The 72,089-nt window shown below is 44.6% G+C and overlaps 2 protein-coding genes across 3 annotated transcripts; one reads left to right on the top strand and one right to left on the bottom strand.

The window, feature by feature from the left end:
* Positions 1–29,788: 29,788 nt before the first annotated feature.
* On the top strand, positions 29,789–34,553 carry LOC140207759 (uncharacterized). The gene is made up of 6 exons (XM_072276317.1): positions 29,789–29,892; positions 30,520–30,843; positions 30,927–31,247; positions 31,951–32,040; positions 33,711–33,760; positions 34,007–34,553. Exons 1-6 carry the CDS (start codon positions 29,838–29,840, stop codon positions 34,067–34,069), a joined length of 903 nt encoding a protein of 300 aa, XP_072132418.1. The 5' UTR covers positions 29,789–29,837; the 3' UTR covers positions 34,070–34,553.
* A 12,023-nt stretch (positions 34,554–46,576) lies between these two features.
* Positions 46,577–62,351, bottom strand: LOC140207742 (Ig heavy chain Mem5-like). Of its 2 annotated transcripts, XM_072276305.1 has the most exons (7): positions 62,223–62,351; positions 60,981–61,109; positions 59,947–60,273; positions 54,478–54,768; positions 51,347–51,466; positions 51,187–51,245; positions 46,577–47,025 (listed from the first exon to the last, which is right to left on the bottom strand). In XM_072276305.1, the coding sequence occupies exons 2-7, from the start codon at positions 61,021–61,023 to the stop codon at positions 46,993–46,995; spliced, it is 873 nt and encodes a 290-aa protein (XP_072132406.1). In that variant the 5' UTR covers positions 61,024–61,109; positions 62,223–62,351; the 3' UTR covers positions 46,577–46,992. The 2 variants fall into 2 exon arrangements, with proteins under 2 accessions (XP_072132406.1, XP_072132411.1); XM_072276310.1 differs by lacking the exon at positions 62,223–62,351 and having other exon boundaries at positions 60,981–61,417.
* Between the last annotated feature and the right edge of the window lie 9,738 nt (positions 62,352–72,089).

Raw genomic sequence — 72,089 nt, 5'->3', positions numbered from 1 at the left:
ACAGGGAAGTAGTTACCCCGAAGTTTCAGGCGGCGAGTAGCTGCGTGTCTGTCAGGAGAAATGAAAATAGGTAGATAGAACATAGCACCCCTATGGCTGTTCCCCTCAAATACAAGTATACCGCTTTGGATACTTTTGTGGAGGAAGACAACCCGGGAGAATGCCACTGCGACCGGGTTACAGGCACTGAGCATGGGATCGTAGTGTAGAAGGGAAAGGGAGAGAAGGAAAGAGAGGTCGTGATAGAGGACTCGATGGAGAGGGGAACAGACAGGAGGTTCTTAGCCGTGAACGAGACACCCGGATGGTCTGCTGCCTCCCAGGTACCAGGGTCAGGGGAGCAGACAGACTTCTTGGTACATATTGGTTCCAATGACATAGGAAGGGAAATAAATGAGATCCTGAAAAGAGAATTTAAAGAGCGAGGTAGAAAGCTAAGACGCAGAGCCAACCGAGTAGTAATTTCTGGATTGCTGCCTGAGCCACGAGCCAGCAGGATAGAAGCAGGGTAGACGATTTGCAGATAAATGCCTGGCTGAGAAGCAGGGTGTCAGGTTATTGCATAATTGGGATTTTTTATGGAGGAGTTATGACCCGTTCAAAAGTGATGGATTGTACCTGAACTCGAGGGTGTCCAATATTCTCGCGGTCGGGTTTGTTAGAGCTGTTGGGGAGCGGTTAATCTAACTTGGCAGGTTGGTGGGAACCGGAGTGAAGGGATTCAGGATAGGACGGATGGTAAATGTACAGATAGCGTGCAGTCAGATTGTCAGGAAGGGTACGCAGTTGACAGAATTTAGTTGAAGGCAGCAGGCTGAGAGTCAAATCATTCGGGATGTGAGTTCAAAATGAACTGTAAATACAGTACTGAAGGTGTTGTATCTACATGCCCGTAGTGTAAGAAATAAGTTGGATGATCTTGTGGCAATATTACAGATTGGCAGGTATGATGTTGTGGCTGTCACTAAATCGTGCCTGAAGGATGGTTGCAGTTGGGAGCAAATTATCCAAGGTTACGCATTACATCTGGGGAATAAGAAGGTAGGCATGGGGAGTGGTAGGGCTCTAATGGTAAAAATGGGATCAGATAAATAGAAAGATCTGACATAGGTTCAGAAGAAGTTGAATCCTTGTGGGTTGAGTTGAGAAACTGCAAGGGTAAGCGGACATTAATGGCAGTTATATACAGGCCTCCCAAAAGTGGCTGAGAGGTGGACCACACGTTACAACAGGAAATATAGAAGGTGCGTCAAACGAGCAATGTAGTTACGGGAGACTTTAACATGCAGGTCGATTGAGAAAATCAGGTTGGTAATGGACCTCAAGAGAGTGAGTTTGTTGAATGCCTGGAAGATAGCTTTTTAAAGCAGTTTGTCGCTGAGCCTACAAGGGGATCAGTTATACTGGATTGGGTGTTAGTAATGAACCGGAGTCAATGAGGGAGCTTAGGGTCAAAGAACCCTTTGGGTTTACCATTGTAAACCCGTAGTGATCACATGAAATTTGATAAGGAGGAAGTGATGTCTGATGTAGCAGTATTTCAGTGAAGTAAGGGAAACTTCAGTGGTATAAGAAAGGAGTTGGCCTAAGTAAATTGGAAGGAGCTGCAAACAGGCATGTCAGCAGAGCAGCAATGGCGTGCGTTTCTGGGAAAAATTAATAAGGTGCGGGATATGTGTATTCCAAAAATGAAGAAATACATAAATGATAAAAGAGTACAATCGTAGCTGACAAGGAAAGTCAAAGCTACCGTAAGCAAAAGAAAGGGCATACAACAGTGCAAAAAATATTGGGAAGATAGAGAATTCGGCAGTTTTAATAAACCTACAGAGAAAAACTGAAAACATCATTAGAAGGTAAAAGATGAAATATGAAAGCAAGCTAGAATATAATATGAAAGTGGATAGTAAAGGTTTTCTCAAGTATGTTAACAATAAAAGAGAAATGGGAGTGGATATAGGACTGCTAGAAAATGAGGCAAACGAAATCTTAACGGGGGACAAGGAGATGACTGACGAACGAAATGAGCATTTTGCCTCAGTCTTCACTGTGGAAGACACGAACAGTGTGAGTGATGTTGTGGTGTATGAAGGAAGAGAAGTGGGTGGTTTTACTGTTACAAGGGAGAAGGTGCTCAAAAAGCTGAAAGACTGAAAAGTGCATAAGTCACCCGGACCAGAGGAACTGCAACATACTGTTCTGATAGAGGTAGCGTTAGAGATTACGGTGGAATGAGAAATGATCTTTCAAATATAATTGGACTCTGGCATGTTTCCAGAGGACTAGAAATTTCAAATGCTACTCCTCTCTTTAAGAAAGGAGCAAGGCAGCAGAAAGGACATTGTAGATCAGTTAGCCTGACCTCAGTGCTTGGGAAGACGTTAGAGCCAATTGTTGAGGATGAGGTGATGGACTACTTGGTGACACAGGACAATATAATACATAATCAGCATGGCTTCCTTCACGGAAAATACTGCCTGACGAACCTGTTGGAATTCTTTGAGATTGCAAGTAGCATAAAGGGGATGCAGTGGATGTTGTATGTTTGGACTTTCATGAAGCCTTTCACAAGGTGCCACACATGAGCCTGCTTACCAAGTTAAGATCCAGAGGTATTACAGAAATGTTACAAGCATGGTTAGAGCATTGGCTAATTGGTAGGAAGCAGAGAGTGGGAATAAAATAATCCTTTTCTGGTTGACTGCCAGTGACTCTTTGTGTTCCGCAGGGGTCAGTGTTGGGACCAGGACTTTTCATGCTGTATATAAATGATTTAGATGATAGAATAGGTGGCTTTGTTGCCAAGTTTGCAGAAGATATGAAAATTGGTGGAGGTGCAGATAGCGTTGAGGAAAGGACTTGGACAGGTTAGGAGAATGCGAAAGGAAGTGGCAAATGATATACAATGTTGGAAATGCATGGTCATGCACTTTGGTAGTAGAAAAAAATGTGCGGCCTATTTTCTAAACGGGGAGGAAATCAAGGAACCTGAGATGCAGAGGGACTGCGAGTCCTTGTGCAGAACACCCTGAGGGTGAACTTGCAGTTCGAGTCACTGGTGAGGAAGGCAAATGCCACTTTAGCATTCATTTCAAGAAGTCTAGAGTTCAAGAGCAAGGATGTGATGCTGAGGCTTTATAAAGGTCTGGTGAGGCCTCACTTTGAGCATTGTGAACAATTTCGGCCCTCATCTTAGAAAGGATGTGCTGGCATTGGACAGAGTCCAGAGGAGGTTCACAATGATTATTTCAGGAATGAAAGGGTTATCATACGAGGGAAGTTTAATGGCTCTGGGTCTTTACTCACTGCAATTCAGAAGGATGAAGGGGTATCTCACTGAAATCCTTGGAATGTTAAAAGACCAAGACTGATTACATGTGGAAAGGATGTTTCTCTTGGTGGGAAAGTGTAGGAAAAGACGGCACAGCCTCATTATAAAGGGGCATCCTTTCAAATCAGAGAAGCTGAGAAATTTCTTTAGCCAAACGGTGTTGAACTTGTGGAATTTTTTGCCACTTGAAGCTGTGCAGGACGGGTCGTTGGGTGAATTTAAGGCAGATATTGATAGGTTGTTGATTGGACATGGCATCAAACGTTACGGGGAGAAGGCCGGGTGCTGGGGTTGTGTAGAAGATGGAAAAAAGGATCAGCCATGATTGAATCGGCCAGCAGACTCGATGGCCTGTGTTCCAATATATTTCCGGAAGTCTTCCTTCACCTTCTCATACATGTGTATAATTTCACCGACTCTTTATTTATGTACTTTCTTTAGCAACTACCTCAGGAGATGGCTGGGGCTGCCAAAGAGCCTGAGCAGCATCGCACTCTATGGAAACCACAACAAACTGCAACTGCCCTTCAAATCCTTGGAGGAAGAATTCAAGGTAACAAGAGCCAGAGAAGTGCTACAGTATACGGACTCAAGTGACTCGAAGGTGGCTAGAGGAGGGACCCATGTAAGTACTGGCAGGAAGTGGAGGGCAGAGGAAGCTGTTCAGGAGGCAGAGGCGAGGCTGCGTCACAGGAAGCTGGTGGGAGTGGTCACACGAGGCCGAGCTGGGCTAGGATCCTTTCCAACTCCCCAAATGGACACCAGAGGGGAGGAAAGGTGTCGTCTAGTTCAGGAGGAGGTGAGAGCAGTAGTGGAGGAGATGAGAGCCTGCAAGGCGGTGGGAATGAAGTAACAGGGAGCTTGGACAAGATGGAAGAATGCAGGTGAGAGGAAAGTGACCTGGGCTGATCTTTGGAAAGCCGAAACACACCGCATCCAAATTCTCATCCAGGCAGTGTACGATGTACTTCCAAACCCATCAATCCTGCACACATGGGGCAAGGCAGAGTCATCTGCGTGCCCACTGTGCTCCAAGCGAGGAACCCTGCAGCACATCCTCAGCGGCTGTGCAAGGGCACTGGGTGAGGGACGGTACAGGTAGAGGCATGATCAGGTCCTGAAGACCATCGCTGAAGCCGTCAGCGCAGGAGTTGAGTGGGCGAAGCGGTCCCGACCCTCCAAGCAGACCATTGCCTTTGTCAGAGCTGGGAAGCAGCCAATACCTGCCAAAAGAACATCTGCAGGCATTCTGACCTCTGCAAGGGACTGGCAGCTGTTGGTGGACCTTGAAGGGCAGCTGAAGTTCCCCAACCATATCGCAGCCACCATCCTGCGACCAGACATTGTCCTAGTGTCTGAGTCTACTAAGCAAGTGGTACTGCTGGAGCTGACAGTCCCATGGGAAGATAGCTTGGAGGAGGCCTTTGAAAGGAAGCTCTCCAAGTACACAGGACTGGTCATCAACTGTCAGCAGGCTGAATGGAGAGCGAGGTGTCTCCCAGTGGAGGTTGGTTTTTGTGGATTCGTAGCCCGTTCTTTAGTTAGAGCCTTCAGCATTTTGGACATCGAGGGAGAGAGGGAGAGGAGAGCCATCAGCAGTACCACCGATGTGGCAGAGAGGGCCTCAAGAAGGCTGTGGCTCAAAAGAGGGGAGCCATGGATTCATAAGTAGCTAGCCATCTGGACACAAGCTGGGATCTGATCAGCCCCGGCTGGGTCACCTGGAAGAGGTTGTATGATGTTGAAAGACCCGAAACACTCGATGATTCCACGAACATCACTGAAGATGTGTCCAGAAGCATCAATAGATGTATGTACACAGTAATGTTGCCAATCTCACTATGAAATTGATCAACGTTATCCTTTCATAGATACATAGAAGCATAGAAGCCCTGCAGCACAATACAGGCCTTTCGGCCCACAAAGCTGTGCCCAACATGTCGTTACCTCAGAAATTACCTAGGATTACCCACAGCCCTCTATTTTTCTAAGCTACCCTATCCCAAAATGTGTTTCTATTTTAAACTTTTTCTTACCTACTTTCTGTGGGAGTTCTGGTGGCTGTACCTCTCTCCTACTACGCCACTGCAGCGGGATATAGCAAGGGTAAAATATTAGCAGGCTATTTTTCCACTGATATTGGGTGAAGCTACAACTAGAGATCATGGCATAAGGTTAAAAGGTGGAATGTTTAAAGGGAACATCGGAGGAAACTTCTTCACTCAAAGGATGGTGACAGTGTAGAAAGTGTTACCAGCGGTTGTGATGGATTAGGGTTGATCTCAACATTTTGTGGGAAATTTGGATGGAGGGAGTGGTATGGAGGCCGATAGTCCGGGTGCAGAATGACGGGACTAAACATTTTAATAGTTCGGAACAGACTATTACTTCATAACATTCTATGTTTATTTTAACCGGGTCATCAGCACTCTGGGGAACTAGAAAGAAATTTCACGACATATAGCAGTGATATTATACCTGATTCCGATGCAGATCGTCACTGTAATGAGGGATGTTATAAACAGTAAGTCACGTGTGGGACATCACACCTCGCTTCCCTTCTCCATGATTTAGTTTATCACCATGCACCATTCCTTCTGCCACGATCTGCTGGATGCTGTGTAATAGATGAAAAGAAATTTCATCCATTTAAAAGTTCGACTTATGTGACACGGTGTCAATATTTATCCAATAACGCAACAGTGAAACATTAGCTGGTTTTTATTTCTGAAATGCCCCGTGATTTTTTTTTAGTCGCTGACCAGATTCGAGGATGGAATGGATAGATGGATAGGGTCCAGCTGTCTGTGTTGTGAGCGGCACTGATGCAGCTGCGGACCGCGTCATCTTCCCACGGGACCGGGACGGGGTTTGCACAGCCTTTATTTAGCGTCAGTTACGCAAATTGCTGCTGTTTCTGTCCTGTTTGTGGAGTGGTGCAGGTGGCGCGGTCACGAGGTCCCGGGAAGGTGGGGGCGTTGATGAGATACGACAGATTTTTTTTTTAATTCTCTCAATCTGAGAAACTTCAATAATAGGAAGAGTCAGATTCTGGAAATAAATCTTAAAAATCAAAGCTTACACAATTGGAATTTGTTGTGACAAGCGATGAATCGGGGGACAGAGGGACAGGGAAAGAGAGAGGGGCAGAGGAAGAGAAGTCGAATGAGTTATGGGAAGCAGAAGAGAGCGGGTGAGATAATGAGAGCAGGGAGGGAGAGAGATTGGGTGGAAGAAAAAAACGGTGGGATGTGGGGCAGAATGAGTCAGATAAGAACGTGAGCGGAGGGAATGTGTGTGAGAGATGGGGAGAGACAGAGAGGAGAGTGATGGAAGCAGCGGGCGAGGTGTCACAGAGGCAGAGAAAGGGAGAGAGAGAGGAGGGACAGGGGCAGAGCGCGAGGAGCAAGGTTGTGTGTGTGTGTGTGTGTGTCAGAAAGACAGAAAGAGGAGGGGTGGAGGAGATAATGTCTCTCTCAGCTCCGTGTCTGATAAATGTATAACTCTGAAAGCAGCGAACAGAAAACTCACTTGAGCAACATGAGAATTTGTGAATAGCCCGGAGGGTGATCATGGGCTCGGTATCTCACTGCATCTCTGAACCAACCCGCAGCACAATCTGAGGACCCCAGTAAATGTTTCAATACTAGACACACAAGAGAATATATAAGATCACGCACGGACCTCGCGCACCTGCTTTGTTGTTATCCGAGATCTGAAATGGTCATAATCCCAGCACTGTCCAGCCCATATCCACAGCGATAATATTTGTTAGACGCCCTTGGAGTGGTTCTTGTTGAGCCTTACTGACAACCAACTATGACACTAATTTCCTGTCCCTGAGAGCCGCGATATTTAGACTTACGCAGTTATACAGCACAGAAGTGGGCATCTCTGCAAAACGTGTCAAAGCCGGCCAAGTTGCCTAACTGCGCTCATCCCATTTGTATGCGCTTGACTGATGTCACAATAAATTTTTTATATCGGTCTAACTGCCCGGATGTGTTTCAACCTGCACAATTTTCCTTCTGTCTATCACTACCTCTGGCAGGTTGTGAAACATATCTACCACTAGTCTTCGGATCAAAGTCTCCGTGTCGGTCGTGTAACCTTTGCTTCCCTTGGGGAGAGGACTGACTCAAAGACATGACCTTATCTGGCTGAATAGTGCCACACCAACAACCTCTCACTGAATGTCAGCTAAACCAAAGAACAGTTTATGGACTACAGGGGGAGGAAGTCGGAGATCCTTCAGCCAGTCCTCATCAGGAGATCAAAGATGTTATCATTTTCGTCCAGTGTCCAACCCACAACCGCCATTACAAAGAAGACACGACAGGGCCAGTACTCTCTTCGAAGTTTGCAAAGCTTGGCATAATATCTATAACTCTTAAAAACTGCATGATTAAGTCTATATTGACGACTTGTATCACTGCCTGCTATGGAAATGCCAGTACTCTTGAGCGGAAAGACCTGCACAAAAAGGAGGATAAAGCCGAGATCATCACTATTAAAGTCCTCCCAACTGTTGAGAATAATTAAAGCGGAGCAGTCGCATGAAAGCAGCAACCATCCTCAAGGACACCCTCCCCACCAACCCCACTATGCAAGCCTTGATCTCTTCTCGCTGCTGCCGTAAGAAGAATGTACATGAGCCTTAGGCCCACAATTGTGGGACAGCTATCACCTTCTACTATCATCTTCTATTATTAGACTCTTGAAACAGAGGGAATAACTTCACTCACCTTCATTCACACCAACACTCAACGGATTCCACTGCCTATGGACACTTTCAAAAGCTCTGTAACTCATGTTCTACATCTTTATTGCTATTTTATTTATTATTATTTTGGGTATTTGCACAATGGTTCATTGTCCGTCTTTGTTGCCTGTCGTAGTTCATTGATTCATTTGCGCTTCTTTGCATTTACACTGACTGTCCGCAGGAAGATGAATCTGGTGGGAGAGCATGATGACATAGATGAACTTCGATACTAGATTTACTTTTCCTTTGAGGTTGAGAAGGAGACATCAAGCTCTGTGAAGTTTAGGGAAATGAGTGCCAATCACATTACACACTAATGAATTGAAATCAAAAGGGATGCAAAGTCTGTGCCCTCTGTTGGGGTGGGGTTGTGCCGGGCAGTTTAAGCAATGGTGGTCAGGATTAAATATTATGTTATCACCCAGTTCAGTCAGCAACTGACAACTGATGAAGTTCACTCTCTAATAGCCTCGCCAGATTCCAGGCTGGAATTGATATATGTAGGGACATAACGTGATTCAGCATCATGCATTTTGCCACTGATATCCCTCTGTCTCTCTGTTCTACAACACTCCCAGGTTCTTGCAGATTGACGCGGAAGTTATTGCAGCTTATCATCCCAAAGTGCAACATGCCAAGCATGCCAACTACTTTCTCATCCAAATGGTTATTATAGCCGAGCAATCGTAGAGTCAGAACATGTTGCTGTTTTACACCATTGATATCAGTCCTATAGTGTATAAAAGAATATTTCATTACCGCTCTCAATCCAATGCCAAACAAACTATTTTTTAGGTAATTGGCTCCCTCATCCCGTGCCTTATGTTTTTCAAGCTTCTGAACCAGCTTACCATGCGGTTCCTTGATAAAGATCTTGCTACAGTTCACGTAAACACCAAGAGGTTCACTCACAAAATTGGAGTTTACCAAAAGGGCCATACTCTAGACTGGTGCCATCCTTCACTTCGGCACTTTCCTTCAGCCATTCATTGATTGTTTATTTCTTTCGAGCCTGAAGGATTATCACACTTTGTTGTCTTGTACTAATTCAGACATACTTCGTGATTGGGGAGCACGCCGACCTCATCAACTTTTGCTCCAACTTCCACGCTGCCCTCAAATTTACTTCGTCTATTCCGACACCTCCTTCTCCTTTCTCGATCTCTTTCTCTCAATCTTTGGAGACAAGCATATCTACTGAAGTCTATTATAAAGCCACTGACTCTCACAGCTACCTGGACAATACCTCTTCTCACCCAGTTACCTGTAAAAGTGCCAACACCTTCTCTCGATTCGTCCGTCTCCGCCGCATCTCTTCTTAGGATAAGAACGAAGATCTCGCCCTTCTTCAAAGAAAGAGGCTTCCCATCCTCCACCATGAACGCTGCCCTCAACCGCATCACTTCCAATTCAAGCACGTCGGCCCTCATCCCATTCTCCCGCCACCCTATCGGGGATAGGGTTCAGCTTGTTCTCACCTATCACACGACCAGCCTTCGCGTCCAGCACGCTTCTCCGTAACTTCCCCCATCCCCAATGGGATTCGAACGCCAAGTACCTTTCCCTCTTTCCCTCTCAACTTTCTCCTTTCCGCAGTTAACGCGTTGTATGCGACTTCCTTGACTATTCGTCCCTCCACACTGATCTCCTTCCTGGCACTTACACTTGTGAGCGGAACATATGCTACGCCTGCCCCTGCACCTCCTCTCTCACTACCACTCAGAGCTCCAGACAGTCCTTCCAGGTGAGGCGATACTTCAATTGTGAGTTTGTTTCGGTCATGTACTGAATCTGGTGCTCCCGGTGTAGCCCCCTGAATGTCGGCGAAACCCAACGTAGATTAGGAGACCCCTTCGCCGAGCACCTACGCCAGAAAAAGCGGGATTTCCCAATGTCCACGCATTTTAATTCCACTTCCCATTCCAATCTCGAGATGTCAGTCCATGGCCTCCTCTACTGTCATGATGAGGCCACACCCAGTCTGCAGGAGCAACGCCTTATCTTCCGTCCGAGGACCGTCCAACCTGGTGGCGTGAGCATCGTTTTTTTGAACTTCGAGATGCCACCACCCCCCTCTACTTCACCGTTCCCCATTCCTATTTCCCTCTCTCACGTTATCTGTCTATCACCTTCCTCTGGTTCTCCTACCACTGTTCTTCCCTCCATGGCTTTCACTCCTCTCCTGTCACACTACCCCTTTTCCCACCCTGTATCTCTTTCACCAATCAACTTCCCAGCTCTTTATTACACATCACCTCCACACCCACCTCACCCCCCGGATTCACCCATCACGTTGTGTTTCTACTTTTCTCCCCCCATCCTTCAGACTCTGAATTCACAACTTTTTCCCTGGACCTGATAAAGGGTCTCAGCCCGAAACGTCGACAATTCTTTTCCACAGTTCCTCCAGCATTTTGTGTCTGTTGCTGTTTCTTTCTTTCGTGCTGCTGTTTTATCGACATAGGTATCATTTTAAACAGTTAAGATTGACAGTGAAAATGCCTGCGGAGTCATTTCAGAAATATTTCTTAATCTTAAAGCATAAACATAGGAGCTGTATCAGGCGATTCAGCCCATCAAGTTTGACCCAGAATTCTATTAAGGTTTATTTATTGTCCTGCCGAACTCTGTTCCCTGCATTCTCGGTGGAATCTCTGACGCCGTTACTAATCAAAGATCCCGTAAATTCCGCTTTAAATATACCCAATGACGAAGCTCCCACACCTGTCTGTGGCAATGAATTGCACATCTAATTTTGATGCCTATGATGGAAAAAGCTCCTTCTACTATTCCCCAGTAATGAGCTGGTGACGGAAGGGGCTCAAATATTTCCTCTCTACACTGTGCATGTCGAACCGTACGCCCCCGTACCTTCCTCCGTTGCAGGCTGAAGTCGAATGTCTTCACTACTCCTCATGTAACAGGTCCCGTGGGTTGTTACCTTTCTGCACCTGTGTATCTGTTCTGGGTATCTTCTTTCACTTGACTCACGTGGACTGTTAAGGCATGAATATGCTCCACAAGCATATCCAAAATGCAACCGAATCAGCGCGTTATTCGATGGCAGCAGTAAATAGGCGGATTGGGAAGAGCCCATGGAGGAAATATAATAGTAATCTCTGCTCTTACCTCTTTATTCGAAACCTCCTCTATGTCCATGGCCTGCTGCTGTTCGACGTATTTTGCGTTCAGATATACTCCTCTTCATCACTGTTGAAACCCCTAGTGTGCACAACAGTGTTAATACAGTCGAGTTACCGTCACCTTGCAGTCAGCTTGAACCAGTCCAACTATTCTCCACTGACCTCACTCATTAACAAGGCATTCCCATAGAGCTGCTGATCACTGGATGATTTTCTTTAATTGTTTAATCGGTTGTTTTTCGCATCATTCTCTGTAAACTCCAGTAACAGTTGTGTGTGAAAATTCCAGGAGAGCAGCGGTTTCCGAAATACTCGAAACGCTCCATCTGGCACCAAATATCATTCCGATCAAATTCACTTTTCTTCTCCATTCAGTTCTGTGGTCCAACCAACAAGTGAACTTCCTGATTGTTTATGCGTACTTTTAAACAATGCGTTGTTGCCACTTGACTGACTGATTAGATATTTACATTAATGATCGGGTATATAGGTGTACAAAATAAGCGACCACTTAGTGTATTTCTGTAAGGTGGAAGATTTTAATTCTTATATCACTCAATTCTACTCAACCCTTAACGAAAGTAGAGCATTGGGACCGGCGTTAACAGCGATCCCAGAAAAACTTCAGCAAAATAGATCATCCGGTTAGGAACATGATACTCTGCTTAATATATTACAGGAATGACTACATCAATGAACTAACTGGTGTAAAGCTCCTGTTGCGCTGCTGAAATTCGGATTGGCGCAATCGAAATGCAAATCTAACTCTATTTTGCGTTGCTGACGCTGCTTTGGAAGGTTAAGACCGACTCGGGTCCTCGATAGCTCTCTACCGCCACCACATGTTCACCAGCGGAACTTCGAGCACCCGGAGTTCTCAGTTGCAACCCCCACCCTCACTATCTTTTATTGGTCATGTTGATGGAATAATTCAATCCTGGATAAAGAACACTGGTGCTGCCCCCAATAAAGAGTTTCAGCACCAAGGGCCTTTCAGTAAGAGAGTTCCAGACCTGTACACCGATTCAATTAGTTCCACTCGTTATCCTTCTAATTGTCTCGAATTTGACCCCACTAAGCAAGGAGCCCCATCTATGAGACTGTCACGACGTGCGCTGAAAACGACTGAACCCAAGCGCATAAGAACCACAGACTCCCATATCGAGACAGCTTTAGATAAGAATTCCAACAAGAAATCTGTGGCTTGACTGAGCAACAGCGAGTCGAATCTTTCCCGAAACACCAGGACACCGCAATAAGTGGCAATGGGGAGTCTACTTTAAAAAGCCGTAGTACAACGAAAACACGTGTCAGTCAAAATAAACTTGACAAGATTAAACAGAAAGCAAAATGGGTTAATGACTCTATATAAACCAACAATGAAAAAAGACACGTTCACAGCCCCGTCTGGCTGATGGCAGTATATCATTCCCGAAGGCCGGCACCTGTCGTCCCAAGGAGCCCTAGGTTACTCGAGACAGGGCTTGTAAATTCGAAACAGACAGGATGCTCTCGAGAAAGTGCTGGGAAACTCGAGACAGACCTGATACTCTGGAGACTTGACTGGTAAACTAGAGACAGACCTGATGCTCTCGATAACATCAGTAACATGGCATTATTTCGGGAATATGGAATATTCCTTGGAAACCTGTCGGTCAGTGGAAGTCATAGGAATACTCGTAACAGAGCCTCGACACGAGCACTGAGAATATAAGAGACGATCGCCTCCAGCTAACCGTTATCCAAGCGGCTGCTGAAACTCGGCTGTGTTCATTTGTGGCTCAGGAAGCAAATGCCACTGTATGCGCTGACAAACGATTGACTCAGGTGCGGAGGAACTACAGACTCTCATATACAGACAGAAACCAGAGTGTATTCAGAGTAATTCCAACAGAACATTGATGGCTTATCTGGGCACCACCGCGAAATGAATCATTTTCGAAAAACCAGGACACCACCATCAGTGCAAATGAGGAATCTGCCTTAAATAATATCAGTACGCAGAAATCCCGTGCCAATCAACATAAACTTGACAAGATGAAACAGAAAGCACAAGGGTTAACGACACTAGATACGAAAAGAATTCGCAAATACAGGTGCACAAACACGCAGGGCCGTGAAAGAGACATTTTCTACCCGAAAGACCCGTGCTGCGTCTGAATTATGCAGTGAACAATCTTATAGTTGTCCATATGATAGGTAATTTTCCTGCTATTACGGATTGATAGCCTTTTGTATGGATAATTCGATTTCCCAATCATGTTCCTGCCCGGTTTTCTATAGTCAACAACTTTCGATACATTATACTTGATATATTACCCCTGAGAATGTGCCTGATATTTAAATGGAACATAAAGAGCTGAGGACAAATCTGAGATATTTACAGCACCGAAATTATGAACACAATAAATTCTGTACATGCTGGAAATCCAAAGCAAAACAGACAACATTCAGGAGGAACTCCGCAGGCCAGGTAACATCTATGGAAATTAATAAACAGTCGACTTTTAGGGCCAAGACCCTTCTTCAGGACCAAACTAATAAAGTTTCACAGTGCTTTTTAATCTTTGCTCCCTGCCTTTAACTTTTACAAGGACCAGGCGAACCCAAACGCAGGACACTGGCATGGAGATAGGGTAAGGATGCTGATGAGGGCGTCAACGTAGCTGGAACCTGACACGAAGCGTTGCTGGAGTTGAATGGCAAACAGAAAGGCAGGCGGCAGGCAATCCTTATCTTGACACGGAACGTAGAAACGCAAGCGATAGACAATACTTTTTTTGACACAGAGAGACGGAGTTGCACAGGTAAACCTCGATACAGAAGTAAAACTTAGAATACACAATCCTAAGCGGCCGGAAGCGTTAATTACCACACTGGCTAAACAACGATCTGGCAACGAGTGGATGCAAAGCCGGGGTTTTTATGCTGCAGGTCTTGATGGGAGCCAGGTGTGCCGCTACCAAAGGGAATTAGGAGAAATTGGGGAATTAACGGTCGGGACAGTATCACAATCAAAGGGTATTAGGAGCAAATTTCGGAATTCCTGTCGGATTGTTGATATCCCACGAATTACCATTTTTTGTTGATGTTTATAAATTCATAATAGTGTTCAAATCCCTGTCGTAACTTTCAGAATTCGCATGGAAAAGTTAAGGGTGTTCCTCAGTCAATACCGTGCATACAAGCGAGACTATTTATTCCATAGACCCTGTAACGTAGCAGCAAAAGGAAGCCGTTCGACCCTACAGTTCTCACAAGCGAATAGCAGAAGCGGGTCAAAACTTCCAGAATCTATTTCCATTCAATCACACTCCGCCTGTCCAGTACTTTAACTTGTTTTTACTGATAACCTTGCCCTGTTATGAAGCCACAAATGATAATGTGACACTTCCCATCCTCGAAATACGCTAAATTCCGTTAAAACGCGATAAAACATACACACGACCCTGCATAAATAAACAGAAAACAACCGTCACTGAGCAAACAACAGGAATTCTGCAGATGCTGGAATTTCAAGCAACACACATCAAAGTTGCTGGTGAACGCAGCAGGCCAGGCAGCATCTCTAGGAAGAGGTACAGTCGACGTTTGAGGCCGAGACCCTTCGTGAGGAGTAACTGGATTTTTTTTTAGATTATGCAGACACGCAGTCCTCTTTTATTGTCATTTAGTAATGTATACGTTAAGAAATGATACAATATTTCTTCCGGTGTGATATTACAAAACACAGGACAGACCAAGACTGAAAAACACTAACACAACCACATAATTATAACATATAGTTACAACAGTGCAACAATACTATAACTTGATGAAGAAGTCCATGAGCACAGTAAAAGTTCGAAGTCTCTCAAATGTCCCACATCTCACGCAGAAAGAGAAAAACTCTCCCTGCCATAGCCGACCACGGTCCGACTCTGAGTCATCCGAAAACTTCGAGCTCTGATCAGCTCTCCGACACCGAGTACTGAGCGCCATCTCGATCCGAACGATTCGACCTCCATCTCGGTCGCCAACAGCAGGCAAAGCCAGGGATTTTGAGGCCTTTCCTCCGCAAGTTTCCCGACCGCGCAGTAACGACAGCAGCGAACCAGAGTTTCAGAATTTTTTCCAGATGTTCCTTTGTAATTTCACGTCTATCTCCGTCAAATCAGAATTGTCCACGGCCCCTATTTAACGGATACGATATCATTTTTCACCGGAGGGCTGCGCACGCGCGGCGCGCTGCTTCTCTCTCCTCCCGCCGAGTGGGAATTTAATAGTGTGTCTATGGGATTTAATTGTGCGTCTATGGGACTAAACTCTTTAGTCTCGCTTTCATAATATATCGTGTTATTCCAAGAAAAAAGGCAAGGATGTGATTCGTCTTATTTGTCACATATATGTCGGCACACACAGTGAAATACGATGTTTGGGTTAACAACCAGCACAGTCCAAAGCAACCCACAAACGTCGCAATGCTTTGGATGTCAGTACATCATACCCACAACTAACGTATACACTCAGTGCCCACTTTATTAGGTATTGCTAATCGTTACTGCAAATATCTAATCAACAAGTCCTGTGGCAGCAACTCAATCCATGGAAGAATTCAGACATGGTCAAGAGGTTCGTTTATTGTGGAGACCCAACATCAAAATGAGGATCTTCGTGGCATTAAACCTGACATGATTGAGGGTGCCTGACGGGGTGGTTTGGGTATCTCGGAAACTGCGTATCTCCTGGATTTTTCTGCAACAAAATTTTCTGAAAGTGTACAGAGAATGAAGCAAAAATAAAACCCGGTGAACGACAGGTCTGTGGACGAAAACACCTTGTTAATGAGATAGGTCAGAGGAGCATGACTATACTAATGCGAGCTGACAGGAAAGCGACAGCAACTGATATAACCATGCGTTACAAGATTGTTGTACGGAATAATGACCAGAGGCGTCAATAAAACTGAGTGGATCCTCAACCACCTAACTTTAAGATAGTGCCAGATTATCATCACGGTTTATCTTGAATGCAAAAGCCATAATCTTACCTATAACGTTAATCAATCACGTGGAAGACCGTGTAAGGAATCTGGAGCAGCAGATTTGACTTATAAGGGAGAATGAGGCAGTCATAGATGAGAGCTATAGGGAGGTAGTCACACCTAGGCTGCCGGAAGCAGGTCACTGGGTGACAGTCAGAGGGGGGAAAGCGAAGGTGAGTAGACAGATAGTTCACAGCACCCTGTAGCCATTCCTCTGAATAAAAAGTATACCGTCCTGGATACTGTTGGCGGAGACAACTGACCAGGGGTGAGCCACGGTGGCAGGTCCTCTGGCACTGAGTCTGACCCTGTGGTGCAGAAGGGTGGGACGGAGAAGAGGAGAGCTGTCATCATCGGGCACTCTATAGCAGGGGAACAGAAAGCAGATTTTGCGGACGTGGAAGGTTTGTTGCAGTTACAACGAAAGCATGGCACCGTCTCTACTTCCTTAGAAGCTTCCTAAGTATCGGCATGACATCCAAAACTTGCGCAAACTTCCATGGGTGTGTAGTGGAGGGTGTAATGACTGTTTGCCTCACGGCCTCGCATGGAAACGCACCAATGCCGTTCAACGGAAAATCCTACAGAAAGTAACAGATACCGTCAAGTCCATCACACACACCACCCAAACCATGCTGTCTTTACTCATGTTCTCTATGTATTGGTTCTTTATTTACTTATTTTTTTACTTTTATTTTGTTTTTACACAGGTTGTTGTCTTCTGCTAGCAGGGTGTATTTCCATTCTATTGGGTGCGGTCTTTCATTGATTATGTTGTGGTTCGTTGATTTACTTATTATCTCCACCAGCTTCATATACGGTGATATATGTGTACTTTGATATTAAAATTACTTTGAACTTTGCAATTTGATCCCAAATCTCTTTACTTTGGGGTACTTAAGCAATCTCTACTTTGACATACAGAACTGATGTCATAACCACGGATTCGGCAGTACATTAGATACGGCAATTGCGCACGTGGATATGCACATGCCAGCTAATTATTATCTCATTGTGATAGTATTTGACTCCATTCTTTCCGTCTTTGTGCTTGTCGGGACTTGAACCTAGCACAGCAACGCTTCGCTGCCTGCTTGCATTCGACCCTGCCTAAGAACTTGGACTGTCGATTCAACTGACTCTGAAGACTAGCAGTATTCGTTTTATACTTAGTTATTCCGTTCAGGCGCAGTGTATGCTTCGTTTTCCATTTGAGAGTTTTAGTTGACAGTCTTTTTTGCCCTCGCGTTTATTGCTTTCTTTTCCCTTTAACTTCGCCTTCAAGTCTGTGAACTATCGACCCGCTTCAGTGTCTCTTGCTCTGTACTTGGGCCATATACAAACCTGGTGACAGCTGATTGCAGGTTCCGAGAAGCTTCTGAGGAAGGGTTGCCGATTTCACCACAACTTGAAGAACGGTTCTGCCGGAGGCCACTGCTGAGCAGTCTGCCTTTGTTTACAAGATTATCTCCCTCATTCTAAACTTTTCCATAACTCAACTCCTCCGTCACCATCAACAACAAGCAGTAGCTTTCCCCTTCTTTCTAGCCAGTCAACAGAACTGCATTTCAAATCATCTTAATCTCCACATTAAAATCAGCTCTGAAACTTCAAACTCGCAGGGAAGTTAAACCCACGATATGAAACTTCCACATTTTTGGCTTTCGTGGGGCAAACGAGCAGACGAAAAGCTCACGGCCCAAACAGGTGCAAAGACTAAAATTCCAGTCACAGGTGACTTTATGGCCAGAAATACACATAAATCAAATGAAGAAGCCCAGGAATTTAGGTTCTCTGGAAAAGAATGTGATTGGAGTCTTCACAATTTTTCTGAAGTATTATTAATCCGAATTTGCTTACGCTTCTGGATAATGTGTGGACTTGATTTGCTTCTTTTCAGGCAGTGAATTACTCCATCGGTGAAATCGAATTCTGGCATTATAAAAACAAAATTATGCCTAGAATGCTCATGATATTTCAGTATGTCAGTGTATTGTACACCTCCATTCCTAATAATACCCAGCAAATTCTGAAACCAAGTGGTTTGTTAGTTGTATAAGTTAAAGTGTATTTGTCAGGAGCTGGGAACAGGCCTAGCCTGCAGTGGGTAAGGTGCAAAGAAGCGGGAAAGGGAGCTCCTGAAAATTCCACGAGTGACCATGTGGCGGTAGCAGAGAGCACTGAGAATGTGTCTCAGACGAGAGATGACAAGCTAACTAAATAATCAGTTTTCATTTCCATATCGCCTGTCACAATTTCGGACATTCCAACTAAAGTGAAAGATCAATAAACTTATTTGTTTGTGGGCTCTCTTGTAATGAATAGAACAGAGTAGTCAAATAAACAGACCGGGTCATTTGTTTTCTTCCAGTTGTCTGAGTGACCGCTGTCACGTCGAAATACTGGGAAAGAATCGCTATTGTTCGACTGGGGGATTATATAAACCGATATGTTTTATGTAGATAAGGTTTAGGACGCTTGTACAATTTCGCAGTGCTAAACCGTCGAAGTGCAAGTACGAAACTGCATCTACTCCGCCAATGCAATTTCCCAATACCGTTATACTGTGACCCTCCACTCACCTGTCAATACCGTTCACTTCAATACATTCTTAATTTGGGGATTCAACAAGTGATTCATTGGGTCATAGAACACTGCTGCGCAGAAGCAGGCATTTGCTGGAGTCTGTGCCGAAATGTTAAGCTGCCTCGTCCCATCGACCTGCATCTGGAGCATCGCCCCCACCCACAACTCACCCAACCACGGATCTCTCCAAATTCTTAAATGCTGAAATCGAACTCGCATCCACAACTTCAGCTGGCATCTCATTGCCCTCTGAGCGAAGAAGTTTCTCCTCATGTTCCCCTTAACTTTTCCATGTTTCACCCTTTACCCATGGCCTCAATTTGTAGTCTCAACCAACCTCCGCTTGTATTTACCCCTCATAATTTTGTATACCTTTATCAAATTACCCCTCCGTGTTCTACCTGCCAGGCAATAAAGACCCAAGCTATTCAACTATTCCCTATAGCTCAGGTCCTCAATTCCCAGAAATATCCTTGTAAAATTTTCCCTGCATTCTTTCAATCTTCTTAACATCCTTCCTGTGGGCAAGTCACCAACACTGCACACAATGCTCCAACTTAGGCCTCACCAACATCTTATATAATTTCAACACCACACCTCAACTCCTCTAATGAATCCATGGATTTATCAAGGCCTGTATGACAAGAGTTTTCTTCACAGCCCTATCGGCCTGTGACGCAACTTTCATCCGCATTCCCAGTTTCCTGTTCTACTGTACTCCTCAATGCCCTGCCGCTCAGCGTGTAAGAGCTGGTTGGCCCTTCCAAATTGCAACACATCACACTCTTCTGCACTAAATTCCTTCTTCCATTCTTCAGCCCATATTTCCCGCTGTACCAGACCCCGATGCAAGCTCTGATAGACTTCCAAACTGTCCAGTATACCCCCAGTCATCGGCAAATTTGCTAATCCGGTTTATCACATTATCATCCAGTTCGCTGATGTACAACAACGGGGCGAGTATCAATCCTTGCGACACAGAACTCGTCACGGGCCTTCAGTCGGACAGGAAACCACCTGCTGCTTCATATTTCATGCCAGGTGACTGAAACTTTTTCACCAAACTCCCAAAAGGGATCCTGTCCAACGTTTGCTGACGTTCATGTAGACAGCAGCCACTGCATTCCCTTCATAAATTTTCCTGGAAACTTCCTCGAAAAGCTGTATTAGATTGGTTAGACATAACCTACCGCGCGCAAAGCTACGCTGACTATCATAATTGGTCCTTTGCGCTATATATACGGTTCTTTAGTAGTGCGTTCCAATAAATTTCCCACTACAGGTGTCAGACTCACCGGCCTGGAACATTTCTTAAACTACAGAACAACTGTACTTGTTCCGACCTCTGGCACCACACCTGGCTGGACGTCATTGAACATACTCGGCAGCTCCTGGAGTCAAACTGGTGCCAAAAGTATTGTTTCATAAGCTTTCCTTTGGAAAGGCGAGAGGGTGATCTTGGCGACTAGGATCTCAGAATTTGCAGGCCCACCGCCTAAGCTTGTGATGATGATTGTCATTATCCCTTGTCGTTCGAGACAAACGGGTGCCAATCAACCAACCCATCCACTCATGGGAAAAGAAAATATAGAACCCACGGCTTTTCCAAAATGAAGACATCGCTCTTCTTATTTCCAAATGTCCGTGGTGTGACGCTAATCGGAGGCTCTCTCGGAAGCAATCTGGCATTGCCGGGCTCTCTCATGATTGTCTTTCGGGCTGCTCACTTTTCACTAAACTCATTCTGCACTGTCGCTTATTTTGGCCTGTCTACTCAACCTCCGTTCGTTGAACTATCCAGTCAGCCCAGCCCTCCCTTCCTACAGTAGAAGACCCATCCATCAGGGACTATGCAATATGGTTTCATTAAATAGTGGGACATGGGTTTCATGCAACGAGGAGAGATTAAGAGGAGAAGTCCACCCTCACTGAACTGCAGTTCAATAAAAGCTCATTCATTAATTTTCTGTACTCCACTAAAATACTGCTACGTCAGACTTCTCTTTCCAACTATTAATTTTCAAGTTGAACTCAATTATATTCTGATAACTGACTCCTAAGAGTTCTTTTACCTTAAGCTCGCTAATCATCTCTGGTTCATCTACAATCCAGTACAGCTGATCCCCTTGTATGCTCTACGACAAACTGCTCTGAAAAGCCATCTCGTGGGCATTCAACAACCTCACTCTCCTGAGATCCATTTCCAACCTGTTTTTCCCAATCGACGTGCATGTTGAAATCTCCCACCACTATCAAAACTTTACCTTTTTGACACGCGTCTTCTAATTCCTGTTGTAATCTATGGTCCACATCCCAGCTGCTGTTGGGAGACCTGTATATAACTGCCATCAGGGTCCTTTTACCCTTGCAGTTTCTTAACTCAGCCCACAAGGATTTAACAATCTTCCAATCACATCTTTCTACTGTTTGATGCCATTTTACCAGCGCAGCCATGCCACCCCCTGTGCCTACCTTCCTATCCCTCCGATACAACGTGTAACCTTGGGCATCCTTCTCCCGGCTACAACCATCCTTCAACCACGATTCTGTAATTGCCATACCTGACAATCTGTTATATTGCAGCGAGATTATTTACCCTATTTTTATACTCCGTGCATTGAGATGTAACACATTGAGTTGTGTATTTGTTACCCTTTTTGATTCGGCATCCCTAAAGCACTGATACTCACCCTGCTGTCCGTAATTACGTCCTATCATCTACCTGCCCTTCCTGCACACTGCACGCTATCTTTGCTTTATCACCATTCATCCAAACCTGGGTCCCTTCACTCCGATTCCCACCTCCCCCTCCCTCCACCACCTCCCCCAGCGCAAATTAGTTTAAACCTTCCCAACAGTTCTAACAAACCTGCTGGCACCCTTTTTGTTCACGTGCAACTCATCACTTTTTAATCAGAATCAGGTTTATTATCACCCGCGTGTGACATGAAATTTGTTAACTTAACAGAACCCGTTCAATGCAATACATAATATCGAAGAAAAATAACAAAATAAAATAATAATAAATAATAAACAAATGAATAAGTTACAATATACGTATATTGAATAGATTTTAAATCGTGTAAAATCTACAAATAATATATATTAAAAAGTGAGGTAGTGTGCAAGGAATCAATGTCGATTTCAGAATCGGACGGCAGAGGGGAACGAGCTGTTCTTGTATTACTGAGTGTTTGCCTTCAGGCTTCCATACCTCCTATCCGATGGTAACAGAGTGAGAAAAGGACATGCCCTGGCTGCTGGATGTCCTTAATAACACACGCTGCCTCCTTGAAGATGTCCTGGATATTTCGTTGGCTAGTACCCAAGATGGAGCCGACCAAATTTACAACCCTCTGCAAATTTTTTTGGTCCTGTGCAGTCGCACCCCTTCTATACCCGACAGTGATGTAGGCTGTCAGAATACCCTCCATGGTACATCTATAGAGGTTTTTGACTGTATTTGTTGAAATTTCAAATCTCTCCTAACTCCGAATGAAGTATAGCCGCTGTCTTGCCTTCTTTATAACTGCATTCATATGTTGGGACCAGGTTACATCCTCAGAGATCTTGCCACCTTGGAACTTGAAACTTTTCACTCTCTCTACTTCTGATCCCTCTGTGAGCATTGCTATGTGTTCCTTCGTCTTACCCTTCCGGAAGTCCACAATCAGCTCTTTCGTCTTACTGACGTCGAGTGCCAGATTATTGCTGCGACACCACTCCACTAGTTGGCATATCTCACTCCTGTACGCCCTCTCGTCACCACCTGAGATTCTGCCAACAATCGCAGTAACGTCAGCAAATTTATAAATGATATTTGAGCTATGCCTATCTACGCAGTCATGTGTATATAGAGAGTACAGCAGTGGGCTAAGCACACACCCCTGAGGTGCACCTGTGTTGATCGCGGGGTGGAGAAAATGTTATCACAATCGGCGCAGATTGTGGTCTTCTGGTTACGAAATCGAGGATCCACTTGCAGAGGCAGGTACAGAGGCCCAGGTTCTGTAACTTCTCAATCAGGATGGTGGGAATGATGGTATTAAATGGTGAGCTATAGTCGGTGAACAGTATAGGTGACTGTGTTGTCCAGTTGGTCTAAAGCCGTGTGAGGACGCATTGAGATTGCACCTGCCGTTGACCTATTGTGGCAAAGGCAAATTGAAATTAGTTCAGATCCTTGCTGAGGCAGGAGTTCAGTCTAGTCATGACATTTCTTCATTTCATTACTGTAGATGTAAATGCTACTGGGCGATAGTCATTAAGGCAGTAAACAATATTATTATGAACAGGTTATACCTCCCCCTGAAGAGATTCCAATATTCCGGAAGACATGCCCCATACACCAGCTTCTCGTCCACACATTAATTTGCCAAATCATCCTGTTTCTACCCTCACTTGCGCATAGCACATGCAACAATCCAGAAATTACTATCCGGGGGGTCCTGCTTCTCAGCTTCTGCCTGGCTCTCTAAATTCTCTTCTCAGGACAGCTCTGCTTTTCCTTCCTATCTCATTGGCACCAATATGTACCAAGTCGTCTGGCTGCTCTCCCTCACTCTCCAAAATTTTGTAGACGCGATCCGAGACATCCCTGACTCTGGCACCTCAGAAACAACATACTATTCGGATGTCCTGTTCACGTCCACTGAAACTCCTGTATGTTCCCCTGACCATTGAGTCCTCTATCACTACCGATCCATTCTTCTTCCACATTCCCTTCTGAACCATGAACCCAAGCTCGGTGCCAATAACTCTGTCTCCGTGGCAACCTGCTGGGAGGTCATTCCCCCACAACTGCATCCAAAACTGTATGTTTATTATTAAGACGAATGGCCACAGGGATGTTCTGTGCTAACTGATTATTCAGATTTACATTTCTCTTTACAGTCCCCGATCTTGCCATTGACTGGCACGTCTCAGAAACCGCATGAGGAAAGAAAAGCCACTGGCCAGCATTCAGGACATGAAACGCGCTGTGGAAATGCATGACCGTCTCTTCGCATCGTTGCCCACGTTTTTAGAATGGATGCATAGAAATTGTCATCAAGCCCAAACCACCTCGCATAAGTAATATTAAAAATGACTGTGAGCTATATAAACAGGCGTTAAATAAGCAGAGTCATAGAATCACAGAACGGAAACAAGTCTTTCAGTCCAACTGGTCCATGCTGATCAAGATGGTCCATGCAAGTATGTCCCACTTGCCTGTGCTTGAACCATATCCCTCGCAACAATTCCTATGTACGTACCTTTAACTGTCCTTTTAAAGTTTTCATTGTACACCTCTCAACCAAATCCACGCAGATACCACCCTTTGTTTAAAAAAGTTGTCCCTAAAGTTACTCTCCTCTTTCCCTTATCACTTGACACCTATGCCCTCCATTTCTTGATAACCTAACTCTGTGAATAAAGACTTTCACAACATATTTGCACTTCGTGATTTTATACCCACTATAAGATCACTTCTCAGTCTCCCACTTTTTAAGGAGTGAAGTCCGGGTCTGTCTAACGTATCCATGTAAGTCGTGCCCCGGGTCCTAATGCCCTTGTAAACCTTTTCTGCCTTCTTTCCAGTTTAATAACATCTTTCCGAAACTACTGATCTCCAAGGAGTTTCATAAACAACAATATCTAGAGTTAACCGAGTCTGGAAAGGAAAACAAATAAAAACATCGAGTGTGTGGCAATTTTGTGGGCGCCAACGCCTTGTTTCTGAGGGAGATGAGAGGGAAATAGCTAGACTGGATCAAGCTGACAGGAAGGCGACAATATTTCAAATAATCACGCGTTACAACAGCGATGTGCAAAGGAGCTTTTATGGATGCACAACACGTCGAATCCTGGAGTGATTCAAAATTCAAGAGCACGAGCATGCACTTGGCAGACACGTTAATAAGTACACATAATAAAACGACTATTGAGTGTACGAAAGCCAGCGTTCCAAATGTTATTGCAAATGAATTCAGTGCATTTGGTGAGGTGCAGTCTGAAGTGGGGTAAACCCCGGTGTAATGTTCAACTTCTACGGATCAAAAATGAATTGCTAATAATGTTTCCATCCCAAGGCTTCTCCCTCTTAGCCGACCCACACCTCTCACCCAACTAGCCACAAAAAGAAAACAGTTCAGTGAAGTTACGTGTATTTCCATGTATTTCTATAAGCTCCCTGGATTTGATCTGCACAATATTACAGGCTTTGGAAAAGGTACCATAGTAGGAGTTTCACCAGGGCGGCACTAGAACTTAGAGATGATACCGATTAACAAAAAAAAAAGGCGAAAGAGGAAGCCAACTTTATCAAATAGTTTGTTGGGAGTAAGGAACACACACACACACACACACACAAAGTGCTGAAGGAATTCAGCAGATCAGGAAGTATCTATGAAGGGGAATGAGCAGTCGATGTTTCGGGCCCAGTACTTTCATCAGGTCACCTTCATAGATGCTGCCTGACTTAATAAGTTCCTCCAGCATTTTGTTTGTGCTGCACACGGTTTCCAGCATCTGCTGATTCTCGTGTGTTTTTGACAAGCTGGAGAATAGTGGCTGACTGCAAGACTGGGTTGGAGGAGAGGTCATAACGATCATCCCTAATGAATCCAACCTGGAAATCGGGAAATATATAAAACTTTCAGATTGAGAACAAGGCGGAACTCGCACGAGGCAGTAATCAGTAGCAGCAGATTTAACATCAAACTTGTTGGTCACACAAGTGGGAAAGAAACGGAAGTAGATAGCAATGGGTGGCATGGAGAGAAGTGAGAGCGAGTTCAACAAAGATGTCCTCAACAAAAAGTACATTCCAGTTAAAAGCAAGGAAAGTAAAGGTGCAGAGAGCCAGCCTTGGATAAGTAAGGAAATAAAAGAAGGCAACAAATTAAAAGCTCGTGCATAAAAAATCACCAAGACTAGTGAGAAACTGGAAGATTGGAGACACTTAAAAAATCAACAAAGAACCATTAAGTGAACAATAAAGAACGGGAAGCTAAATTATGAATATGAACTAGGACAATATATAAAAACGGATAGTAACTTTTTTTATAATTATAAACAGCAGAAAAGGGTGGCTAAAGTGTAGGCAGGTCCCCTGGAGGACGACAAAGTGAACTTGATATTGGGTAATGAGAAAATGGCAGAGGCTTTGAAGGACTATGTTGTGTTTGCCTTCAAGGTGCAGGACACGTCTGACATGCCAAAAGAGATGTTATGGATGCGATGGGAGGCGAGGACCTCAATCCAATAGCTATCACTAAAACGTTAGTGTTGAACAAACTTGTGGGCCTAAAAATAGACAAGTCCCCTGGTCCTGATGGAATGCATCCCAGAGTACTGAAAGAAATGGTAGAAGTTACATTAGAGCTTTGATAATAATTTACCAAACTCCCTGTACTGTGGACAGGTCCCGACGGATTGAAATCGGCGTATGTCACGCCACTGCTCAGAAAAGGATGTAGGCAAAAGACAGGCAACTATAGGCCAGTTAGTTTAACATCTGTAGCGTGGAAAATAGTTGAAACTATCATTAAAGACGAAATTGAAAAAAATGGATCAATCAGGGAAACGCAACATGGATTCAGCAAAGGCAGGTCCTGTTTGACAAATGTACTGGAGATCTTTGAGGATATAACGAGCACAGTGGATAGAGGGGAATAGTTGGACGTTAAATATTTGGACTGTCAGAAGGTGATCGATAAGGTGCCGCATAAAAGACTAATCTATAAGATAAGGATGTATCGAGTAGGGGGTGAAGTATTACCATAGATAAAGGATTGTTAACTAATAGAAAGCAGAGAGCTGGGACATTTGTTTCTGTGGTTCGCAATCAGTGGTGACCAGAGTGCCGCAGGGGTTGGTGCTGGGCCCGCAACTATTCACGATAGACATTAACAATCTGGAAAACGGGATCGAGTGCAGTGTATCTAAGTTTGCTGATTATACTAATTGAGTGGAAAAACAAATTGTGCAGAAGATACGGAGAGTCTGCAGATATATATAGGTATGTCAAGTGACTGGGCAAGGGTCTGGAAGATAGAGTACAGTCTTGACAAATGCGAGGTCATTAACTTCGGAAGGGAAAACGAAAGAACTGATTATTATTTAAACGGTAAAATCTTTCAGTATGCAAAAGGAGACTTGGGAGTATTTGTACATGAATCACAAAAGATTGGTTTGCAGCTGCAGAAGGCTATCAAGAAGGCAAATGGAATGTTGGACTTCATTGTTGGAGGAATTGCATTCAAGAGCAGGGAGGTTATGCTGCAATTGTACAAGGATCTGGTGAGGAAAGATATACTGGCTTTGGAGGCGGTGCAGAGGAGCGGTGGAATTCTCTACCCAATGAAGCAATGGAGGCTACCTCAGCAAATATATTTAAGACAAGGTCGGATATATTCTGCATAGTAGGAGAATTAAGGATCGTTGTGGAAAGGCAGGTAGATGGAGATGAGTCCATGGCCAGGTCAGCCATGATCTTATTGAATGGCGAAGTAGGCTCGACGTACTAGATGGCCTACACCTGCTCCTATTTCTTATGCTCTCATGAGTTACGTGAAAGCAGAAGCAGCAGTTAAATTCTACAGGGGCCGCCTCACGCCCGGTTGCGAAAGGCTGAGGCTTGGACATGGGACTAACAACCCCATCCCGTAAAAACACATACCTACAGATACGCCAACCGAAGTCCCAAAGGCCACATGCATGGGTGGGCAAAGTTCATCGCGGGTGGTCCAACTTTTTCGAAGGTGGGCTCCGCCTGGGGACAATTTGAAAGACTGGCCCAGGACAAAGGATTCTGTAAAGATGCTGTCAGCGGCCTATAATGCAGTAGGGGTTAAGAAGAAGAAGAGTCGCCATTAGGGCGCCCTTATGAGAGGTAGCGACTTTCAGAGTAGACTCACCAAATTCTGAAACACTCAGAATTCCGGTAGATTCTTTGGACAAAGATAAACCGTTAACGTTTCGGGCCGAGGCCCTTCATCAGAACTGAAGAGTGATAAGGGACAAAGAGTGAAATGGACTTAATTTTCAATTCAAAGCACAACTGCTGGTTTTGGACCGAAATAGCCGCATTGTGCCATAACCAAATCGGTGTTCGAGAGGGAATTGACCTTCAGAAACAAGGAATTGAATCAGACCCTGATACAAAGGCAGCAGGACGAGCTGTCATCATAGACGTACAGTGAACAACTACTGTGGAAATCGTAGGCAGACTCACTCACAATGCATCTATTTCATTTTCAGGCGCTTCAAATACTGATAAACAGTTGCAGCAACAGTTAACAGTTAAAGTGGAAAACGTGACCGAATTATAACCTCTGTGTGGGTTTCCTGTTTTCGTTGTTTGGACGCTGCTGCCCAAAGGTCAGCCTCTCAGCATTAATGTTATATGTCACATTGAAGACACTGCAGCCCACAACCAGCATATTTGTGGAAATTAACCTCGTATACTGTGCCCCATGTTACATTCTGTGAACACGAGAAGCGCAATGTGAACAACAATCAATTTTAAATAAATAAATAGAAATATAACACCAGATGAACATATTCTTGGGGCACTGGCCACTCCAACAGGATCTGCATCCATATTTAATGTCACTTCAACGAATCCTGCGTAATCCTGTAGCCATGTGACATAGGAACAGAATTCGGCTATTCAGCGCATCGAGCCTGCTCCACTATTCTGTCATGTGTGATTTATTTCGCTTTCAACCTGCCTTTCCCCCGAAGCATATGATGCCCTGACCAATCTAGAACCTGGCAATCTTCTCTTTAAATACATCCAATACATGGCCTCCACAGCCAGCTGTGGAAATGTGTTTCAAAGATTCTCCACCCTCTTGCTAAAAAATTCCTCCTTATCACTGTTCTGAAGGGACGTCATACTATTTTAAGGTTGTGCCCTCTGGCCATAGACTCTCCCACAATTGGAAACATCGTCTCCACCTCCACTCTAAATAGGTCTTTCAATATTGGATTGGTTTTGATGAGATGCCACCCCACCCCACCACAACCAGCAGCACCGTTTTCTAAACTCCTGCAAGTACAAACACTGTGTCATCAAACGCTCTTCAGATGCTAACTCTTTCATTCCCAATGTCACTCTGGTGAACCTCCTCTATGCCATCTCAAATGGAACCTCGTCCTCCCTGAGATAAGTCGCCCAAAGCTACTCACAATAATCCAACTGCTGTCTTACCAATGCCTTGCAAGCCTCCGCATTTCAACAACGTTATAGGAATCACCATGAATTATAAACGCCTTTCGCTGTATGAATATAGTGACTGCAAGAACATGTCAGAGGTTGTAATCCCAGAGCGAGTAGTCTAATACTTTTTGACAACACCATCAATTTCTACCTTAACACAGGTCACGAATGCAATGGAATACTATCTGCTGCTCTCTATTGGTGCAGTTCTGACAAGGCAAACTCGGTATTGCTCATTGTAAAGTAACCCCATTAAAATTGACTTCAGTTACTCTCCCAGACAACTCCAACAGCTCTTCCCGAACCCTGAGCAAGCAGTTCAAGTGTAACAGGGGCGGGAATACACCGCTGTAGGTTCTCCTCCAAATCCTGAATTACCCTATATTTTACATCTGTGTTCAGCCAATGTCTCTGGTACCCTTACAAGAGGGGCTGCAGTAAGTACACACAGTTGACTCATCGCCAGCTTCTGCGGGAAAGAGGAAATGAATGCGGCTTTTGTTAGCGATGCACATGTCTACATCCTGGAAACCATGGTCAAACCATGCTCTGTTTGGCAGACGTTCTGAACAATTCTCCATAGCCGTTTGATCTTGTGACGAACAGACGCGGTAACCTGGTGCAAAACGCACAAGGCGTAGGTTGGATGTATAGGCCCCGCCCCGGAACTTCGGCACCGAGCAGTGTCCATGGCAGCTAAGAGGCTGCACAGAGCCGCGGCTGGAATCAGTCCCACTCCTGGGAGACGATCACAGCGCCGCCGAATACCGACCCGAGTCCAGATGTTGATGGAAGTTTTGACCCTGTTCGTTACCGTTCAGATGTTTCGTGTTTGCGGTGAGTGAGTCGGCCTTGAGAACTTCAAAAGAAGATCGCCCGAAATGTTGGAAGAAACGGGTTCATGCATGTTTGTTATCCCAGTGGAAATGTTGCTCGGTTCTAAAACCAGATCAATGATCGGGATTAAGTTACCCACACGATCTTCGCCCCGCTCTCTGCATCCTATATCACACGAGATTGGGGAAATTAATTTTAGTGAATTATATGAATCTGGGTTACAAAGCTAGAATCTTATTAATGCTGATTCTAAAACAACCTAGATAAATTCTAAATAATTTTCTCGTTAAGTCTCGCTCTTTTCTATTGATGATTCGTATCTGGCGCACTGATTCTTTGTGCCCGTATGTAACGCGAAACCCAATCCAGAATGTTTGGCGGCCCTGCCTGATATGGTCACGAAACATCTCAATTTAAAGTCACCTGCGGAATCATGGACAAACTAATTTTGCCGGCTACACATCGTGTAAATGAATAAAGGAAAACTCATAAAATTTTGACCTAGTTAACGTGTATTTTCCTTCTGGTCGAACGTTAGGTGTTGTTGAGATACCTTAGCAAGTAAGACAAATCCGACTTTCTTTGATTCCGTAGTAGATAATTTTAATTAACTGATAATAATTCCAGTTGCAGAACCAAAGCCGCTTTCTGAAAGTCCAGCTGTACTGACAGCAGATATCGGTCAGATGGTTGAACTCTCCTGCGAACTCACGTACAGAGTGGAGATCGCAAGCCCTGTGTTCTGGTACAAACAGCGTGCGGACGAACCCCCGGTAGCGATCAAATCCACGGAATGCAAAAAAACCGGCTGTCGGACCACTTACAAAAAAGGCTCTGGCGATCGCACATCAGTGCTGGAACTCCGGGACGTCCGTGTGGAGGATTCGGGTTCCTACTACTGTTCTAGAAGGCATTCGTGGCTTGCGAAGGGACCCACACTCCTGGTTGGAGGTAAGAGAACTCGACAGTGGGATAATACTCCGCCATGGACTTCGTGTGAAGCTGCAGTTAACGATGTCCCAATCTCTGTCCAGACAGCTCCACCAATCGGACCTACATGCTGGTATTTGTCCCGCCGTCTGAGAGAAACGGGTCGGTTCACCTGGTGTGTCTGGTCGGCGGCCTTTCTTCCATCCATATTGTCACTTACTGGAACATATCCGGACAGATCACGGAAGGATGGAGCGATACCGGCAGGCTTGACCCAGACCAGAGCTATAGTGTTAGAAGTCAGGCGCCGGTCCCAGTGGAAACCTGGGTGAGCGCCGGAGTCTGCACCTGTATCGCACAACTCGGGGGTGCGGGAAAGATGATAATCAAGAGCGTGTCCCATATCACCATTGAACCAGATCAAGGTGAGGCGATGTTTTGTACATAAAGTATTGATACTGATATGTGGTGGAATGGCGGAGCAGACGCTATGGGCCGAAAGGCCTAATTTTGCTCCTATGTCTTACGGTCTTATGTCTGCTGGAATAACTCGCTGGTTTAATAACGTCACAGTCAACATTAATTTGTACTTATTCGTTTTTAAGTATCTGCTTATCTCCACCACTGGCTGGCCTTTGAACAGCTGGGGTTGAACCTCCTTCTTAAGTCTTTGATGTCCGTGACGATCTCACAGTATGGTTGGGAAAGGCTTCCGGGAATTAGACACGGCAGCTAGGGAAATGATTGGAAAGGTCAAGGTGGCTGCGAGGCAAAGCGAAGAAACGGTCTGAGGAGCCGTATGGCCTCATGCGTTATTTCATTCTTTGAGTCGTTCTTTGGTTAACGTTGCCATGGGTTTCTGGTCGTACATTATAGCTTAGGATCAAAGGTCAAACCTTTCACCGTATACATTTACACCTATTGGGAATTTGCTGTAGTGTGTTGGTCAGGGCACGACATGCAACAGAAGTCAAAAGCTTTCTAAAATTATGAGAGTAAAGAATTTTAAATAAATATTTAAAAGAGCATCCACTGATGTAAAATCACTCCTATTACAACCAAATGAAAGCTCGAATAAAATGTGCTTGGAAACCATGATTTCACCTGACAACAATTGTCTTTCTCTAGGCTGGTGTCTTCCCACAGTGATCCGCTTTGGGATCCTTGCCTTCCTGGTTATCCTAATTATTATTCGGATCTCTAAAGAGCGGAGATCAGGTGAGGGTTGGCTTTTCCCAGAAATATCCATATAACTATTAACAGTTACTGTGGTCTCTGTTTCAAGGCTCCGTGTGATAATTGCTGTCAATGGGTTTCGAATGGAGGAGGCGGAGGGGAGTGGTGGCGGGGAGTTAGACTGAAATCTCAGGGGGTAGGGGTCTGAGTACTCAATCCCACCATCAGTGGTGTCTCTGTGTATGTTGCTCATATTATTATTCTTACTGAATTATTTTTCCTGGACCAATCTGGTGAAGTCTGAGGTATGGACATAGCCAAGAATAGTCTCAATTGCTAGGAACTTTGTACTATTCTAGAGGTGTTTATTATTGTCGCTGTCTGAAAGTTTATAGAAATATTGCTGTGCAGACCTAAAAGAATAATCCAACCGTGTAGAGACGTCGGGGAGATACAAGTTGTAGATATCACTTTTAGGACAACATACACCCTGTTCATGATCTATACACTTTCAATTTTCTCTTTTAATTCTGCACATATCTGATGATTTTCATTTTGTGATTTCTCTAAGTTAAGTGTGTTTGGAATGGCTATATCTATTAAGTCAGTTGTTCTTTCTTGATTTTTCCTGTAATATATAATCCAGGCAGCTATTATAGATCGCCCTATCAGTAATAATGCATCAGTCATAATATAATTTGAATCTAAAATTGAATTAGGCTTATATTTGGAGTAGGGTATACTGTCTTTTATGAGTTTGGATTTTATGAGTAGTGCCTGGGTAAGTAATCAGATTGAGTTAAATTGCTGCAGTGTCCTGTAATATGTTGGATTGTTGCCGGTTTTCTGGGCATTTTTTGAATTTATAGTCTTCAATTTGTTGGTCTTTTATGATATATTTTTGATGTTTTCTGTTACCCACCTAGTCATGTCTTGCCACAAGGAAGAGTTCTTCAACTCTGAGCCAGGCATTCGACATTTCCTTGTCGACATCTGGTCTGCTCGGATCATGGAAAGTCTTCCATGGGAGGTTATGCTCTTCCACTGGTTACCCTTTTTTTGTGATGATAATTCTTTCATTTTTCTGAATTGTGCTTTCATTGAAGTTTAGTATCCTTAAAAGTTTTATCTAACTGTTGTGTAGATTTTTAATATCTGTTATTTCTCTTCCTACTTTTGCCCTAGGTAGTATTAATCTAAGTACGTTCAAGTGTATAAGGTGTTTTCTCATATTTCTCATTTCACTTCTTGTTTTTCCTTGTAAAATTTCCGGATCGGTTTCAGATCAGATATTATACCAAATGAATACGTTAATATGGTACAGAGAAAATGTTATAATTTCACTTTGGGCGGAGGGGTGGAGATACGTCTCGACCAAAGGAGGTGTAAGGCCCTCTTTCCCTCTGCTAGCTTGCAGGTCAACCTTGGGCAAAGTGTAGCACCTGCTTGGCACATGGGATTCCATGACGGAGCGGTCTGTGTATCTGAGAAATATTCTCGTGTTGGGGTTTATTGTCATATTTGGAAATTAATAAGAAAGTCGCGACACATCTGAGAACCACTGGTGAATTTGAAGTAATTAGCATAGCCCGACAGCTGGTTTACTGGGGTCTACTGTCATATTAGGATTGCTGACATATGACATTTCTGTAAGTAATTATAAGCTGGCCAGACCAAATAATTGTTCCAATTCGTGCTCTTTCATTGCACAGGGACCCATCGTCAATTGGCGACGCACCAAGTACACGGCACTGCGGCTCAGGTACGTATGGTGACTGCAACCCGTTGTAAGATTCACAAATTTGATGTTTCGGATTGGGTACAAAATAATGATGGGTATGAACGGAGTCAACAGGGAATTATGAAGCGGAAGCCATACTTTAGTAATCTGCTGCAGTTACTTAAGGGTTTACCTCGCAGAGGAAAGTTGGCACAGTCATGATTGTTGCAAAATGGTAGGTCATGCTGTGCGATATCATTGATTGCCAATGTTTGCTATACATTCCAGTCCCAAGCACCGATCCTTCACGCCTCCTTCGAGTTCGCTGCAACATCCTCTCCCCGCAGATGAGAATCTGGTTGAAGGGTTACGAAGAAATGGACTGAACCTGGGGTCACACTGAAACCCACTGATCGAATCATCAGACGCTACAGGATTGACAAGATTTGTGCGGGCTCATTTGATACGTCAATAGAATGTTGGACTAACACTGATGTCGCGATTCTGGCATATTCCAAACCTTAAGTGAAGAACTGAGTCTTTTTTGCATAGTGTGCGTAAATCTCCTCTCAAAGCTTTCCTCTGTGTTATCATTTTGAATTTACCTTCCTATAAATTAAATATATTGTAACGTTATTTAAAAAACTGTATTGCAGTAATCAACGGTCACTTTCGGGGTTGTTCCGCCTCTGGTTTCAACTTACGCTGCAGCTCAGTTATTGTACAATCCGTCTTATTGGATTGACTCTGTATTTATTGTACTTTGTGTTTCCATTATGTTTTTATGCTGCATCGCATCGAAGAAACAATCGTTCTTATTCGATATAGCTGAAGAATGACAATAAACGATCTTGACTCTTGAATTTGAGCAGTAAAGACCGCTGTTTGGACAACAGCAGAGGCATTTGGAGAAGTTAAAAGCCCGCATCGGATCAAGAAGTCTTTGGCCTGAGAGGGAAAACAGCGTGGTTTTAAATCAAAAACCATAAGACCACATGACACAGGAACAGAATTAGGCCATTCAGCCCAGCGAGCTTGCTCCGCTATTCCATTATGACCAATTTATTATCCCTCTCACAGCGCCATCCTTCTACATTCTCTCCGTAACCTTTGACGTCCTTACTAATCAACAACCAATAAAACTCCGCTTTAAATATGCCTCCACAATCGTCCGTGGCAACGAATTCCATAGATTCACCACCCACTCGATAAAGAAATTTCTCTGTTCTAATGGAATGTCCCTCTATTCTGAGGCTGGGTCTTTGGTCTCAGACCTCCCCACTATAGGAAACATCCTCTCCACGTCCAGTCTACCTGGACCTTTCATTGTTAAGTATGTTTCACTGAGATCCCCCACTCCAGTTTATTCTCCTAAACTCCAGCCATCAAACGGTCTTCATACGTTCAGCATTTCATTCCCGGAATCATTCTCGTCAACTTTCTCTGGATCCTCCCCAAGCACATTCCTTCCTAGATAAGGGGCCCAAAACTGCTCACAAATCAGCAAGTATAATCTGATTAAAGACTGCCTGAGATGCTTTACAAGAAGCATTCCTCAGACTGTGTTTAAAGTTTCAGTACAATCTTCCGGTTCCCTTTAATAGTTTGGAAATAACGCTGCAGGGATGTAATGCTGAGGCCTAATAAGGCACTGGTGAGGACTCATCTTGGGTATTATGAACAGTTTTTGGCTTCTTCTCTAAGAAAAGATGTGCTGGCATTGGAGAGGGTTCAGAGGAGGCTCACATGGATGATTCTGTGCATGAAAGGGTTACCATATGAGGAACGCTTGATAGCTCTGGACAGGTACTCGCTGGATTTAGAAGGATGGGTGGAGGGGATCTCATTAAAAATTTTTCAATGTGGAAAGGCGGAGACATGGTAGATGTGGAAAGGATGCTTGCCTTGGTGGGGAAGCCTGGGACAAGAGGGCACAGCCTCAGGATAGAGGAGAGTCCATTTAAAACAGATGCGGAGAATTTCATTAGGGGGCCACTGAATTTGCGGAATTTGTTACCACGGGCAGCTATGGTGATGTTGTTGGGTGTATTTATGGCGGAGGTTAATAGGTCCTTGATCGGCCGTGGCATCAAAGGTTACGGGGAGTAGGTCAGGGAGTAGGACTGTGGGGGTTGGGGAGGCGAGGGAAGGACCATCCATAGTCAAAGAAGAATAAGAGTGATATGATTAGTTTTTAAGATGTTAGTGGCAGTAGTCGGGGAACCTCGAACAGGAGGATGCAGGGCCAGGGTTTCACGAGTGACGTTATGGAATTCTTTGCATCAGAGACTAGAAGAAATGTAAAATTCTCTCGAGGAAACGGCAAAGAACGTCGAAAAATTGTTTCGTTAAAATCTGATGATTAACTTTTTTTATTAACTGTGAGTAGACGGATCAGTCCGAATGGCCTCCTCACGCCTATCATATAACTTAGTTCCACCTGGAGAAAACGGCTCAATCAATATGAATTTCCTATAACTCCATCTTGTGGTTCATATATGATACCCTTGTCTCATCAGAACTACTCTGAGCCTCGGCTGAAGGGAAACAATATCGCGAAGCTTTCTGGGAATCGCTGATGAAGTGAAGAGTGACTAAATGTCAACCTGCTAGAATTTATTTTTATTTGTGGTAATATTATATTATGTGTTGTGTGGGAGGTATCTGCACTGTGTTGTACGTCTTCACCAGAAGGAATGACTTTTCATTTGGCTACATACATGTGTGCGGTTGAATGCCAGTGCGCTAAACTTGAGCTAAATCATCCCACACTTACCATAAGAGTGGCAAATATTTTTAGATCTAAAGCAGTGTGTCTACTGACGGCAATCAAACCTAGGTCTCCTGTGCGTCTTACCGAATGTGTTTTATTGTGTAAGTATTTGACTCGGTGCCTTCTCAAGCAGAGAAAGTCCCCACCAAAACTGGAGACCAAACCAATGCCGTGAATCTATTAATAGTGGTGGTTTCGTACACACTCCGTCCCCTTGCCCATTCTCCCCTTACCTCCCACCACCCCAGCCCCCTTTCCACACTCTTCGTTGTGGGCTCTCCTGACCTCCGCACATCGGAGGTGAGTCAAGCAACCTGGTAAGTGCTGAATTGACCCCGTCTTGAGATTCAGAATCAGAATCAGGTTTAATATCATTTACGTATTTCGTGAAATCTGTTGATTTGTGGCAGAAGAAAATTGCAATGCATAATAGTAAAAACTATAAATTACAATAAGAAGCAAATATAAAAATTAAATAAAGTAACTGGTACAAAAACAGAAGTAGAATTGTGAGGTAGTGTAATGGATTAATTGTCCATTCAGAAATCTGATGGTAGAGGGAGAAGTCTGTTCCTGAAATGGTGTGCGTGTCTTCAGGATCCTGTAACTCCTCCTTGATGGTAGCAATGAGAAACGGGTATGCCAATTGTAGTGGCCTTGCCGATTGAAGCTATGCGGTCTTATACAATCATGAGTGAAAAGACACGTCAGTCCATATCGTCATTCAGGGAACTTTACGTCAAAAGATTAATTCTGAATAAGCAGCATAAACCATGAACAGGAAAAGCGGGTTGACAGGGAATTATGTACCAGTGGACAGTGACACCTTACAACGTTCACATACAAGCACCTCCCAGTTTCCACTCAGATACTTGGATTCACCTGCCACTCTTTCGAGACTCCTCACCTGCAGCCTTTTTAACCCCACTTTTCATCCACAGTCCTTATTCACTCATCGAACCAGCAGAACTCATTCCGTTGCTCCTAGCTTTTACTCTCCCTGGCGAGAGTATACCTTGTCGCCTGTTTTGCTTAGTTTCTTTTAACTATGGTGTTGTGGTTCCTCGTGGCTTGTTATTTTGTGGTCTTTTATTAAAGTTGTTATTCACCGCTAATATAGGTATCCAGCAAAATTACAGTGAGAAAAAACGCAAGGGGAGAGAACGCCTGCGGCGTAAGGAAATATCCAGGAAACAGAAGAAAAGGATTTATTTCGGAGCTGCTGAGGGCTAACAAGTACGAAAGGAAGAAATTCATCAAGATGTTATCTGGGTAAAGCTGTATCAAATTATTTGTAAAATATACATATAGACCGGACTCTGCGTAAAATGCCCTGCCCGTTCACTAGATTATTAGGATTCCTCATTTGCATTGGGACCTACATCCTAAGGATTAAACTCGATCATAAAGGATAGAGAGAAGGATAACGAGACAGAAAAAAAGAAATAGAATTAGACATCAGACAGATAAAGTCCTTGGAAGGGGCCAGTAATGCAATAATCAATAATATTTCAGAGATCCTCATTGATGGATATCTCTGACCTACGGAGGACAAGTAAATCCTCTGTCCTTGTTCCAAAAGTCAATATGACATATTTTATATGTGTCAGGATAGTCATTTTGAGATCTTACGCGAAGCTATGATAATGCTGTAACAAGGTGCACTTTGCTTATCCCGGAACAATTCCACATGAACCAATCTTCTCCTAAGGCAGAGGGTGTCCAACACCGGGTCCGCGGACCCGTTGGTTAATGGTAGGGCTCCATGGCATAAAAAAGGATTGGGAACCCCTGTCCTAAAGCAATCTCTTCAATGATCTGGCGCAAGAATTGCTTCCCAATCAAATTCGAAGCAGCGAAGACTAACCTGGAAGGAGATAGATCAAGACGCAGACCGTTGAAAAGCTCACTGTCGCAGTCGCTGCGAATTGTGCACCGAGAGATTGCCCAGATATCGGTGGGTTCGGAAGGGAAACAAAATGCAGGTCGGATGTCGTAATTATGTCTAGCATTTAAAGTTAATTCTGTGGAAAGTACCGCACCGTGCCAATTCACGCTACAGGTTTCCTGTTTATGCTTTCAAGGTCAGTGACTGCGCCTAACTGAAACGGGCGCTCTTTGATACATAGGCACGCGTGGAAAGTGTTGTGCGGACGAGGTTGCTTAAACCGTAGTCGAGAAACAAATGGTGTCAAGTGACATTCATTTGCCTCTCTTAACCGTGTGTCCCATATACTTTATTTGTCACCCTGCAGAGCGCTTCCTTTGTAACAGCAACACTATGTTCATCATCCTTATTCACATTAAATACGGACGTGGTTGGCTTGGTACCTTGGTGCCATTTTCCTACACTAATCCAAGACCTGGGTTTCCAGTTATCATCTAAAAATCGACCCAGCTCGGTCTTACATGTGAGCAGGTACAAAGATCTGAATGCCATCCGCGTAGAACATTCTGGAGATTTATTTAGATTCTCGTTGAACAAATTACCTCTCATCTCAATTCTGAAAGGGCAACCCTATCTTTAAAGCGTCACCGTCATTCTAGGTACCTTCATGCAAGAGAATCATTAACTCTTCATCAACCTGGACAGGCCCAGAATGCAATTTGCAGGTCATGTGAGCTTATATCCAATTCTTCTAAAGACCACAGACATTGGTCCCCCTTGAAACCAATGTATTTCAGTGTTCGTTCATTTAAAATTTCTATACCGCTTGTTGACTGATATGCGTATTTTTACATTGTTCTGCGCTACATTTCATTTTCTTTGTTACTTGGAAATTCGCTTATCACCCTATGTTAAGATGCTCTATTTCCGCTTATCAACCTTCAATCAATGCCAAATATATCATATTAACTTTAATAATTCTGTGTGACATTTTATCAACTGTTTTCATAAACATGTTAACTGTTTCACCTTTACCTCTTCTGTGAATAACAAAATCAAAATATAGATTTGCCAAATATGTTTCACTGACAAATCCATAACTCTATCAAATCCAGTCATTATCTTTTTCCTGTTTCCACGTCTTTACCATTATTTTCTGCTAACTAGACCTTGTATATTAATTTCTTTTGCTCCGCTTACTTGAATGATGGGGATACATTGAGAGTCATTGAATCTAAGGGAATATCTATAGCATTGAAGAAGATGACAACATCAGCACGTCAACTACCCCAGAAGAAAAATAATTTCAGGATCTATATTATATACATTTCTCTGACATTAAACTTACCTTTGATTACGTAGTCGCAGAAATTTAACACTTCCTTTCTTGTAAATTTCACCAACAGTATTTCTTTGTGCTAATCTTACTCCCTGAGCGTTCCTCCTTCACAGACTTATACTTCTCTGTCGATTCCAACAGAATTTGTTTCTTCTGCCTCTCGAAGACAAACAAAAATTGTATCGTTTAAATTGACACTTTATAAATCAATATAAATTGTTCTTTTTGTTGTTCCGCCTGAGACAATGCCGATAGTTTTAGAGACTACAGAGGCGAGATTCAAAATGGAGGTTTATTATTATCCACAACCAAGGTGTCAGCTATTCCTACGATAATCCAGTTATGCTGCTGTGTGGTGTGACACGATATAAAATCAAACGGTCATTAAAAGATCAATTGTCGTGACATGATCAAATGCTGAAACATGTCTCCCAATGTTTTATTTACAACCTTTCATCATTAGAGAGCATTTGTGACGTGTCTTTAGCGTCTCCGAGACGTTTTAGCTTTTAATTGCAGTCAAAGTAAAGAATCTTTCGATTAAGTTTGAAACTAGCAGATTGGGGCCGTGCATTGAACGACACCTTTTCACTAATTCCTCGACAACATCTCAGAGATGAAGAAACAGTTCTCTTGTGACTTTTTTATTGTCGAATCTCTCAATTGTTCATCCTCAGAAAAGTACTTTAGATCAGAGATGTGGGGCCAGATTGAGGGCACCGTCTGTTCTGTGATATGCAAAATAATCCCTGCATTGCATACTCAATCCCTAGCCTGAATACAACAATAGAACTATAGATGAAAAATATTTAAAATGCAATTTTTGGAAAATCAGAAATAAAACAGAAAATGTTGGAAGCATCGGCAGATCACACACCATCTGAGGAAAGTTATGGTTTCAGATAGGTGAGTCTACTTCAGCTAATAGTATCATGGAGTCTAACGCCGCTGATTGAGACCTCCCATTCGCCCTTTCCGCCGGACCAGGGCTGGCTTAATCCCACCTACTGTCTTCTTAATGTCATTAGCGAGGAGAAAAAAGTAATGCAAACATTGAAGCGAGCGCTCTTATTCACAATTTGTTCGCCTTTCTCCAGTTCTCTTTCCTGTCCGATAGTAGAACCTCTCGGTTCAATATTTCAGCGTTGTTCTAAAATTTACCCTTAAATTACCTGTTACATCGTTTCGTTCCAAAATGCCTTCTCCCTGAAATCTGACCAGCCTCGCTCCTGACACCGTTTCTGGAGACTCCTGTCACGTAAATCGTCTCCATCTCGGCCCTCCTTTTATCTGTAATTTGCTTCAGCCCTACGTGCCTTCCCATATCCTGTCCGTCTCCAAAATCAGTCGCGACCTAAATGATTGTTGCAGAAGGATCAATGCAAAGTCCTGGCTCTGTTCCAAGTTCCTACCCAGCATGAAAAAGTTTCTGGTCCAATTGTCCTGCAGGGAAAAAAGCAAGCCTAGTTTGTTCTGCAAAAATTTTGTTGCATTCTATTTTCAGACTCCGTAATCTGCATTCAGTACACTCCGTTAACTGCCTCTTCACATTTGTAATTGGAAAGTTCTTTGTTTGCAGCTGACATCCGGTGCTTCCAGCTCCCAAAATCGCAACCGGAAATCGCATCTAGCTCTTCATCTCCCTCTTGTGACACATATGGGCCAGTACAACTACAGAGCACTTGTCAACGCCAACTCTGCCTTCCTCACTGAGCGCCCAGAAGAAAAGCATGTGATTGGAAAGTGGGAAGTAATTCACTCACTTCAGCCGAAATGAGGTGGCGGAAGTTACGGAGAATTATATCTTGGACCCGGAGGCTGCTGGGGTGGTAGGTGAGGACAAGGGGAGCCCTATTCCTAGTGGAAGGATGGAGTGAGAGCAGATGTGCGTGAAATGGGAGAGATGTGTTTGAAGCAGAGTTGATAGTGGAGGAAGGGAAGCCCCTTTCTTTAAAAAAGGAGGACATTTCTTTCGCCCTGGAATGAAAAGCCTCATCCTGAGAGCAGATGCGGCGGAGACGGAGGAATTGCGAGAAGGGGTTGGCATTTTTGCAAGAGACAGGGTGAGAAGAGTAATAGTCCAGATAGCTGTGAGAGTCCGTAGGCTTATAGTAGACATCAGTAGATTAGCTGTCTCCAGAGATAGAGACAGAACAATCTAGAAAGGGGAGGAAGGTGTCAGAAATGGACCAGGTAAACTTGAGGGCAGGGTGAATGTTGGAGGAAAAGTTAATGTAGTCAACCCGCTCAGCATGCGTGCAGGAAGCAGCGCCAATGCAGTCCTTGATGTAGCGAAGGAAAAAGTGGGAGACAGATACCAGTATAGGTTTGGAACACGGATTGTTCCACAAAGCCAACGAAAAGTCGGGCATAGCTGGGACCTATACGGAACCCATGGCTACACCTTTAGTTTGGAGGAAGTGGGGGGAGCCAAAGGAGAAATTATTAAGGGTAAGGACCAATTCCGCTAGACGGAGCAGAGTGGTGGTAGAGGGGAACTGGTTCATGGCAGATGCAATTTAATGTGGACAAATGTGAGGTTATCCACTATGGTGGCAAGAACAGGAAACCAGATTATTATCTGAATGGTGGCCGATTAGGAAAAGGGGAGGTGCAACGAGACCTGGGTGTCATTGTACACCAGTCATTGAACGTGGGCATGCAGGTACAGCAGGCGGCGAAAAAGGCGAATGGTATGCTGGCATTTATAGCAAGAGGATTCGAGTACAGGAGCAGGGAGGTACTACTGCAGTTGTACAGGACCTTGGTGAGACCACACCTGGAGTATTGTGTGCAGTTTTGGTCCCCTAATCTGAGGAAAGACATTCTTGCCATAGAGGGAGTACAAAGAAGGTTCACCAGATTGATTCCTCAGATGGCAGGACTTTCATGTGATGAAAGACTGAATCGGCAAGGCTTATACTCTCTGGAATTTAGAACATTGAGGGGGGGGATCTTATTGAAACGTATAAAATTCTAAAGGGATTGGACAGGCTAGATGTAGGAATATTGTTCCCGATGTTGGGGAAGTCCAGAACGAGGGGCCACAGTTTGAGGATAAAGGGGAAGCCTTTTAGGACCGAGATGAGGAAAAACTTCTTCACACAGAGAGTGGTGAATCTGTGGAATTCTCTGCCACAGGAAACAGTTGAGGCCAGTTCATTGGCTATATTTAAGAGGGAGTTAGATAAGGCCCTTGTGGCTAAAGGGATCAGGGGATATGGAGAGAAGGCAGGTACAGGGTTCAGAGTTGGATGATCAGCCATGATCGTACTGAATGGCGGTGCAGGCTCGAAGGGCTGAATGGCCTACTCCTGCATCTATTTTCTATGTCTAGAATCCAAAAAGGAAGCGGAGAGCTTTGAGACCTTCCTGATGAGGGAATGGAAGTATATAGGGACTGGACATCCATTGTGAAAATAAAGCGGTGGGGTCCAGGGAACCGAAAATCATCGAAAAATTTCAAAGCGTGAGAAGAGTCACGAGCATAGGTAGGAAGGGATTGAACAAGGGGGGATAAAACAGTGTAGAGGTATGCAGAAGTGAGCTCGGTGGGGCAGGAACAAGCTGAGACAATAGGTCTACCTGGACAGGCAGGTTTGTGCATTTTGGGTAGGACGTAGAAACGGGAAGTGCGGGGCGTCTGCGAACTATAAGGTTGGTAGCAGTGGATGGGAGATCCCCTGAGCGGATAAAGCTGGTGATAGGGTGGGAGACAATAGCCTGGTGCTCCTTAGTGGGGTCATGATCGAGGGGTAAATAAGAGGAGGTATCCGCGAGTTGTCACTGTGCCTCGGCATGGTAGTTGTCAGTACGCCAGACTACAACAGCATCCCCCTTATTGGCAGGGTGTGGTGAAGTCGAGACGGTTGATGTCCCGTCGGCAGTTAGCAATAAACAGATCCAGAGCTGCCAAAAGACCAGAGCGGGGTGTCCATGAAGAGGAGGAGGGTTGAAGACTGGACAAGGGGTCATCGGTGGGGGTGGAACAGTCCTTGCCGAAGAAGTAGGCTCGAAGACGGAGTCGGCGGAAGAGCAAAGGCCTTACCTTTGTCCCCCTTCGACCACACCTCAGCGAGTTCCGCGTTCGCCAAGACGCTGAATTCTTCCGCCGGCTCCATCTTCCGCCAGCTCTAACGGGATCCCACCACCAAGCACATCTTTCCCTCCATCCCCCCCCCCCCCCCCCCGCCATCTCTCTCTGCTTTCCGCAGGGATCATTCCCTACGCGTCTCCCTTGTCTATTCGTCCCCGCCACCACAGCCCCGCCCCATCCCTCCCCACCGACCTCTCTCCCGGCACCTTGTAAACGAAACAAGTGCTACACATTCCCTTACACTTCCTCCTTCACTACCATTCAGGTGAGTCGGCTGGGGTCTTCTATATATTGGCGAGAACCCGATGCAGACTTGGAGATCGTTTCGCTGAACACCTACGCTTTGTCCGCCAGAGAAAGCAGGATGTCCCAGTGGCCACACATTTTAATTCCACGTCCCATTCCCATTCTGATATGTCTATCCACAGCCTCCTCTACTGTAAAGATAAAGCCACACTCAGGTTGGAGGAACAACACCTTATATTCCGTCTGGGTAGCCTCCAACCTGATGGCATGAACATTGATTTCTCTAACTTCCGTTAATGCCCATCCTCTGGGCTTCCTTCCTCCATATTTCTTTCTCCCTAGGCCTCCGGTCCCATGATACTCTCGTATCCCTTTTGCCAATCAACTGTCCAGCTCTTGGCTCCATCCCTCCCCCTGCTGTCTTCTCTATCATTTTGGATCTTCCCCTCCCCCTCCCACTTTCAAATCTCTTACTAGCTCTTCTTTAAGTTAGTCCTGACGAAGGGTCTCGGCCCGAAACGTCGACCGCACCTCTTCCCGTAGATGCTGCCTGGCCTGCTGCGTTCACCAGCAATTTTATGTGTGTTGCTTGAAATTCCAGCATCTGCAGATTTCCTCGTCTTTGCGTTTTTAACTTCCTCCAGTGATTTTTTTCCCTTTACTATTCTTAATCTCTACCCAGATGATTTCAGCATTCTACTGCTTAGATCTTATATCGTCTGTTACTCTCGCCCTGATCTCATCTTTAATTAAGGGCACTTACCTTACTGCCTATCCTCCGTATTGCCTAATAGCCTTGAATATTTAATTCCTAATCCTCTCCACCCTGCAACCACGTTTCTGTAATGACCACTAAATAATATCCCTTTGTACTGATTTGGACCACAAGCTTACTGGTCTTCTTACGAATACTATGGGCATTCAAGTCAATTGCCGTTACACTCACCGTGCTTTTAATATCTTGTAATCAGAATCAGAATTAGAATCCTGTATTATCGCCAAGTATGTGGAATTTACAGGCAAATTGATGCCGGATTCCCTGAGCTCTCGCTGTACAGAATCAAAAAGCAAACAAAACAATAGTGCAAATAATCGTGAACTATATACAAAAAGGTATGCCTGTGTATGTACAAGTGGACTTGGTTTATTACAGATTAATATTCAAGTGTTCATAAGACTGATGGCATACGGAAAGAAACTGTTCTTGTACCTATTTGTCCTGGCATACAGTGATCTAAAGCGCCTACCAGAAGGAAGGAGTTGGAACAAGTGATGTCCAGGGTGTGATGGGTCTACAATGATGCTGCTTGCTCGCTTCCTGACTCTAGATGCATGCAAGTCCTGGATCGAGGACTGTTTCACACCAATAATTCTTTCCGCAGCCCTGACGGTTCTTTGGAGCTATTCTTGTCTTGTTTGGTAACTGATCCAAACCAGACAGTGATGGACGAACAGAGAACAGACTGGAATATTCCTGAATAGAATTGAATCAGCAGCTCCTGAGGCAGGTTGTACTTCCTGAGTTGACGTTGGAAATACAACCTCTGCTGAGCCTTTTTGATGAGAGTGTCCGCATTGGGTGTCCATTTCTGGTCCTGGAAGATTGTGAGACCCAGAAACCTGAAGGTCTCCACAGCAGGCACAATACGGTTGAGTGTAGTGAGTGGGGGGAGTATTGGGAGGCTCCTCCTGAACTCCAATGTCATCTCCACAGTCTTGAGCGTATTTAGCTCCAGATTGTTCTGACCACACCAGAGGGCCAGCCGTTCCACCACCCGTCTGTATGTAGACCCATCACCGTCTCGGATAAGGCCAATGACAGTTGTGTCGTCTGCAAAATTCAGGAGTTTAACAGATGGATCCTGTGAGGTGCAGTCATTAGTGTAAAGGGAGAAGAGCAGTGGGGAGAGAACACATCCCTGGGGGGCACCGGTACTGATTGTCCAGGTGCTAAAAATGATGCTTCCCAGCCTCATTTACTCTTTTCATTTACTCCTCATTTAATCATTTACTCTTTTGCACTTCTCTTTTCTTCACTCCAAACTTACTTTTTCCTTTTTTGATTTTTATGCTTTTTTATCTTTATCCACACTTTCCTCTTTTACATCTCCAATCTGTTGAACCCAACCCCTACTATTTAGCTTAAAGCCCTATCCATAGCCCCTAGTTATGCGATTCGCTCGGATCCAGATCCCATCACGGTTCAGGTGGAGTCTGTCCCATTGGTACGGCTCCTTCCTTCCCCAATACTGGTGCCAATTTCCCATGAATTCAAACCTACTTCTCCCACACCAATTCTTCTGCCACGCATTTAACTCTATAATCTTCTTGACCTCCTGTCATAAAGAATCTCTTTCTGTACCATCACTGGGAACGCCTCATGATCTGGAGTAAGAATTCGGGATCCATGGCTCCAGCGGTGATTGTGCAATCAACCTTTGGACAATTACCTACCAGCGGCTCGCCATCAGTTAGACGTTTAGATGACCAAGAAAAAAATCAACATTTTGTGCCAGATTATAATTTATTGAAGCAGTAGTTAGGACAAGGGTTAATTTTAATTGTAGCAAACTGTACATAATCAGGGATTAGACCACAGATTAACCGTTGTTCATTATTACCGATTGGTCTGAGACTGAGGGAGCTCTGAGTGAGGCTTTGGATGGATAGATCCGGGAATATGACAACTGCGCATGCGACCAGTCGATGACGCCGTGAATCATTTGCGCCAACTGTGCGTGGGCTTTCTTCCGAGTGTGCACTTTTTCGTCTCAGCGGGTCCAGTTTGTCGCTCCCGCACTGTAAGTTGCTCAGCTTGTGCCGTTACTAACACGACTCTTGAAAAATGTTGCTGTTTTTGCTCCGCACAAACGAAACAAGGTCTAAATCTTTCGTTGTTCACTCAGGATAATATTCACTCTGCCTTTCCAGATCAGTTAGTATCAATCGCCAGCTGGGCGTAGATCTGCAAGGGAATGGCATGAGATTGGTTACCGTATCAATCCCCACCCTGCACTGTTCCTAGCCAGGTTGCGTGTATGGGGCAACTTAATCACGCGTTAATTCCAGATCAAAAGAATGTGATATTATGGAGCAAAGAGTTTCATTCACCTTTAATTTCCCTGATTACAACCAACAAAAACACTCAGGACCCTCTCTTTCGGTCGCTGAACCTGCCCCTGTGATATCCTTCCAATTTCTATATTATTCTTCAGTCCCTGCTCTGTGTAATCTTGTCCTGGACCTAATATATCCATTGTATCCTACAGCCCATGGACGTCTTGTTGTCCCTTAAATACAGTATCTTTCAGCCTTACATCGTCTCTGTCTGCCTCCCAATCTAACGCCACCAGCACCAATGCCCTTCCCTATCTATGTAACTTCCTGCAGTCTCTGCACTGCTTTCTGTGTAACTGTTTAGGCACCTGCACGGCAGTCTATTTGCGTAATCCCTCCAGCCCGTATACCCCTCCGTGTGACCCCCGTCCGGCCCGCATAAACTTTGTGTGACCCCTTCAGCCAGTATACACTCCGTGTGACCTCTCCAGCCCGTATACCCCTCTGTGTGACCCCTCCAGCGCGTATACCCCTCTGTGTGACCCCTCCAGCCTGTATACCCCTCTGTGTCAACCCCTCCGGCCCACATGCACTCCGAGTGACCCCTTCAGCCAGTATACACTCCGTGTGACCCCTCCAACCCCGAAACCCTCTATCTGTGTCACCCTTCTAAACCTTTCTCTATCTGTGTAATTCGTCCAAATCCTTAACCTCTTTATCAATGCAGCACACTCCAGCCTCTATCTCCTCGCCGATCTGTAACTCCTTTTTTAAGCTGTTTCCCTGGAACTGAATTCTCCTCAAATTCCCTGTCCAATTCCATCCCCTATTGTATTCTTTCTCTTCTTCCGCAACTCCACGACTACCCACGATACCCGCACTCCGCTGTTGTGGACTAACGCCAACAGTGTCTCCGTTCGCTGCTGCGGATCTGGAAACCCGACCGCTCCTCGTTTAAAGACCTCCCGCCGACAGGGAGGGGCCAGCAACGAGTCACACGATCGTGTATGGTTTGGTGTTACATTCTGTCTATTGTCGTATCTGTAATTTGTTTTAAGACAATGAATCCTACACAAAAGTCTAAAAACAACACGGTTGTTGCAGGTAATTTCAACTTCCCTAATATCCAGTGGGATCTTATTAAAGAAAGATATTTATACAGTGCAACATTTGTTTGGTGAATCCTAAATGGTTTCTATATCAATGTGCAGATGTTCTAGAAAGAGGGTGGGGTAAAATTGAACTGGAGTTTGATAATGTACTTGGCTTAGTGACTAACTTTTCACTGGGAGAACATTGATTATAAATACCATTAAATTCGAGCAGGGTAAATTTTGAGAATATTAAACAGAAACTACGGGACGTCAACTGGGAGCAGCTGTTTGGGCGCAAGTATCGAGACAGGCAGTGAATTTGGTCCAGAAGGAAAGGGGATCTTTTGGTTAAAAAAAAAAGGTTCGCAAAGCTTAAAAACAATTAATCAGCGTCCTTAAGAATTATAAAGAAGCTAGAAGCTAACTCGAAGCGGTGAGGAAGGCCAGAAAAGACCATGGAAGGCCATTGGGAAGTCGGATTAAAGTGAAATTCCGGGGGGTTCTATCCACACATCAAGAGCAAGACGATAACTAGGAGCGGGTAGGACAACTGAATGATAAATGAGGGAACATATGCATAGATGTGAAGGATGTGGTTCAGTGCTAAACATCAAGGAGAAAGATGTGGAAGCTGGCGAGGTCAATGTGGAGGATACGAATTTGCTTGTGCATTATGAAAAAACGAATGAGGCTTCACTGTGCCTCTTAAGGAACGTTAAGTGGGTGTCTTGATAGGATATACGCCAGGTTATTGAGTGGGGCAAGAGATGAGATTGCTAGAGGCTTGACCAATATCTCAGTGTCCTCTCCAGCCACAGGAGAGGTCTCAGAGAACTGGTACGTAGCTAATGTTCCATTATTGTTGAGAGGAAATAGGGATAATCTTGAGAATTATAGACCGGTGAGTCTCGCGTCAGTGGTAGGGAATTTACTGGAAATAATTCTTAACGATCGGATTTGTGAGCATTTGGAAAACCTGTCTTTGTGCGGGGCTCGTCGTATCTGCCTAACTTGATTAAGTATTTTGACGAAGTGACGATGATAATTTCTTGTAGGGAGAGCTATGGATGTTGTCCACATGGATTACAGTAAGGCGTTTGACAAGGTTCCATGTGGGAGCCTCAATCGGAAATTAAGATCGCATGGGTTCTGTGATGAATTGGCCGTTTGGATTCAGAACAGGCTTGCCCATAGAAGACAAAGGGTACCAGTCGAAGGGACTTATTCTAATGTAGGGCTATGTTCCGTAGGGATCTGTACTGGGACCTCTGCTATATGTGATATATATAAGTGACCTGGATGAAAATGTAAATAGGTGGGTTAGTAAGTTTGCAGATGATACCAAAGTTGCGGACAGTACAGAAGGCGGCCAAAGGATACAGATCAGTTGCAGATACGGGCTAATGACAGAGAAGTTTATTCCCACCAAATGAGAAATGTTGCATTATAAAGGGATGATACACTATTGATGACAAGACCCTTAGCACCCGTGACGTACAGAGGGATTTTGGAGTTGAGTCCATATCTTTCTGAAAGTGACGACACAGTTTGTTAAGGTGGTCAGAAGGCAAATGGCATTTTCCTTTATCTATCAGGGAAATGAGTTCCAGAGTCGGTAAATTATGTTGGAGATTAATAGAAAGAGCAGTTAGACTTTCCAGACAGCATTGCATTCAATTTTGGCCATCTACATTATAGGAAAGATGTTAAGGCTTTGGAAAAAGTGCAGAAGAAGTTTTCTGAGATGCTGTTTGGAATGGAGAGCATCTGCTATATCGATAATTTGTCCCTACGTACGAATTCTTAGCATTGTCAATAATCCCTCCCATTCCTCCAACAATCTTTCTTATCTCGTACCATCAGGCAGGTGGTATCGGAGCATTAAAAGAAGAAATTTTGGGGTGGGAAACAGCTTCATCCCACAGGCCTTAAGACTACGAAACTCCCTGCCACCACCCACGACTCAGCACGTATGAAGTGCCAATAGGGTTGCACTGTTTATGTTTGACTTGTGCCTTATGCATCGTATTATTTGCTAATTTATTTGTGGTTATTATGATTATATTACTTAATGTGTGCTGTGTAAGTTATACGTACTGTGTTGTGCAACTTGGTCCGGAGGAAAGTTGTTACTTTTGGCGATATACATGACAATAAACTGAACTTGAACTTGAGCTTGAGCAAACTTGAGTTGTTTTCTCTGGAACCTCTGAGACTGAGGGGTTATTTGACAGAAATCTACATACTATGAGAGGCACAGATAGAAAAGGTGGCCAGTATCACTCTTCCACATTGTTGAAACGTGGCATGCGTTTAAGGTGAACTGGGGTCAGTTCAAAGGAGATGTGCGGGTCCCTTTTTTTAACACAGAGAATGGTAGAAGCCCGGAATTCGCTGCCCAAGATGCTGGTGGAGGCAAATATGACAGAGCCGTTAGCCAGAGGCTTTAGGATAGGTACATAGATGTGCTGGAAATTGAAGAATATGGATATTCTTCAGGTGGAAGTGATTAGTGCAGTTGGGTATTTGATTACGAATTCAATTCGTTCAATAGCACATCGTAGACTAAAGGACCAGTTCCCGTGTTTTACTATTCTAAGCGCAAAGCAATTCTCTGCTTGTAAATGGCATTATCGGGTACAGGAGTGGAACCCGGTGTGGTATTCTGCTGTTGTAGCCCATTCACTTCAAGGTTCGACGCTTTGAGCGCTCAGAGACGCTCTTCTGTCACCATTGTCGTAACACGTGATGATTTAAGTTACTTCCGCCTTCCTGTCAGCTTGAACCAGTCTGCCCATTCTCCTCCAACCTCTCTCATTAACAAGTCCTTTTCGTCCAAATCACTGCCACTCACTGGATGTTGTTTCTTTTTTAAACCAGCCTCTGTAAGTTCTAGAGACTGGTGTGCGTGAAAACGCCAGGATATCACATTAACGAGTAGGTTTACAGGTGTACCCGAAATAGATTATACTTACATCACGTTCTCGATCCTTTCGCCGGGTGGTGGTGCTCTTGCTTGCCGTTTCTCCTTTTACTGATTGAAAGAGATGTTTAGATGTGAGTTCTTCTTCAAAAGGATTTTTCACCGTTTGGCGAGGAGTTCAGGTCATGATAAGGTTAAGGTCAGCACGTTACCTGGTTCGCGTTCCTTCCGATACTTCCTAATGGCCACAGTGGTCGCCCCTACAACAAGTAACACGAGGGTCGCCGCCAGGCCAATTGCAATCATATGACAGAGTTGCACCTGCAGGCTGTCTGAAGAACATAGAATCGACTTTCAATTGAAGGTAATTTACCATCAGTTCCAATCTGCATTTGTTCTCCTGTGTGTCCTAATCACTCAACAGATTGTACATAAATTCAGATTCAGAATCAGGTATTTGTCGTGAGACTTGCTGTTTTGTTGTAGCAGTATATTGCAATGCACAATAATCAAAGCTATAAATAACAATAGGAGGTATATGTATGTGTCTGTCTGACTGTCTGCAAATTAAATAAGTGGTGCAAAAAGAGAGGAAAATGGTGAGATTGTGTTCATGGGTTAATTGTTTATTCAGATATCTGATGACGGAGGGGAAGAAGCTGATCCTAAAACTTAGAGTGTGTGTTTTCAGACTCTCATATTTCCATCTTGAGAGAAGCAATGCGCAGAGGGCATGTCCTGGGTGATGGGGTCCATAATGATAGAAGCCGCTTTTTGAACCATGGCTTTTTGAAGGTGTCCTGGATACTGAGGAGAGTGTTGACCATGATGGAGCTAGCTGAGTTTACAATTGATATATTTAAAGCGGAGATTAATGGTTTCTCGAATAGCAAGAACGTCAGAGGTTTAGGAAAAGGAGGGAGAATAGGGTTGAGGTGGATAGTGAAGCAGAGACGATGGAATAGCGGAACAGACTCGATGAGCTGAATAACACTATGTCTTGTGATCTTATACTCTAATATCTCGTTCCTTCTGAAAATACTGACCTTAGATCTCTACAACAGTCTATCCAAATGGTTCCCTACTCGTCACAGGAACTGACCATTCGGACCAACAACCCCATACTGGTACTTGGGCTCCTGGTGGCATTTACATGTTCTTCTACTTCTGCTCTAGTCTGACACTAGGTTCATACCGATGACTTTAACGGGCCTTACTACAACATTCCTTTCAGAGCTGGAGAGGGCGGTCTCTGATTATCCTTCGAGTACTGCCCAGTGTCATTCGGTGTGTCTCGCTCTGTCTCTGATATGTTCGCTCCATTCTACTGTAAAAGTAACTCGTGACTCGAGGGACACGGTTTCGATCCAGCTCTCGAATGTCCTCTCTGTGAAGTGTGTACGTTTCTGCGTGATCATGTGGTATTCCACCAGATATTCCCGCTGCCTCACAGTTAGGAAGGGCTTGCTGGTAACTATGTGGCAACAAAGAATCAACGCAAGTATGATTTCCGTTTCTATGTGGTAAGGTTAAAGGGGATACAAAGGTCAGAGATCTGGTACAGGGTGTCTCGAGATCTGATTCCGCCAATAACAAGCACTAGATTGAAGATTGTCAGAGTCTGAGGGGATGTGATAGAAAGTGATCTGATAGGTCACTTTACTTTGCAACCTTTGTATCTGGGGTCTAATTTGGAATGTAATAAATCTTAGACGTTTATAGCAATTAGTATCAGGTTTATTATTATCACATAAACAGAGATGCAGTGAAAAGTTTGCCATCCAGACAGATCATACGGCACATAGAACACCAAGTAGCACAAAACGAGATATTGGTGAATTGCAGTTACAGAGAAGGCGCCGTGTAGGTGAATAACAAGATGCAAGAGCCGTGGCGACTAGATTTTGAGATGAATAGATCACGGAAAGGAAATCTGTACAGCACAGTACAGGCATAACGATGCTGTGCCGACCTTTTTACTCTAAAATCAGTGTAATCCTACCCTTCTACATTGTTCTCCATTTTCCTTTCATCCATGTACCTATCTAAATCGTACAAGAGCTCCGTTCAAAGGGCCCATAGAGATATACATCCGGGCCAGGGCGGTTACTTGGTTTGAGTTTGAAATTTAGCTAACTTTTGAGATCATAGCAAATATGATGGGTAAAGGCGAACTGGAACCTGCAGTGTCGCGCATGTTCAGAAATGTTCCATCAGTCACAGGTAGCTCACAAGTTAAGCGCGCCTAGCGTTGCGAAGCGGTGTATTGGCCTGGAGAGGGGAATGGTTAACCAACAGAGAGCCGGGTGTGAATGCGTCATTTTCGGGCCTGAACTGCTTATGTCTTGTGATGAGCTGAATGAAGGACTGCGTGCCTTGTAACCGGTTTCCCCCATTGTATAAATTCTGAGGTGACTATGGGGAAATTTATAGGGCCGTGCGGTAACGTATCGGTTAGCGAAACGACTTACGGTGCCGGCTGACAGATCGAGGCTCGATTCCTACTGCTTTGTAAAGAGATTGCACATTCTCCCGGTAACCCCGTAGGTTTCCTCCGCGTTCTCGAGTTTGCCCCCACATTCCAAGGACGTAGGGTTAGTGATAGTGAGTTATGGGCATGCTATACTGCCGCCGGAAGCGTGGCGGCCCCAGCACACCTCGCTGATTTGATTAGACTGAAAAGACGCAGTTCACTGCATTTTTCGATGTACATGTAACAATTAAAGGTTATCTATCCAAAATTTATCGGAGTCGTGTGTCGGGAGATGAGTACTTTCAAGGGTTCTACAACTCAGTATTATTTATCAACTTATTTATTATTTGTAAAATTTGACTTCGTTTGTACATCGGTTGTTTGTCAGTCCTCGTTATTCATAGTTTTTCACAAATTCTGCTGTATTTCTTTATTGTTCTACTGTGAATGTCTGTGATATCAATGCAGTATATCGTGACATATACTTACTTTGATAATAAATTTACTTTGTATTTTGAGGAAATAAAAATGAATTGTTATGAATAAAAAGTCAATGATAAGTAATCTGATTCTGATTCTGAGCATTTCCCTCAGCAGAGCGGCCAAACCAAGAGGTGCCCATTTAAAGTAAGTTTGGAGTGATGATAAAGGAACTGAGGGAAAGGGCTTCAGCCGGAGAGCGGTGAGAGTTCCAATGATCGGTAGGGAGCGGGGAGAAGCTCTGCTCGCATTTACGCAGTGCTTGAATGTGACAGTTGTGCCATTAGGGCCACGGAGACAGCGCTGGAGAGCTCGATACTAGGCAAAAACACAGAGGGCCGAATGGTCTCGCGTCGTAAAGCTGAAGGGAATCACTAGTTTCTACGATACCTTTCTGAGCGGAGACACTGTCACTGACCAGGTGTCCAGTGGCGCAAGTGCAGACGGCGCCGCTACGCCATCTTTCCGCGGGGATCTGGAAACGGCTGCTAACGCTGTAGCCTCCGTCCGGATCAAATATCGGGGGATCAACGAGACCTTCTATGGCATTTCCCGATATGTTCCAGCGGATGTTCAGGGAATCGGAAGACACGCCTCTCACCAAACACATCAAGGTCACCAGTTCCATCCGGGGAATTTCATCGGCTTGCGGCGCTAGCAGGTATATCGTGGGAGGCTGGGCTGAATGTGGAAAACACAACACTGTATTAATTGGATGGCCAATTTTAATCACGGTTCAAAAACAGGCTAGTCTGGCCATCTTCTCCGTGCTGGCGGTCAAGTACATATCTGTATTAATCCTAGTTTACAAGGCCGTCTGTCTGTGATAGTTCGTCTACATAACTGCGCGAGTAGTTGCATCGCTACCCCTCGGGGAGTGAAATCCCAACGCCCCTCGGAGAGAAACATCCTTCTTCAAGCCGTCTTTAAATCTCCCACCCCTCCTCTGTATAGGTTTATGGATACATTTACCGGCGCCACAGCAGCGGAGCGTTCAGCGCGACGCTATTACACTTCAAGGAGTCGCAGTTTGGAGTTCAATCCCGGCGTCCACTGTAAGGAGTTTGTCGCCGTGAAACGCCATTCCCCGTGGAAAGCGTGGGTTTCCTCAGAATGGTCCGGTTTCCTCGCACAGTCCAAAGGTGTACCGGTTAGTAGGTTAATTGGTCATTGTATATTGTCCCGTGATTAAGCTCAGCTAATGTTCTACATTTCTATCAGCTTACTCTCTCCACCCCAAGAAAAGCAAAGCAACGCACACAGCCGATCCTCGCAAACGAAAGGACATCGTTGTGATAGCGACCCACAGCAGGGAAGCAAACAATACAGCTCATCATATCGACCAGTGGGCACCAATCCACATTAATCCCATCTTCCTACACTTAACCAAGACGCTTCTGTCTAACTCATCAATGAACACATCCAGACACCTCTTAGATGCTGTCAGCAAATCTGCCGCTACCATTCTAGGACATACCCACAGTTGGTCCTCTTCAGATCCCCCCGAAACTCTTCTGCCTTATACTAAATCTATGCTCTCTTGTTTGTCTACCTCAAATGTGTGGAAGGGCCTCCTGCTGCTTACTTCGTGTTATGAAGTTGATCTATAACCTCCCTGCCTCTCTATTCAATAACCTGACTAATGAAAGGCCAATATCCATTGTCCTTCATAATCACAGTATGTACGTGCGATGCCACCTTGCAGGATCACTGGATCTTGTAATCCAGGGTCCTTCTGTTCCTCAACCTCCACATTTCAGAGGTCCTTTCCTCATTAATCCTCCCAAACCGCAGCCCCTCGCGTTATTCTGTGTTACCATTTATAATCCATTTCAACAACACTTCGGTATCACCCCTTCGACAAAGACTAACTTTCACACTATCCGTACTATCCACTATTTCGCCCTTCTTTGTCTTCTTAAATAGCAAAGGTACTTGGAGAACCTTTTCTCCACCTATTCTTGGGGAACACCGCTAGTAACAGGCATCCAATCTTCCCTTGCCCCTTGTTGCCAGTCTCATGCGGAATCATTTGACAAATTGCCCTGGTCCATGTCTCTGTGGGACTTTGTCAGAGGCCTCACTGAAGTACATGTAAAGTATACATTGATTGCTCTGTTCTCAATCATAGACTCGGCCAGCTCTTCAGGAATTTCGATCAGACTGCTCAGACATGATCAGCTATTGACACAGCCAGCTTGGCTGTCTCTGATTAGACCTTGTCACTACAAGATGTTATAGAACATAGAATAGTACAGCACAGTACAGGCCCTTCGGCCCACAATGTTGTGCCGACCCTCAAACCCTGCATCCCATATAAGCCCCCACCTTAGATTCCTCCATATACCTGTCTAGTAGTCTCTTAAACTTCACTAGTGTATTGCCTCCACCACTGACTCAGGCAGTGCATTCCACGCACCAACCACTCTCTGAGTAAAAAACTTCCTCTAATATCCCCCTTGAACTTCCCACCCCTTACCTTAAAGCCATGTCCTCTTTTATTGAGCAGTGGTGCCCTGGGGAAGAGGCGCTGGCTATCCACTCTATCTATTCCTCATATTCTTTTGTACACCTCTATCATGTCTCTTCTCATCCTCCTTCTCTCCGAAGAGTCAAGCCCTAGCTCCCTTAATCTCTAATCTCTGAGGTTATTAAACCTGTCCCTCGGAGTTCAGTCCTTTAAGATCGCTACGACTGATGTTCGACTCATAGGTCTATAATTGTCAGTCTTCTCCCTAGTGTTTCAATTCCTACCATCCAGGAGCCTCACATGTATCCAGCGGGTACTTACAATATCTCATTTAAAGACCCAGCAATCTCACAGTTTGCTTGTCACAGGCGCCTAGGATAGATACGCTGATTTTCGACTTTTATAGCCGCTACGGCATCAGACATTTTCGTCATTCATTGAGATTTACACCAAAAGTTCACCTTTCCCTTCATTGAAGCTTTCTTCTACAAGGTGCACTCCCTTTGTGAATTATGATGCAGTGCACTCATTTGGAGTCGATTGTCAAGGATGAGGTGACAGAGTACCTGGAGGCATTGACGAGACAGGCAGAGCTCAGCATGGATTCCTCAAAGGAAAATCCTGCCTGACAAACCTATTATAATTTTTTGAGGAAATTACAGGTAGGGTAGGCAAGGGAGATGCAGTGGATGTTGTATATTTGGATTTTCAGGAGGCCTTTGACAAAGTGCCACACATGAGGCCACTTAACAAGATAAGAGCCCATAGAATTACGGGGAAAATGCATACGTGGATAGAGAGTTAGCTGATTGGCAGGAAGCAGAGAATGGGAATAAAGGGATCCTATTCTGGTTGGCTGCCGGTTACCAGTGGTGTTCCACAGGGGTCCATGTTGGGGCCGCTTCTTTTTACATTGTACATCAACGATTTGGATTATGGAATAGATGGCTTTGTGGCTAAGTTTGTTGACGATACGAAGATAGGTGGAGGGGCCGGTAGTGCTGAGGAAACAGAGAGTCTGCAGAGAGAATTGGATAGATGGGAAGAATGAGCAAAGAAGTGGCAAATGAATTACAGTGTTGGAAAGTGTATGGTTATGCACTTTGGCAGAAGAAATAAACGGGCAGACTATTACTTAAATGGGGAAAGAATTCAAAGTTCTGAGATGCAACGGGACTTGGGAGTCCTCGTGCAGGATACCTTTAAGGTTAACCTCCAGGTTGAGTCGGTGGTGAAGAAGGCGAATGCAATGTTGGCATTCATTTCTAGAGGAATAGAGTATAGGAGCAGGGATGTAATGTTGAGGCTCAATAAGGCGCTGGTGAGACCTCACTTGGAGTACTGTGGGCAAATTTGGTCTCCTTATTTAAGAAAGGATGTGCTGACGTTGGAGAGGGTACAGAGAAGATTCACTAGAATGATTCCGGGAATGAGAGGGTTAACATATGAGGAACGTTGGTCCGCTCTTGGACTGCATTCCTTGGAGTTTAGAAGAATGAGGGGAGACCTCATAGAAACATTTCGAATGTTGAAAGGCATGGACAGAGTGGATGTGGCAAAGTTGCTTCCCATGATGGGGGAGTCTAGTACGAGAGAGCATGACTTAAGGATTGAAGGGAGCCCATTCAGAACAGAAATGCGAAGATTTTTTTTTTAGTCAGAGGGTGGTGAATCCATGGAATTGGTTGCCACGGGCAGCAGTGGAGGCCAAGTCATTGGGTGTATCTAAGGCAGAGATTGATAGGTATCTGAGTAGCCAGGGCATCAAAGGTTATGGTGAGAAGGCAGGGGAGTGGGACTAAATGGGAGAATGGGTCATCTCCTGATAAAATGGCGGAGCAGACTCGATAGGCCGAATGGCCAACTTCTGCTCCCTTGTCTTATGGCCTTCTGGTCATTTATGACTACTTCAATATCTTCTGGCTCCAAAGTCAGATTCGCCCGTTGCTCGCAATGGGCTCTAATTTCCATTTCCTTGGATGATCTTTCGCCCTTCATACGCTTTTAGGTGGCTTGAAGGTGTGCTTGCCAGTGATATTTTGTAACTTTTCTTAATCTGCCCTTTAAGCATCGCCTTGCGTTTTTCTTCCAGGAAGGGCTTTGCTCGTTTTTAACTTCCTATACATACCATCTGTTTCATTTTTTTAAAATTTTTATCCATCCTCAAAAACGTTGTCGTCAATGGTTCTCTGAGATTATGACCTCCACCTTTTACCCTTACAGGAACATGTTGGCCCTGAGCTCTTCGCATTTCTCCTTCCATACACATATGGACTTACCGGCAAGCGGGTCCTCCCATTCAACTCGATCCAGCTTCTGTCTAATACTAACGAACACGGATTTGCCCAGTTGATTTCTGGTTCATGTGAACGTTTCTATTCCAAACCCACTTGGAATATGTGGAGTCATGGCCTCTCTTCCAAAACCGCTCCCCAGCTGACACTTCCCAAAACTGTCGAGCCAGAAGGGTGAATCCTCAGCATCCTCTCCAGCGCAATCATGCCCCTGCTCTAGTTTAACGTCCAGGCTCCAATCCTAATACGCTACTCCAATTTTGGTTTGATTAAAGTGTTACACAATTTGAATATACGCACTTCCTTGCTCTTCTATTCCGCGGCAACTGAAGACAAATATTTGGTATGTTCGCTTCACCACTTTGTCTCCAAGTCTCCTTTGCTACTGCCGTTCATTATATCTGTTCCCGAGCTTCCAAAACATTTCGCCTCGAATTTCTCGGATTTAAACATTATCTGCCACTGTTCTGACCACCTTTAAGGGAGGCATGGTAGCGTAGCGGTTATGACAACTCTTTAGTGAGTCAACTGTAAGCCTGTGGTTCAATCCCTGTCGCTACCTGTAAGGGTTAGTACGAGAACGCGTGGATTTCCTCAGAGTGCTCCGATTTCCTCCCACATTCTAAAGACGTGAAAATTAACGAGTGATTGAAAGAGACTGATGCCGTCCTGTATCTCTAAATCGTACTGAATTAACCTCATCAGTATCGCTCTGTAGCTCAAACCTAATCTCCGCACTTCCAACAGCATCGCAAATCCCCGTCTCATTTCTGAACGTAATTATTATACTTTCTACGCACACTCTGGGCCGCAGCAAACGCCGCCATGTACAGTCCTAAGCCCGGCAAGGAAAGGAGTAGGGCTGGGCATGGGATTCGCAACCCCATCCCGTAAAACTTCAGTGCTACAGTAACGCAAACAGAAGCTCCCTGGGAGAAGAAGGACCTTAGGCTACACACTGGGACAATTTGAAAGTGGCCCAGGATAGAAGACTCTGGCGAGCTGCTTTCAGCGCCTATGCCCAATAGGGGTGGTGAACTTTAAAAAAGGATCCCCGCATCAAAGGAAATGTATCAACTTGTTACGACGAGTTACCTGTGACCACTAGTTTGGATCCATTGCCGAACTCGCCATAGAGCTGGGATGCGCAGAAGTAGATCCCAGAATCATTTCGCTGGACGTTTTCTATCACCAGGGAGTAAGTGGCCGATTTTTCGTCCACATGCCCCGAGAACCTCCCCTCTGCTTCCACGAATCTTCCCACCCTGTAAACGAACTGCAGATGCCTTTGGTCGCTCCGTTTATACCAGTTTATATAAGCAAGCACACCCCGGTCCCGGCTGCAGTTCAGGACGGCCCGACCTCCGACACGGACGGTCTGAATCGGCGGAGACTGGAACAAGGCGGCCTGAGACACACAAACTAAAAAAAGGAAGATTTAATCACAGATGTTGTCCTCTCACGCATGACACAGCGACTTCACCGCACCATCTTTTTGCAAATTGAGACTTTGGAACACAGAAAGAGCAGTATCCTCAGTCTGTAAAGTTAGTTGTACTACCCGTTGCTCTAGACCCATAATTCCTTTCTTAAAACTCCGTTGGAAATCATTCCAGTTATTTCATTCCCTGGTGGGGTTGGAATTAATTTACCGCACCTTCTCTCCCGAGTAATCTACCTTCCTAATTCTACCTTCTGCTTTCTCCGATTATCGGCTATCGGTGGGTAAATGAAAATATCAACATAGAATATAGAACAGTATAGCTAGTAAAAATATCAACATAGAATACAGCACAGTAACGGGCACTTTTGTGTCGAGCCAATTAAATTAATAATCAAGTGGCCATCTAATTTCTTCTGCCGACAGAACGGCCATTTTCCTTGCATCAATGCGCCTATCTAAACGTATTTTAAAATTTCCTAATGTGTCTGGCTCTGCCACCACCCCAGCGCTTTCCAGGCACCACCATTATCTACCCCGCACATCTCCTTCAAATCTACCCCCTGTCAACTTAACTGCATGCCCTCCGGTATTACAGCCCCCTTATTTATTCTACCAAATCCCTTCAGTTAATTAACGATCAACTAGTTGCCCAAGCTCTGCTCTGCTTGAAATTCTGGTCAGTTACCTTGCAGTAGGTAAGAGAGCGCGAAGACCGCGAAGCATCTCATTGTTCGTGACCGAATTAAACTCCGGGTTTTAATCGCAGACGCGTGTTCATCGGTTTGTGAGATCGGTGCAAGGGAGGGGTGAGACCCTTTGTAATGAATGAAAATCAAACGTAATGCTAATTAGTAAATGTTCGGTTGTATTGGAAAAAAGTAGAGGCGTTCTGCGGGTTTCCTGTTTACGCGGGGCCAGGTACACGCAGATGGAACGCGGTTTGCAAACACATAGAAAAATATATACGTCTACTCGCGTCGGTCTGACCACAGTCAAAGCACTCTACATCGTGCTAACCCTCTGGTGTGAGACTATGGACAGGACTCTAGTTAGATTTATCGTGAAGGCCTAATTAGTAAAGGAAATCTTACGCCAGAGAAGTATATACAGTGGGGTGGGCGGATACCTTGTCGGGGTTAATTTTAAATCTAAAAGTGTTTGATGAAGTGGTTTTGGCGATGTTTCCAGGCGGCGATGGTTGTGTTGGAGGCGGCCAAGGACGTTTCTAACATGTTTCAGGCCTTCTGTCTGCCCAAGATGTTTAATACACAACGGAGTGTGTTTTTCTAATCGATGTTGCAAAGTTGCAAAGGCACCGAGCAATACTTACACAGAAAGCTCCCACAAACCGGCCATGTAATGGTGTCTGGTCTGGATTGATAGATATTGGCTCCAAGGACGGAAAGGGGTCACTTTCTCTTGTTTCAGTGGAGTGGCCATGAATAGACGGGCTTCAGTTTAACTTCTCGCCTGAAGACCGCACAGTGGGCAGCGCGGCTCGTTGAAGTATTTGCACAGAAGTTGAAATTAAACAGGTTAAGGAGGAGAGGGATAAAGTTAAATGTTGAGCAGGGTGGGGGGAGGAGGCTGGAATGGAGTGCGTTGCCAGTGACCAGTGGGAGTTGTACTGATGTGATGAAACGCTCTTTCTGGAATGGACGGGAAAGAACGATTTTTTTCATTGTTCCTCGGTACAATAATAAACCAATTATACTGAGTGTTTGATTGCACTAAATGGTTCTATTATCTTGATCGAAAATCACATCACATGTATAAATACACACACACACACACACACACACACACGCACAAACACACACAGACACACACACACACACACACACACACACATGGAGGTTTGTGACAAGTGCTGTCCCTCAGGGATCGGTGTAGGGCCCTGTTAAAGGAGCAAAATATGGGTCATTACTTATTATTCCTTTCCACAGATGCTGTGTAGCCTGCTGAGTTCGCCCAATATTTTGTGTCTGCAGCTGTGGATTTTCAGCATCTCCGGAATCTCTTCTGCTTATGACAGAGGCGTTTCAGAGTCTGTAGATAAAAGTATGAATATAACAGGACATGGATCACGTTCAAGCAAACGAGAATTAGTTTCATTTGCCTCTGTGTTCGGCGAAATACATTGTGGTCTGAAGGACATATTCCTGTGCTGTTTTACCTATGTTCTGATTATTAAATATTTCCAGAGCTTTTGAGCTTTTGTTCCTGGTCACAACGGCCTCCTGCACAAAGCTCCTTTGTCCCCCGTTTAGAATCTTTGTTTACTGGGACTCGGTCTCCAGAAACACTCCTGTCTGTTCCTCAGAATCAGCAATGATATCAGTCATACAGCGCTCAAAGCGGCCCTTCGGACCAACGTCCGTCCCATCTGCCCGCTTTTGGCCCATAGACCTGTAACCCTCTCTTATCCTTCTACTTTTCTAGATGGCTTTTAAACTTTGTTAATGTACGCGCCTCGACACAGTTTCTGGCAGCTCCTTTCAAATACGCACCACCCTTTGCGTGACAAAGCAGCCCCTGATCCTCGGTTTAAATCTGTCGCATCTGATCTTAAACCTATGTCCTCTTCTGAACGCCCGTTAGCTGGAAAAAAGACGGCGTGTTTTCGCCTTGCCTTCGCCGCTCATGATCTTATATACCTGTCCGGTCACTTTTCAATCTCTAACGTTCCAGAGAACTGTCCTAACCTACTCAAACTTCCCTTGTAACTCGAGTGCTCAAGTCAATTCAACATCCTTTTAAGCTCTTTCTAGTTCATACCGATTGAATTGGACCCGGATTGTGTATTTGGCCATGACGTTAGATTCTATGCGGATCAAATGACAGGAAAATTCAACCTCTCCCTGCATTGGTTTACTTCCCTCCTCCTTTAAGTAACCACTATCATTCCAGTACTTAGGTACTTAAAATAACGTGCCTTAAACACCACCGCACTGTGGCTTTGACATCTGGCCTCATGAAAAGCTCCAACAGCCTCTTCATGGTCCGTATCCACCCCAGCTTTCTGGACAATCTCCACCGGCTGCAATTCACCTACCGCCGAAACAGGTCTATGGCGGACGCCATAACCAGAGCCAGGAGAAACTGCAGAGAATTGTGAACAGAGCTCAGCATACCACGGAAACCACCCTCAGTAAACATAATGAAAGACCCCACCCACCCCGTATATTCTCTGTTCTTCTCTTTCCCAACGGGCGGAAGATACAAAAGCCATGAAAGCACGACCCAAGGGCAGCTCCCATCTACTCTTATGAGACCCCTGTACCGACCTCTTGTGTGGATGGACTTCTGGCTATCCGGATATTATTTGTACTTCATTGTTTACCCGCGCTGCACTTTCTCTGTAGCTGCTACACTTTATTCTCCATTGTAATTGTACCTCATACTACTTTAGTGCATTGTGTAGAGATTTGATCTGTCTAAAGAGTACACAGGTCAAGCTTTCAAGTATATCTTAGTACATGTCACAATAGTAAACTAATACTGATGTCAATATTTTAATAACACCTTTATTTATTATAATAACATCAGGTTAACATGGGAAACTGGGGTCTGTATATTTCGGGGACGATCTCTCTTCATTGGTAGCATAGGTAAAGGGTCTCGACACGAAATGTCCACTGTCCACTTCCCTCCACAGATACTGCCTGACCCGCTGAGTTCTTCCAGTTTCTTTGAGAACTGCTTCGGATCTCTCTTCAATCGCTAGCTGGGCAATTGTAGTAGGTCGTTGCCCTTTGCAGGAGGCCATCCACCCGAGTACGCGGGACCAGATGAAAGAGGACCCTGCCCCTTTAATGGGAAGGGGAGGTTTCCCGGAGTAGCAACACGGTACTGTTGAATCGGGTTGGAATACAGACAGAGTGGACAGACCCTTTAAAATTCTGCCGACCGGATTTCTAAAGAAGTGCTCCTTGTTCCCTGGAACCGCAGCAGTCAATCCTGTCGTTTGCAGCGGCTGCGATGAAGGAGGGACACTGCCCGTTTAAGCGGCTGCTTTCTTTTCCGGTACCCCAGACAAGGGGCCCCGTCTTTATATTTCCTCCAATCAGCCCTCTTCCAGACGGCGGCGACTGATTCCCAGTGACACAGAGGCGGTGAGCGGGCAGTTGGCCACTTTGATCCGTAAAGCCGTTCCCAACAGGCACCATGAAACGCCGCGATCCCCGCGGGACGAGTAGCCCCGATAGGAGGAGGTGATTCCCCGTTCTGCATACCGGTGAGACCCCGCTGAGCCCTTTTAACACCGTTTCCCTGAAGTGTACGACTCAACGGAAACGTCTAACCGCTGTAACTGTTTGCGCGAGAAAGAAGCTGACTGCGCGGGTGCAATATGTTCTCTTTCCCTGCGAAAAATTTACTTAAAATATCCAGTAGGGATTTCGCCGTTGGTAACTTGCTACTTTCAAACTTTGCCCTAAGTGGAACAGGAGATAAAGTTCTTGTAGTGACAGGCGTCAGGAGGTATGAGGGCAGGGGATGGTTGAAGTTTGTCAGAAGGGGCGTGGCGGGAGGAGATGGGGAGATCCGGTGATTTCGGAGGTGGGAACACGCGGTCGTCCTGATGGCAGCGGGATGGGAATGATTGGAGCAGGCTATCGGAGGGGTGGTCCAGATGATCAGATGAAACCAAGTGAGTGCCACGTGATTAGATCTGTTCCTGAGAGCTACCAGGCCCGGCCGCCGCCCCGAAGACGGGAGTTCGAATCCCCTCTGGCCAGTTGTGGATTTAAAGTTTACTGAAATAAACAAGTCTGAACACGTTTAAAACTAGTATCCATGGTTGCCTCGCGTAGATCACACCTAGTTTACTGACGAATCGGGAGTAAATGTGACATCATTGTTTCTTCTGGACTGTCACCTCGGACCCAGAAAGATATCGCAGGTGTTCAACTGCCCCCATGAAATTAACTCAGTCCCACTAAATCAGGGACAATGGGCTGATGCATTGCGGGTTGCACGGGTACGTGCAAAGTGACACACTGAAGTTGGAGCAGTTACCACAAGGGCGCAGAAGGGGAGGACCGCACTGTAGGGTTCTACCGCCACTGGAGAGAGGGCCCGGAATGGATGAGTAAGCCCCTCACTTTTTTAGTAGTACACCACCCCCCCCCCCGCCACCAGGGGGCCACATAAGTGCCCACAGTTCAATTCGTTTTAAAGGAATGAAATAGAGCAGTATTTAAAACATTGATTAGGAATGTAAATGAAAATTTATTGGCTAGTTTATTCTTGTATTTTTTTTATTTACGGGTCAAGTTTATTTTCATAAAAATAATATTCGCCTAATTAACCAGCAGTCTCTGGTGAGCTGCAGGCATACAGTGAATGGTATCGAAATATCCAGATCTAACACACGGAGTCACTGGGCACAATGTGCGGAGGATAAGAAATAATGTGGATGATCTTGTTGCACGATCACAGATTGTCAGGTATGATGTTGAGGCTATCACTGAAATCGTGGCTGGAAGGTTGTTGTAGTTGGGAGATGAATGTTCAAGGTTACAAGTGTATCGGGGGGATAGAAAAGTGGGCAGAGGAGGTGGTGTGGCTCTACTTGTAAAGAATGGCACCAAATCAGTAGAAAGATGTGGCATAGGATCGGAAGATGTTGAATCCTTGTGGGATGTGTTAAGTAACTTTAAGGGCAAAAGGACCCTAATGGCAGTTATATGCAAGGCCTCCCAATATTAGCTGGGATGTAGACCACAGATTACAACGAGAAATCGAAAAGGCGTGTCAAAAGTAATAACCGTGAGAGACTTCAATATGCACATCGATTGGGAAAATCAAGTTGGTAATGGTTCTTAAGAGGGAGAATTTGTTGCATGCATAGGAGATGGCGTTTTAGAGCGTTTGCTGTTGAGCCTTCGAAGGGATCAGCTTTCCTGGATTGGGTGTTATGTAATGAATCGGAGATGATAAGGGAGCTTAAGGTAAAGGAATCCTTAGAAGACAGATATGACACTATGATTGAATTGAACTTAAAATTTGATAGGTAGAAAGTAAGGTCTGACGTAACACTATTTCAGTGGAGTAAATGAAATGTCAATGGTATGAGAGAGAAGTTGACCGAAGGAAGTTGGAAGGAGATGCCGGCAGGGATGCCAGCAGGGCAGCAATGGCTGAGATTCTGAGGAAAATGAGGAAGTTGTAGGATAGATGCCACGAAGACGCAAGGTCGAATGCCCTCTCGCCAAGTATGGCTTTCAAATTTACTGAAATAAGTAAATCTGCAAACGTTTAAAAATGGAATCCATGGTTGCCTCGCGTAGATCCCACCTAGTTTACTGATGATTCAGGATTAAATCTACCATCCTTGTTTCGTCTAGTCTGTCCCCTCGGACCCAGAAGATGCTGGTGTTCAAATGCGCCCATGAAATTAACTTAGTCCCAGTAAATCGCGAATAATGAGCTGGTGCATTCCGGGTTGCAGAGGTACATGCTAAGTGACACACTGAATATGGAGCAGTTACCACAAGGGCTCGGAAGGGGAGGACGGCGCTGTCAGGTTCCACCGCTACTGGAGAGAGGACCCGGATTGGATGAGTAAGCCTCTCACGTTTTAATAGTGTACCACCCCCAGGGGGCCATATCAGGGCCCACAGTCCAATTGGTTTTAAAGGAATTTAATAGAACACTACTGAAAACATTGATGAGGAAGTGAGAGTGGAAAGGTATTGCACGGTTTTCTCTTTTATTTTATTTGTGGGTAAAGTTTATTCTCAGAAAAATAATATTCGCCAAATCAGCCAGCATCCTCTAGTGAGTTATAGGCATACAGTGAATGGTATGAAATATCCAGGATTCACTGGGGCACAATGCACGGAGGATAAGAAATAAGGTGGATGATCTTGTTGCACTATTGCAGATCGTCAAGTATGATATTGTGGCCATGACTGAAATCGTGGCTGAGGAATGGTTGTAGTTGGGAGATGAATGTCCAGGCTTACACGTTGTATCGGAGGGATAAGAATGTAGGCAGTGGAGGTGACGTGGCTCTGCTTGTAAACAATGGCATCAAATCAGTAGAAAGATGTGACTTCGGATCAGAAGAAGTTGAATTCTTCTGGGATGTGTTCAGTAACTGTAAGATTAAAAGGGCCCTGAGAGCAGCTATATACAGGGGTGATTGATAAGTTCGTAGCCTAAGGTAGAAGGAGTCAATTTTAGAAAACCTAGTACATTTATTTTTCAACATAGTCCCCTTCTACAGCGGTCGTGGAGCATACCGATCCCTTCTTTGGACCTCCAGAGAGTGGCCACAGCAGGGCTGATTGATAAGTTCCTAGCCTAACGGAGAAGGAGATAAATTATTAACTTCAATCTTTCTGCATAATCACGCAAACAGTTGAACTGCACGAGAGTTTTATAACTCATCTCCTTCTACCTTAGGCCTGAGAAACTGTACTGTCGAGTCAACCGACTCTGAAAGCTGGCGGTATTCGTTTAATTCTTAGTTGCTCTTTTCAGACGCAGTGTAGGCTTCGTTTTCCATTTGGGTGTTTTAGTCATCGGCCCTGTTTGGTCTAGCGTTTATTGTTTTCTTTTCCCTTTAACATTGTTCGCATTACAGTCTGTGAGCTGTCGACCTGCTTCAGTGTCTCTCACTCCACTCTTGGGCCATATCCGGACCAGGTGACACCCAGAACAGAATCCCTGGTGAGCCCTGTCCGAAATGGCAAGCAAACCTTTCAATTAGTGGTTAACTGTGAATAGATAGATAAACTAATTTGCCGGCTAAACATCCTTTTAATGAATACAGGATAAGTCTTCCGAATTTGACCAGGTTAACGTCGGTTTGCCTTCTGGACTTCCCTTAGATGTTGTTCAGATACCTTAACCAATGAATACAAACGAAAATCACAGCGTACGTTTAAATTGCAGGCAATGTGTTTAATTTCTACCTCCTTCTATTATGTAGTAGATAATTTCAAGTAACTGATGATAATTCCAGTTGCAAAACCCAAGCCTTTTTCTCGGAATCCTGTTGCAATGGTGGTTGATGTCCGTCAGACGGTTGAACTCTCCTATGAACACATGCAGAGATTGGAAATTGCGAGCAATATCTTCTGGCACAAACAGCGTGCGCGGCCGAAACCCCGGTAGCGATCAAATTCACCGACTGCGGACAGACCGGCTGTAGGACTACTTACAAAAAACGCTGCTGCAATCGCACATCAGTGCTGAAAATCCGGGACGTCCGTATGGAGGATTTGGGTTTCTACTATTGTGCTGGAATGAGCAGCTACCCGCCGATTTTGAAAGGACATACACTCCTTAATGGAGGTAAAAGAAATTGACAGTGGGATTATATTCAGCCATGCACTTCTGTTGAAGCTGCGGTTAACGGTGTCCCGATCTCTGTCCAGACAGCGCCACCAACCGGACCTACATCCTGGTATTTGTCCCGCCTTCTGAGAATGCCGGAACGGTTCCCCTGCTGAGTCTTGTCGGCGGCTTTTCTTCCATCCAAATTGCTATTTACTGGAGCATATCCGGACAGATCATTGAAGGATGGAGCGATCCTAGCACGCTTGACCCTGAACAGAGCTATAGTGTTAGAAGTCAAGTGATGATCCCATTGGAACCCTGGAGGAGCGGCAGAATCTATACCTGCATTACGCAACTTGAGGATGCGGATAAGACGACAATCAGGAGCGTGTCCCATCATACAGTTGAATGAGATCAAGGTGAGACTACGTTTTGCACATAAAATATTGACGCTCAGATGCGATGGAATAGCAGAGCAGACTCGATGGGCCGAATGGCCTAATTCTGCTCCTATGACTTATGGTGTTATGTCAGCTGGAGTAATTCGTTGTCTCATAAACGTCATAGTTAACATTTATTCGTATTTATCCATTTTAAGGATCTGCTCATCTTCAGCAACGCCACCATTGTTTTCTCAATCCGAATAGCCCTTTAAGCAGCTGGACGTGAACCTCTTCTGAAATGTCTGATGTCCGTGATGCTCTCCCCGTTCAGTTGAGAGAGGCTTTCAGGAATAGACAAGGCCACGATGACAGAAATACGCTGTGTTTCCAAGTTGGGATGGTGAACCAGGAAATGATTACAAAGGGCAAGGGTGACTTCGAGGAAAGCAGGGAAACTGTCTTAGAGGCCGGATGGCTTGAAGAGCTGTTTCATTCGATGAGTTATTCTTCAGCTGCCGTTGTCATGGGGCTCTAGTTGTACATTATGGTTTCAGGATCAAGGGTCAAATGTATTCGCCATATACATTTACATATATTAGGAATTCGCTGCAGTGTGCTCGTCAGGGCTCGACGTGCAACAGAAGTCAAAAGCGTTCAATAAATCGATATAAATAATTATACGAACGTTCACTGATGGTATCCCTAGCTGTTAGAACTTCACTGGTGTGTAGAGTAATTGCCTGCACAGCTTGAATCCAGCACAATCCTTGACGAGATCGGTTTATTTCTTTTACTCTCGCTTCCTCTTTAGAACTAGTGTATATCTGTTTCGAATGATTCGCATGACAGCCAAATGAAAGCCAGAATGAAATGTAGTTGGAGGCTTTGATTTCACCAAGCAACAATTCTCTTTCTCTGGGCTGGTGTCTTCCCAGAGCGATCTTTCTTGGGCTCCTTGTCTTCCTGGTTATCTTCATTTTGACTTGGATCTCTAACCTAAAGAGCGTAAGTCAGGTGAGGGTTCGCTTTTTCCTGGCATATCCATATATCTATGAATGGTTACCGCCGTACATTTTTGAGGCTCTGTGTTATAATTGCAGCCAATGGGTTTAGAAGAGAGGTGGCAGAGATTAGTTGTGGCTGGGAAGTGGGCCGAATTAGACTGAACTCCTGACGGGGTGGGAGGGGGGATGTATGAATTCCTGGAACACGTGTTTCCCGCTATTAGTGGCGTCTCTGTGTACATTGCTTATACTATTATTGTTGCTCTATTTTTTCCAAGCTCAAACTGGTAAAACCTGAGACATGGACATAGCCAGGCACATTTATTTCTCAATTGCTAGGAAATTTCTAGAGGTATTTTGTATTGTCGCTTTCTGGGGATTTATAAAATATTTCTATGTAGGCCTAATTGGTTAATCCTATTGTGTTGTGACTGTGGGATTGGATAGCTGCAGATATTACTATTGGGACAATTTTACTATCGAGATCTACTCACTTTTATTATTTTCTCAGCTCATGCTGGTAAAATATAAGGTACGGGTTATAGTCAAGCTCGCCTATTTCTCAATGTTGCGTTTAGTATACCATGTTCATGTTCTATAGACTTACTTTTTTCTCTTTTACTTCAGCAAACGTCTCATGATTTTCACTTACTAATTTCTGTATGTTATATTAGCTTGGAATGGCTGATTTGTTTTTTTGTCCTATAATATTGCATCCAGTCGATTATTAAGGATCGGCCTATCAGTAATAAAGGATCGGTCAGCATATAATAATACACATAAAATGCTGGAGTAACTCAACAGGCCGGGCACCATCTTTCGAAAAGAGTAAACAGTTGGGACCCTTCATCAGCATTTTATGTGTATTACTTTGATTTCCAGCATCTGCAGATTTTCTCTTGTTCCGTCATAATATAACTTGAAGGGTTCCAACTCTAAAACTGAATCAGGTTTGCATTTATGGTAAGGTACAGTGTCTTTTATGAGTTTGGTTTGTAGAGTGAGATTTTGGTGAATGATGTTTGCCAGTTGATTGTGCCTGGGTAAGACTGAGTTAAACTGCTGCAGAAACCTGTAAAGTGCTGGAATATTCCTGGTTTCTCTTGGCATAGTTGGCATTTATGCCAGAAAGAACTCCTCTGTTTCTGGGAAGCGGTCTTCAACTTCCAGCCAGGCATTCGACGAATCTTTGTCGACGTCTATTCTGCTCGGATCGTGATAAGTGTTTCATGGAGGTTCATGCTCTTCAACTGGTTAACCTTTTTTTCTGTGCTGATAATTTCCCTATCTTTCTGGGTTGTGTTTTCCTTGAAGTTTAGTTGTTTCTACTACTTATCAGTATTGCATATGCTAGCGTGGAGTGCTGAATCCTCTTTTCGTTGATGAAAGTATATCGTTAAAAGTTATATCTAATTGTTGTGTATTTTAATGTCTGTTATTACTCTTCCTCATTCTGTCCAAGGTAGTGTTCGTGTAAGTTCGTTCAAGCATTCGTATTGTTTTCGGAGATTTGTCATTTCAGATCTTATTTTTCTTCATAACTTTTCCAGATCGGTTTCGAACCAAGATATTCTACCAAATGAATAAGTTAATACGGGTACAGCGAAAGAGTTCAATGCTACTGTCATATTTTCACTTTGGGTGGTAGGGTGGACATACATCTCGACCAAAAGAGGTTTAAGGTTCTCTTTCCCTCCTCCAGCTTGCAGGTCAGCTTTGAGCAAGATGTAGCTCCTGCTTAGGCCCGAATAATTGTTAAGTGAAGCCATCAGCTTGTGGATCATAGTATGAGCAGCTGGTGAATATCAGGAGTCGTGTTTATGTGACCACCTACGCCAGGCAGACAATCTCCGAAGAGTATTGATAACGGCGGGGTAGGATACGGCATGGCAGTCTTTACTGTTGAGATCTTATCACTATTTTTTTCTCAGCTAAACCTGTTAAGATAGGAGGTACAGGCGAAGCCAAGCACGCCCATTTCTCAATGTGGAGTTTGGTATTGTGGCACAAATGTTGTTTTCTATGCTTAATTTTTAATGCATTTCTGTCCTCGTCGAGACTATCCCTCGAGGTCGAAGATGATGGTCTTCGTTCCGTTGATCGACTCATGGGCTC

Source organism: Mobula birostris, chromosome 2, assembly GCF_030028105.1.
Source record: "Mobula birostris isolate sMobBir1 chromosome 2, sMobBir1.hap1, whole genome shotgun sequence".
In the NCBI taxonomy this organism is placed as follows: Eukaryota; Metazoa; Chordata; class Chondrichthyes; order Myliobatiformes; family Myliobatidae; genus Mobula; species Mobula birostris.
The sequence above is the reverse complement of the archived record's forward strand: the minus strand, read 5'-3'. Positions and strand labels throughout refer to the sequence as shown.

What these genes read in the sequence shown, in the direction of transcription:
- LOC140207759 (XM_072276317.1), top strand. Translation starts at nt 29,838, where the DNA reads ATGTTGATGGAAGTTTTGACCCTGTTCGTTACCGTTCAGATGTTTCGT. An exon ending in CACCATTGAACCAGATCAAG is followed by an intron (nt 31,248 to 31,950) that starts GTGAGGCGATGT and finishes GTCTTTCTCTAG; the next exon opens with GCTGGTGTCTTCCCACAGTG. An exon ending in CTCTAAAGAGCGGAGATCAG is followed by an intron (nt 32,041 to 33,710) that starts GTGAGGGTTGGC and finishes TTCATTGCACAG; the next exon opens with GGACCCATCGTCAATTGGCG.
- LOC140207742 (XM_072276305.1), bottom strand. Translation starts at nt 61,023, where the DNA reads ATGAGATGCTTCGCGGTCTTCGCGCTCTCTTACCTACTGCAAG. An exon ending in CAGTGTCTCCGCTCAGAAAG is followed by an intron (nt 51,467 to 54,477) that starts GTATCGTAGAAA and finishes TATGTTCTTCAG; the next exon opens with ACAGCCTGCAGGTGCAACTC. An exon ending in GAAAGGATCGAGAACGTGAT is followed by an intron (nt 47,026 to 51,186) that starts GTAAGTATAATC and finishes ATTCCCTTGCAG; the next exon opens with ATCTACGCCCAGCTGGCGAT.